Source organism: Indicator indicator, chromosome 25, assembly GCF_027791375.1.
Source record: "Indicator indicator isolate 239-I01 chromosome 25, UM_Iind_1.1, whole genome shotgun sequence".
Lineage (NCBI taxonomy): Eukaryota > Metazoa > Chordata > Aves > Piciformes > Indicatoridae > Indicator > Indicator indicator.
The window spans coordinates 15,370,831-15,440,516 of NC_072034.1; the positions used below are offsets into that span (position 1 = coordinate 15,370,831).

The 69,686-nt window shown below is 48.0% G+C and overlaps 2 protein-coding genes across 6 annotated transcripts; both read right to left on the minus strand.

The window, feature by feature from the left end:
• Positions 1–641: 641 nt before the first annotated feature.
• Positions 642–31,897, minus strand: PRKG2 (protein kinase cGMP-dependent 2). Of its 3 annotated transcripts, XM_054392165.1 has the most exons (18): positions 31,386–31,897; positions 28,166–28,332; positions 27,377–27,490; positions 21,396–21,501; positions 18,570–18,633; positions 17,046–17,123; positions 15,847–15,941; positions 13,461–13,529; positions 12,845–12,943; positions 11,120–11,270; positions 9,050–9,186; positions 8,388–8,477; positions 7,009–7,150; positions 5,774–5,937; positions 5,012–5,134; positions 3,563–3,625; positions 2,074–2,140; positions 642–737 (listed from the first exon to the last, which is right to left on the minus strand). In XM_054392165.1, the coding sequence occupies exons 1-18, from the start codon at positions 31,895–31,897 to the stop codon at positions 642–644; spliced, it is 2,337 nt and encodes a 778-aa protein (XP_054248140.1). The 3 variants fall into 3 exon arrangements, with proteins under 3 accessions (XP_054248140.1, XP_054248142.1, XP_054248141.1); XM_054392167.1 differs by lacking the exons at positions 12,845–12,943; positions 13,461–13,529; positions 15,847–15,941; ... (4 more) ...; positions 28,166–28,332; positions 31,386–31,897 and adding an exon at positions 14,799–14,813 and having other exon boundaries at positions 11,204–11,248; XM_054392166.1 differs by lacking the exons at positions 12,845–12,943; positions 13,461–13,529; positions 15,847–15,941; ... (4 more) ...; positions 28,166–28,332; positions 31,386–31,897 and adding an exon at positions 14,799–14,813 and having other exon boundaries at positions 11,120–11,248.
• Positions 31,898–45,135: 13,238 nt separating this feature from the next.
• On the minus strand, positions 45,136–61,113 carry RASGEF1B (RasGEF domain family member 1B). 3 transcript variants are annotated; one of them, XM_054392292.1, is made up of 14 exons: positions 60,907–61,113; positions 60,334–60,456; positions 59,508–59,645; positions 57,422–57,424; positions 56,149–56,361; positions 55,986–56,060; positions 53,203–53,298; positions 52,519–52,621; positions 51,933–52,012; positions 51,103–51,198; positions 49,683–49,778; positions 47,802–47,925; positions 47,046–47,118; positions 45,136–45,160 (listed from the first exon to the last, which is right to left on the minus strand). In XM_054392292.1, the coding sequence occupies exons 1-14, from the start codon at positions 61,081–61,083 to the stop codon at positions 45,136–45,138; spliced, it is 1,422 nt and encodes a 473-aa protein (XP_054248267.1). In that variant the 5' UTR covers positions 61,084–61,113. The 3 variants fall into 3 exon arrangements, with proteins under 3 accessions (XP_054248267.1, XP_054248268.1, XP_054248266.1); XM_054392293.1 differs by lacking the exon at positions 57,422–57,424; XM_054392291.1 differs by lacking the exons at positions 57,422–57,424; positions 60,334–60,456 and having other exon boundaries at positions 60,907–61,083.
• Positions 61,114–69,686: the final 8,573 nt, after the last annotated feature.

Genomic DNA, 69,686 nt, shown 5'->3' on the forward strand with positions numbered 1-69,686 from the left:
CTTTTTGCTCCTATTCCAATTTCTGACTCACATATCCAACCTGGTACAAAACCAGAGTGAGAGAGAGAGAGAGGCAGCTTCCACAATTGTACTTCTTTAGCCGCAGGATCAGATCAAATCAATCTTTTAGTAGAAATCTTTTCTGGATCAGTGTAATAGTTGCTGTTAAGGGAAAAAATGAACTACAGCAGACTGAAGATAAAATGAAAACTAAACACCTGTAGTATAGCTGTTGACAAATGCACAGAGTTATTGACTTCCAGTACTCATCCTCTCTGATCACAATGAGGACACATGGTAATAACCTTGTTAATACCAAAATACTCCCTACTGGTGTTTCCAATGGCAAAACAATACCTCTGATCCAGAGTGTCTGCAAAGGTTCATAGAGACACTGTGTATGAAAATCCTTCAGGTTACATCTGCTGACTGAATGCCTGCCCTTGTTGTCAAGAGATGGACACAGACTTTGGTGCATTATCCAAACCAGTTCTGGTTGCTGTAGTGCCTTCTGTCCTTCAGGGAACATTGTGTTTGCCACAAACCTTGAGGAGGTTGATTTTAGGCAATTAACACGACAGCAGGTCTAGAACTGATGCCTGTGAGTCTCTATAAATGTCCTGAGCTTAAGAAAATAATGCTCAGAAATCCTTGTCCCAGCCTGAAAGTTCATCTGGAGGAATTCCCTCTTCAGGTGGATAGCTGTCAAAGTAGCTGTAATCAGTTGGTCCAGACAGCTAAGGGCATGAAAAAAAAAAAACACAAACAGTGGTTTCAGAAGGTGACTTTGGAAAAGACTCTCCATTGATTATGCATTGGTTTTATTGCTGCCAGTGCAGGAGTGAAAGGCTAAGCATCATATGGAGGACTTGTTCCATGGGTGCAACTCCTTATTCTTTACAAGATTTCCCTCCAGTAATTCAAGTGTACAAGAACCATGGCATGATCTTCCCTTCTACAAAACCACCCCCCCAAATACTGCCAAATGCTAACTTTGACCCAAAGCCCTATAAAGCCACTAAGCAAACTGGGCCATGCCATGGTGCAAGCAATTTAGATGCAAATTTCTTTATATCAAATCTACACTCTCGGGCTAAATACTCAAAGCAGATGTCAGAATTACCTTTGGTTTCAAATTGAGTTCAAAGTGAGTTTCAAATTATTTACCTTCAATCTTTTTTCTTTTCTTCCCTCCCCCTACACCCCCCCCCATTTTAGGGCCAAGAGAAACTGGCCATTTAAAACAGGAAGCTTATTCAAGGAGGTGCAGTCAGTCAGTAGTAAGAGAAGACTGGAATTTGTACTCTGCACAGTAATGTGAGTGGTGCATCTCAATAATCACAGAACCACAGGTTAGTCACACAATCAGAAATCATAGAATCACAGAATTGTCAGGGTTGGAAGGGACCTCAAGGCTCAGCCAGTTCCAACCCCCCTGCCATGGGCAGGGACACCTCACACCACAGCAGGTTGCTCACAGCCACATCCAGCCTGGCTGCAAAAACCTCCAGGGATGAGGCTTCCACCACCTCTCTGTGCAACCTGTTCCAGTGTCTCACCACCCTCCTGGGGAAGAATTTCTTCCTAACATCCAATCTGAATCTCTCCACTTCTGGTTTTGCTCCATTCCCCCAGTCCCATCGCTTCCCAACACTAAAAAGTCCCTCCCCAGCTTTCTTGTAGGCCCCCTTCAGATACTGGAAAGCCACAATAAGGTCTCCTCAGAGCCTTCTCTTCAGACTGAACAGCCTCAGCTCCCTCAGCCTGTCTCCATACTGTGCCTATTTACCAAGGAAAAGATGGTTTTTCAGTACTCACTCCTGACCAAACACCATTTGTTATACCAATGCTGAAAACACAATGCAAAGAGCACAGTCAGAAGAATATTTCCACCACTTAACTGAATTTAACTTTTGTCTCGCTTGCTGCCCCTCCTCCTTTCATTTGATTTTCACTAAAACTGCTGAGCTGTAACAATTCAAATGCATCTCTGGGAAGTTTCCCTCTTGTTGCCAGCTGTTTCTTTGTAGCCAAGCACCAAAGCCTCAGGATATTGAAAGCCAAAGCCAGTACCTCTCTTTTCAAAGGCGATGTTAATTTCCTCGCTTTCAGCCCATCCCAGTTAAAACCACACAACCACCTGGTTAAAAAGAAATGAGAGACAGACAGGGAGCGACCAGGAGGCAGAGACATGTCCTTAGAATATTAACAGATCAAAAGCAGGGGGACAAGAGCTCTAAGACGTTTTCCCATGGCAACTTCTGCCCGTGTGACGACGGAGTTAGGGGGAAACGTGAGCACTGTCCTTGCAATGCGAGGGAGTGCTAGCAGGGGGAGCTTCAGGACCACCAGATCTCACCTCCTCTGCATCGAAGTGCCCAAGTGACAGGGAGGTTAATACAGAATCACAGAAAACATCCAGTTGGAAGAGACTTCAAAGACCATCCAGCCCAGCCCTCAACCCAGTACTGAAGGGTCAACATTAAACCCTAAGCACCAGGTCCGCAGGCTGCTTGAACACCCCCAGGGATGGTGACTCCAGCACTGCCCTGGGCAGACCATTCCAATGTTTGAGAACCCTCTCTGTGAAGAAGTATTTTCTAGCATCCAGCCTGAACCTCCCCTGGTGCAGCTTGGAACCATTTCCTCTGGTGCTGTCACTTGACCTAAGCACCAGCTTCACACACTGCTTAAATACCTCCCACACCTGCATAAGCACAGCCAAAGCCCTCTGTGCCCCCTTGGAATTTCACCCTCCTTTAACAGCATGAGAAAGGGGAGTTCTAGTTTAACCCCAGCTGGTAGCTAAGCACCACACAGCTGCTCAACCATGTCCCCCCACAAGAGTGGGATGGGGGGAAAGAATCAGGTCAGACTCAGGGGTTGAAATGAAAACCAAATGAGAAACCGCAAAGTCCTTAAGATAAGCACTGCTCACCACCAACTAAATCACTGGTGTGTTACCAACATTGTTCTCATCCTGAACCAGAACCAAAACACAGCTCTGGGAAGAAAATTAACTCTATCCCAGTTGAAACAGTGGCAGGGAGACAAGCAGAAAAGTCAAACCACTCCTTTTTCCCAAGAACAAGGTGCAGGCATTAGAAACAACTCAGATAAAAAGAAATAAAGCCAGGAAGTGTTTCATCCACAGAGGACTTAGTTCAGTAGAAGACTGAAGTACTGACTTCAGCAGAAGAAAGAGGAGAAAAGCCTAACACTGCTCTGGAGCTCTTAACTACCACTGTTAAAAACCAATTCTTTCAGGGCTGTGATGTCTGAAAGGCAGGTGCTGAACTGGCGTCAATAACTCCATCAAATTAAACTCCTACATCAGGAACCTGCACCAAACCCAGTGAAGGAAAGGATGTTTCTAGATAATCCTGCTGAGGATTTCTATCTCTGCTGGAGCTGCAATTACACAGCAACAGAAATCTCTTTTCCGCAATCTGCCTGCAAGTACCTGGAGCTTTATGGGTTTACTGAGCTGGGTTCAAAAATATTAAAGATCATTTTTTTCATTATAAAGACAATTTTCTTCTTGCCAGCCTCTTTCACTTACCTGTGTTTCTTGATGTCATTAATTCCATTCCTCAAATTGCCTAATCTTTCTGTAGGGTTTTGCCTTAAAAAAAAAAAAAAAAGAAGAAGTGGTTTTTAAATATTTTTTTCTTTTTAAAGAGGATTTATAGGTCCTAACTGCTTGCATTTAACAGTTACCCAGGGACAGAGCTTGCTTAGAACATGTCTTCTCACATGGAGACATTATGAGTTGTCTTTGGAGGATGGAGAAACCTTCCAGGAAGTCAAGTCAGTGTTGTCCTGCTGTGAGAAGCAGCAGAGGGTTGGATTTTAGTTGTACACCTTTCTTTTTCTTAGCCAGCAGATCTGGTCATGAGTTACAAAATGAGGCAGCCCAAAATTTGTAGCTACAAATCACAGAATCATCACAGAATCACAGAATGTTAAAGGCTGGAAGGGAGCTCAAAAGCTCATCCAGTCCAACCCCCTGCCAGAGCAGGAGCACCTAGAGCAGATCACACAGGAACACATTCAGGCAGGTTTTGAATACCTCCAGAGAAGCACACAGATGTGCATGTGTACTGAATGCAATCCGAACAGGCCATGCTAGGCATAACAATGTTAAATTACAGAATCAGAGGTTGAAAGGGGCCTCCAGAGATCATCCAGTCCAACCCCCCTGCCAAAGCAGCATCATTCAGGGTAGTCTGCACAGGAATGCATTCAGGTGGGTTTTGAATGTGTCCAGAGGAGACTCCACAACCTCTCTGGGCAGCCTGCTCCAGGGCTCTGTCACCCTCTCTGCAAAGAAGTTTTTCCTCATGTTGAGCTGAAATCTTCTATGTTCAAGTTTGTATCCTTTGTTCCTTGGCTTATTACTGGGAAGCACCCAAAAGAGATTGGCTTCCTCCATTTGCCCACCACACCTCAGATATTGATAGACATTGATCAGATCCCCTCTCAGCCTTCTCTTCGCAAGACCAAACAGCCCCAGGGCTCTCAGTCTCTCTTCATAGGGGAGATGCTCAAGTCCCCAAATCATCCTCCTGGCTCTCTGTTGGACTCTCTCCAGCAGGTCTCTGTCTCTCTTGAACTGGGGAGCCCAAAACTGGACACAGGATTGCAGCTGTGGTCTCAGCAGGGCAGAGTAGAGAGGTAGAAGAACCTCCCTAGCCCTGCAGGCCACACTTTTCTTTCTGCACCCCAGGATCCCATTGGCTCTCTTGGCCACCAGAGCACATTGTTGTTCCATGCAGAACTTGCTGCCCACCAGCACTCCAAGGGCTTTCTCTGTGGAGCTGCTCTCCAGCAGGGCAGCCTCTAATCTGTCCTGGTGCCTGCTGTTATTCCTCCCCATATGCAGGACCCTGCACTTGTCCTTATTGACCTTCCTGAGGTTTGCCTGCAGCTGAACTTGCCAGGAATCCATCACTCAAGTCTGGATGTGAAATAGCTCAGTCTGTCTGCCCCAGGCCACCCATCCTCCTACCTGCAGAGCCTGCGGATCAGATCCTCGGGCCGCCTGGTTATTGCTTTAGGGAAGTCCAACTTCTCAATGCCTTTGAGAATCAAGTTGTATGTCACCATTTGATCAGCCCCAGAGAATGGTGGACTAGAAGGAAGAAAGCAACACTGATAAATAGCATGGCTGGCAAGAGCAGATGTGGCCATTTTACAGCTAAGCAACTATCTGAAAAAAGATCCTCCTCTCCCTGGTTTTACAGCCTTCAACCTTTCAGTTGGTGATATTAAAAGACTTGAAGCTGCCTGTAAGTAGCAGGAAAAATCCATGCCCATGTGTCTCCAACCTAACTCAGAGAAGTTTCTATGTTGCACTGCCATTGAGCATTCCCAATGAGCTGTCACAGTGTGCAGAGAAGCAGAGAACAAGCTCTGCTTATGGTTCACCCACCCCACTGTGTCCCATCCCACCCCACGCACTAAAGTGGAACAGAACAGTCTGCTGTCAGCTGTTCCTCACAGGAAACATCATCATCAATCAAAGGAGCTCCACACCAGCCACTTAGTGATGGTGTCTGGCCCTTCCCTTGGGTGGATAAAGCAGAACTGAGAATATGTCCCACACTTGGTGGTGTTTCTGAAATGATGGAAGGCAAGAAATGCACAAAGAGGCAAAGGAAGCATCAGTGTTGCACCTCGTTCTGTGAAGGGAAATCCCCCAAACTAATTAAAAAAAATCATCTTGAAAACATTTCTGAAACCAACCAAACTTGGAGTAGGAGCCACTTACCTGCCAGTAAGGAGTTCATACACAAGAATCCCCAGGGACCAAAAATCCACACTGAAGTCATGGCCTTTACTCAGAATGACTTCAGGGGCAACGTACTCAGGGGTTCCACAAAATGTCCAGGTTTTCTGCCCTGATCCAATCTTCTTTGCAAATCCAAAATCAACCTGATCAAAACCAAGATATGCTGCATAATGCAGAGGTGTTTTCTGCTAGGAAGCCTTGAGGTCTTAATTACTTCCTCATCTCCTGCAAAGATCTCAGAGCTGCATTCTGGAGCTAAAACCATTGCACCATGTTGGCCTGAAGAATCCACTGGATTACTGCAGAGTATGGAACAGATCCAGTCACTGCTTAAATCATTTTCCTTTGGCATGGAACAAGCCTTGGGTTCCTTGAGGACATGAGAGTTTCAGCCCATGGGAGATGGGGGGCTGCTCACTGTCTTCAGAGTGGATGTGCCAAGCTCTTTTTATGTTCTTCATGCTATGAGTGGTCACAGTTAAGTATGGCAGGAGCTCTTTACTGTGTTCCCTCTACAGAGATACTGCAGAACCTATCACAGAATGGTCTGCGTTGGAAGGCACCTCTAAAAATCATCTGGTCCAAACCCCTCTGCAGTAAGCAGGGACACCCTCAACTAGATCAGGTTGCTCAGAACCTTGTTGAGCCTCACCTTGGATATCTCCAGGGATGGGGCTTCAACTCCCTCCCTGGGCAACCTCTTCCAGTGTTCCACCACCCTCATGGTGCAGAACTTGTTCCTAACATCCAATCTAAATCTGCTCTTCTGTAGTTTGAAACCATTGCCCCTCATCCTATCCCTACAGGCCTTTGTAAATAGTCCCTCTTCACCCTTTTAGACCCCCTTTAGGTACTGACAGGTGGAAACCTATGATTGCTTGAGACTGAACAAGGAGGATTTTGCACCTGATAAATGTGGTTCCTGCCTTTACATTAAGACTGACTGTTGGAAGAAATGATTTTTGCTGTTCATGCTGTGGCAAGAGCTCTCAGAGGCTGCAAGTCCCCACTTTGTCTGTAGCTTGTACAGGCTTTGCAATGCCTTTGTTCCTCACCATGCAACAAGTAGTCTACCCTATGTTCTACTGAAGCCTAAGGGTTATTAAACTCTGGGATCCTGGCACTATAATGACATGCTCTCTATTTATATCCCCCTGCAAGGAAACAGGGTACAGGCACAAAAGGATAATATCACAAAAAAGATTACATCTTACCAGTTTGATGTATCCTTCAGCATCCAAAATTAAATTTTCTGGCTTTAAGTCTCTGTAGATAATTCCTATGTGATGTAGGTAGTCAAAAGCTTCTGTCACACACCCAACACAGAACTTGGTAGTGATTTCATCAAAGCTGCCTCTGGAACAAAAATAATCACTATCCTTGCAGATAATTAAGCTCTAAAACTGCCTCATTCCTTAGCCAGATAACGTATCATAGACCCACAGAATCACCCTGATTGGAAGGGACCTCTAAAGGTCATCCAGTCCAACCCCCCTGCAGTGAGCAGGGACATCTTTCACTAGATCAGGTCGCCCAGTGCCCCACTGAGCTTCACCTTGAATATCTCCAGGGATGGGGCCTCAACCACCTCTCTGGGCAACCAGTTCTAGTGCTCAACCACCCTCACTGTAGAGAATTTTTCCCTAACATCCAATCTAAATCTGCTCTTTTCTCATTTCAAACCATTACCCCTCATCCTATCACTGCAGGCCTTTGCAAACGGTTCCTCTGCAGCCTTCTTGTAGCTCCCTTCAGGTACTGGAAGGCTGCTCTAAGGTCTCCCTGCAGCCTTCTCTTCTCCAGGCTGAACACCCCCAGCTCCCTCAGCCTGTCCTTGTAACAGGCTCCCTGATCATTTTCATGGCCCTCCTCTGGACCTGCTCCATCAGGTCCATGTCCTTCCTGTGTTGAGGGCTCCAGAGCTGGACACAGCCCTGCAGGTGAGGTCTCACCAGAGCAGAGCAGAGGGGCAGAATCACCTCTCTGCATCTGCTGGCAATGCTGCTTTTGATGCAGCCCAGGCTGCCATTGGCCTTCTGTGCTGCAAGCTCACACTGCCTGCTCCTGTCCAGCTTCTTGTCCATCAGCACCCCCAAGTCCTTCTCCTCAGGGCTGCTTTCTCTCACTCCCTCCCCCAGCTTGTATTGGTAGTGAGGGTTGTTCCAACCCAGGTGCAGGACCCTTCATTTGGTCTCGTTGAACCTCATGAGGTTCACTTGGTCCACCTCTCCAGCTTGTCCAGGTCCCTCTGGATGCCATCCTGTCCCTCTTAGCATATTCACAGCACCACTCAGCTTAGTGTCATCTGTACACTTGTTGATGGTGCCTGGATCCCACTGCCTACAGCACTGATAAAAATATTAAGTAGCACAGGTCCCAGCATGAACCCCTCAGGGACACCACTGTCACTGCTCTCCATCTGGACTCTGAGCCATATAACACCCAGACTAGTCAGGGGTTTTTGTGCCCTGACATTCAGTACCTCCCACATCTGACTGAAAACTGACTCAAGCATCTTTCCAACAGACAACAACAGGCATATGTTGCTGACAGGTGATTTTAAAAGGCAGGGTTCCTCTGTGTTTGCTTTTACCTGTCTCTCAGCAAGCTCCAGAGTTCACCTCCAAGGCAGGCCTCCAGGAGCATGTACACGTACTTGCTGTCTTTAAAGGTTCGGTACAGCCTGTGGAGGCAAACAGCAGCAATTTAGGAAAAGCCAAAGAGAATGCAAGGCTTGCAATGTTGTTTTTTTCTCCAGAGCTCATAGAATCACACAACTGTCAGGGTTGGAAGGGACTTCAAGGCTCAGCCAGTCCCAACCCCCCTGCCACAGGCAGGGACACCTCACACCACAGCAGGTTGCTCACAGCCACATCCAGCCTGGCTGCAAAAACCTCCAGGGATGAGGCTTCCACCACCTCCCTGGGCAACCTCTGCCAGGCTCTCACCACCCTCACAGGGAAGAACTTCTTCCTAACATCCAATCTGAATCTCTCCACTTCTGGTTTTGCTCCATTCCCCCCAGTCCTATCACTCCCTGACACCCTCAAAAGTCCCTCCCCAGCTTTCTTGTAGGCCCCCTTCAGACACTGGAAGGCCACAAGAAAGTCTCCTTGGAGCCTTCTCTTCTCCAGACTGAATAACCCCAACTCTCTCAGCCTGTCTCCACTCATATATGTTGAGCCTCATTCTTAACAATGCTGGCCAGTGAGTCAACTGGGGGTCAACTTCGAGGAAGCCTTATGGCCAACTTACTTGACAATGAATGGAGAACATATCTGCTCGAGGATTTTCTTCTCAGAGTAGATATGTTCCTGTTGTTTGGTGTCCACAACGTGCTGCTTCTTTATACACTTCATAGCAAAAGCCACATTCTCATTTTTCACTTTAACCTGTGAACGAGGATGATGAGTGAGGCAAAGGTGAGGTTCTACCAATCTGTTCTCAATAGGGGCTGATATCCATCAGCACAGAGCTGAAAGAGGTGACCTCAATGAGGAACAAATGCCAGATTTTTACAGAACTCTTCTGTCTGACTTTAAATCAAGCAGCAGATCTTTTTAGTGTCCCAAATCCTCACATGTAAAATAATGTTCCCCATGCTCATTTTACGTAGCAGCAGTTTGGATAGGTACTGTATTTTACAGAGAGTTTATAACACAACAGGCCCTGACTCCAATGTAAGATTTCTAACCATTAGCACAATGCAAAGGAGCAAAAAGCAGAGGCAGTTCATGAGGAATGTTTACCACTGAAATATTACCCAATATGCCAAAAAAAAAAAAAAAGATGGGAATTAAAGCACGGCATGGAAGCAGCTCTCTGTGTCTACAGCTGGCTGATAATTCAAGTTTTAGTTTGTTTAGGTGATGCTGTAGGATTTCCAAGCTGGCTGCCAACCAGTGTGGGATTTGTTTTGGGAAGCATGAGGCAGAATAAAACAACTGGTGGTCTGATACAGGCTCCTTTAGTTTCCCACTCCTTTCAGGAGCCTGCACCAGAAGTGTTCCCTTTTTGTTTGTTTGTTTGTTTTCAAGTGTTTGCTACTCAGTGAAATTTAAATCTCGAGTCTAATGAGGCCCTTTGCATCCCAGAAACACAGCTGTTAGTGCTGCTGAATAGCACCCCAAAGAGCCACTACAAATTGCTGGAAATGTCAAAGTCAACACAGCTCAGAGCTGGGTCCTACTGCTTAGAGTTGCTGTGGGGCATAACCAAGCAATTCTAACAACACAGACTGGGTGATGTGGGAGATCACTGCAGCTCCAGGCAGAAGCCTGGGAAAAGGCCTGCAATTCAGGCAGACACATCTGCAAACTCCCCTGCACCAACTGATGTGTATGTGTCCAGTGACCAGGAAGATATTTCCAACAACAGGAGATGAAGACACACAAGAATGGGTTTGTTTCTTTAAACACCATGGAATCATCCAATCATTAAGGTTGGAAAAGACCTCTAAGAAGTCCTGAAAATGTTTTTTACCTATGCATTGCTTTATAGGGAATTACCTCTGCCTGAGAGGCACAAGCACAACTCCCTGAAAGGTGGGGGAGGAGCTGAAGGTAGATCTCTTCTCTCAAGTAACAAGTGACAGGAAAAGAGGAAAGAGCCTCAAGCTGCAGCAGGGAAGGTTTAGCTTGGATATTAAGAAAAATTTCTTCACCAGAATGGTTGTCAAGCCCTGGAACAGGCTGCCCAGTGAAGCAGTGGAATAATCATCCCTGGAGGGATTTAAAAGACATGTAGATGTGGTGCTGAGGGACATGGTTTAGAATCATAGAATTGTTAGGGTTGGAAGGAACCTCAAGGCTCAGCCAGTCCCAACCCCCCTGCCATGGGCAGGGACACCTCACACCACAGCAGGTTGCTCACAGCCACATCCAGCCTGGCTGCAAAAACCTCCAGGGATGAGGCTTCCACCACCTCCCTGGGCAACCTCTGCCAGGCTCTCACCACCCTCCTGGGGAAGAATTTCTTCCTACCATCCAATATGAATCTCCCCATTTCTAGTTTTGCTCCATTTCCCCCAGTTCTATCACTGCCTGACACCCTCAAAAGTCCCTCCCCAGCTTTCATGTAGCCCCCTTCAGATACTGGAAGGCCAGAAGAAGGTCTCCTCAGAGCCTTCTCTAGCTCAGTCTGTCCTCATAGGAGAGGTTTAGCAGTGTTGGGTTAATAATTGGACTTGATGATCTTAAAGGTCTTCTCCAACCAAATCAACTCTATGATTCTAAGCATGCAGAATATGAACATCCTTCACATTTCTCAGCAGTCAAATCCATTCAGCTAAGAGAGCAAAATCCTCTGTTTAAAAGGAAGTCTTACGAGCTCAACCCTTCCGAACCCACCAACACCCAGAGTTGTGACAACTTCTAAGTTCTGGAATGGGGAGGGAGGGAAGTGAGCTACTTTTTCCTTCAGCTCTATCAGCTCCAAAGACACTTCTTTGGTCAACTGTTCACAAAAGGATCTTCCTCTGCATTAAGAAAACAAACACAGGTTAGTGCTTTCCTTGTCAGCAATCTGTATCACAGTACTTTAATACTCCTATAAAAAAAAGATTAAGACATTTAAAAAGCCTTCTTATTTCTTTCCTTATTTCCTGCCTTATTTCCTTTCTTATTTCCTAACAGAACCTTAATGATGCAGAAACACTTCCTGGACATCCAATGGAAACAGAAGAGAAGTGAAATGCTACTGTAATTCACTGAGCACAACCAACAATCAGGGATCAGCTCTTGGTGTTTTCATCAAGAGCTGATCCCTGGTCAGGCTTCTAATTATGCAGAACTTAGGGCACTCCAAACTGAAGAATCCATTTCTGAACCAGTGTGTGAGCCAGTGACAGCAGAATGATCAGAAAGAAAACTGCAGCTGTGTTTTGAATTTCTAAACAGCAGAACACACCCTCTGGTGATCTTCCACAATAGTGCTCAGGTTGGAATCAGCAGCAGGTGACCTCAAAGTGTGGTCTGCAGCTAAAAGCCAACTCTTTAACAGCACCAGTGCTCCACTGAAACATCCAAAGTAAACTGTTTGATTGCTGTCTTCTCATTTACATTGGAAATGGCAATTAGTCTCTTGTACAGTAATACAGTTTCATTAACCCATTTGGGAGTTAAAGTTGAACTTCAGGAGTTCTACCAAAGTATTTACCATCAGAAGCCCAAAAAAAAAAAAAAATTCCTGTGAGCATACTTCCACTCCTTTTCTGTGCTCAGTTTTCTTGGGAGTCCTGGGTTGAGCAGACAGAAAGCTATTTTACCCTTCCCCAAAGGATTAAAATAAAAGTGCTCCACAGAATTGGAAAGCTTAGATGGAAATACTATTCACAACTATATACAACAGTACAAAACACCCAAATTCATATTCAGCCTCAGCCTAGCTCTCCAACCTGGGCTTTTTAACAAAACCTCACAAGGCCAACACCTTCCAAAACCTTCCCCCCAACCAGGCCAAACACCAAATACCCACCCCCATCCCTCCCTGCTTCCCCCCATCCCCATGCCTCCCTTCTCCTCCCATCCTTCCCTGCTTCCCCCCCCATACCTCCCAGCTTCCCCCATCCTTCCCTGCTTTCCCCCCAAGCCTCCCTTCTTCCCCTCCATCCCTCCCTGCTTCCCCAGCCATGCCAGGCCCAAACTGCATAGCTAAAAATTAGCTTTGCCAAGGCCACTGAAGGCCTCAGACCTCCCACACAAGAGATAAGGATCCATGCAAGGAGAAGGAGAAAAGGGCAGAACAAACTGTGAACCCCCTTTATATAGGAAAGATGCAGCATGATGGGAATGAAATAAAAATTTTACTTTCCTGTGTCCACCTCCCACACTGTCTAGCCCCCTGGAGGACTTCTGTCTCTACAGTTAAGGCACCCTAACACTGGGACAGAGTGACTTCATGGTTGAAAGTCAATATACTGAGATTCAAAATGCTTTTGTTTCAGAAATAAAATGTCTTGAATTCCATCAGCATCCCCAGACAGTGTTATTGCAGTGACTGCTACCATTCCTAGGGGGCTGACTCTGTCAGCTGCCAACTGGTCTGACTTACTTGGCCTGTCGCTTCTCATCAGCTTGGGCCAGGTTAGCCACATAACCTTCAAGGTAAGTTTGGAGCTCCTCATAAGTTCCAACAGTTTGATTAAATGTCCTAAAACGAGAAATGAAACAATAGAAACTACTGAATATGCTGTGGAAAGAGGAAAGAAACCAGGATGAGAGCTGCTGCACCGAGGCTAGACGTTGTCTCCAAGTCATTCTCCAGACTGAGCTAAAACTAAAGCTCACTTCCACAGTACAAATATTAAGAGCTTGGAAGAGTCATAGAATTGTCAGGGTTGGAAGGGACCTCAAGGATCAGCCAGTTCCAACACCCCTGCCATGGGCAGGGACACCTCCCTGCTCCTGCTGGACACAGCATTTCTGATCCCAGCCATGATGCCTTTCTTGGCCACCTGGGCACACTGCTGGCTCCTATTCAGTTGCCTGTCAATTAGAACCCCCCAGGTCCCTTCATCAGGTCTTTGTCTAGAGCATAGCCACAGCTCAGCATTCCTAAAACATAACCACTCCTTCAGCTTAAGAAGGACCACTTTGATTGTGCCTACAGTGGTGTCCCACCTGCAAGAGGATGCAAGCCTGGCACGAAGCTGCAGCATGCTACTTACTCTCTGTCTATCACGAGGCACTCCACGTTGTACTCATCTGCAATGACATTTGCTGATCTGACATCATCACTAAGAATGGAAACAGAGTAGAAGCATTCAGTGCACATCAAAATCCCCAAACTGCCTCACACTCTACTCCTGGAGGGCCACAGCTGCTGTGGGTGAAACCTCTCAAAGGTCTTTGGAGCCTGTGTTTGGATGAATATAGATGAATCAAATGCACAATTATAGCATTTTACTAATCATTATCATTGTCTAGCACAGTATTTTTTCCAGTTTCCATGGGGTTTGGATCATGGCTTCCTTTAGCCACCCTCCAAGGAATTAGGATGAGATGTAATTGGGTTTACTGCTCATTTCTGAAATGATCCTCAGATAAAAAGCATTCCAGAGACCAAATGATCCCTAGGCAAGTCACCTACATACATATGTGCTGTCTGAGCTATTTGGTTGATGGGTGATAGATTTCCTGTGCTCCTCTCTGTTCTTTACTACAGTGAGCACTAGCACAGAAACAGCAGCCTCAGTCCAGTAATGATGCAACTCATCCATGCTAAGGAGTCTGGCACAAGTTTTCATCACAGCTTTGACTGAAATATATTAAAAAAAAAAAAAAGGCAACAAAAGAGAGGGCAAGTATTTGATCTGCTCAGGAAAACCAAAAGCTGATGACAGTTTATATTTTCAAACTTCTTTTTGACAGAACAAAACAAAACTCAAAAAATCCAAAACAAAACAACAAAACAAAGCAACCAACCAAACAATCATAGAATCAGCAAGGTTGGAAAAGACCTCAGAGATCAAGTCCAACCTAGCACCCAGCACCTCATGACTAACTAAACCATGGCTCCAAGGGCCACATCCAATCCTTTTTTTAACACCTCCAGGGATGGTGACTCCACCACCTCCCTGGGCAGCACATTCCATGGTCAATTACTCTTTCTGGGAAGAACTTTCTCCTCACCTCCAGCCTTAACCTCCCCTGGTGCAGCTTGAGATTATGTCCTCTTGTTCTGTTGCTGCTTGCCTGGGAGAAAAGACCAACCCCTCCTGGCTACAACCTCCCTGCAGGTAGTTGTAGATAGCAATGAGGTCTGCCCTGAGCCTCCTCTTCTCCAGGCTGAACACCCCCAGCTCCCTCAGCCTCTCCTCACAGGGCTGTGCTCCAGACCCCTCCCCAGCCTTGTTGCCCTTCTCTGGACACGTTCAAGTATCTCAATGTCCTTCTTAAACTGAGGAGCCCAGAACTGGACACAGTACTCAAGGTGTGGCCTAACCAGTGCTGAGCACAGGGCAGAATGACTTCCCTGCTCCTGCTGGCCACACTATTTCTGATGCAGGCCAGGATGACATTGGCCTTCTTGGTCAGTGTGCTGGATTACACCCATCCTGGATGGGGCTGAAAGAACCCAGCCCCCAGGCAGACAAAAGAAACTTAATCCAGGTGGGACTTGGCTCCTCCCCTGCAGGGAGAAGGGGTCCCCTGACTCAAAGGTGGTCTATTCCACTCCCCCTTCTTGTGCAGCAAGCCTATAAAAAGAGCAGACATCTCACTGCTTGCTCTCTTTCCTGCCTTGTCTGCTCGAAAGAACATCGCTGCTGCCGCTGCCTCCTGCACTGACCACGTGGCCAGGGCCTACTTCTTCCAACTGAATCCACTGGCATCCAGGGAATACAAGGCCATCCAGGCTTGGTTTTGTATATTTTCCCATTTACCCTCATCCCTCACCTCTGTGAACCCTCCCTGTTACTGATATATATATATATATATATATATATATATATATATATATATATACACACACACAAACATATATATATATATTTTTTTTTTGGTAAAAAGAAATTTACCTTTTCTACTTCCAAACTGATTCCAGACTATTTCTTTCACAAATTTACTTCTCCTCTCCCCTACCCTTTTTTTTCTTTCCTACCTCTCCACCTTGCTGGGAGAAAGGGGATGTGGGCAGGGAGGAATCTCAATCTGTTATCGTTTGAGCTCCCAAACTCCAGTCAGAGCTCAAACCACCACAGTCAGCCATGGCTGTGCTGCTGGAGACTATGCTGGGTGAACTGGTGATCGACCTGTACATGGAGGAGCAGCCCCATGCTTGTCTGAATGCTCTGAAGCTCTGCAAAGTCAAGTACTACAACTAACAAACAAACAAAACTAAAACCAAAACCAACACAAAACCAAACCAAAAAAAAAAACAAAACAAAACCCCAAAACAAAACCATTAAGGCAAATTCATCCATAAACTTAATCTTCTGACTTTGCAACCAAAACAAAGACCACATTGAAAACAGTCACCAGCTGTATGACCCAACACACAGTGACAGGTCAGCTGAAACACTACACATCATGAATCAAACAATGTAAACCAACCTGATGAGAGCCTTTTCTCCAAAGTAATCTCCTTTATGTAGGTTTTTAATCAGCTGAGGCTGTGAGTGATCTGCAGTACTCTGGGTAACTATCACCTGGAAAGGACAAGAGCAAAAATTGAGCTGTACCATCCTAATGAATTTTTTTTTCATTTTGATCAGATTCGATGCCTGAGACTCTGCTTTGGGAAATGGAAGGTTCACACTGCACTTCTTTAACACCTTCTTAAACATTTCACAAGTCTAGCAGATATGGAAACACACAGGAGAAGACACAGGATCAAATCTCATTTATAAAAAAACTGGCTTTATAAAAACAGCTTCAAGACATACTTTAATTACATTATAATTTGAACAGTATAACATGGGCCCATTGTGAATGAAAATGAGGCTCCCTGAATGTCTGAAATGCTGCTCCAGGCTTTTATCACAGCACTGGGAACTTAAAAGCATCCTCAGAAACCTTAGAATCAGTCATAGAATCAGTCAGGGTTGGAAGGGACCACAAGGATCTAGTTCCAACCCCCCTGCCATGGGCAGGGACACCTCACACTGGATCAGGCTGGCCAGAGCCTCATCCAGCCTGGCTGCAAACACCTCCAGGGATGGAGCCTCAACCACCTCCCTGCACAACCCATTCCAGGCTCTCACCACTCTCATGGGGAAGAACTTCTTCCTCATGTCCAGCCTGAATCTCCCCACTTCCAGCTTTGTTCCATTCCCCCCAGTCCTGTCACTCCCTGATAGCCTAAAAAGTCCCTCCCCAGCTTTCTTGGAACCCTCTTCAGATACTGGAAGGCCACAAGAAGGTCACCTCAGAGCCTTCTCTTCTCCAGACTGAACAGCCCCAACTCTCTCAAGCCTGTCCTCATAGGAGAGGTGCTCCAGCCCTCTGCTCATCCTCATGGCCCTTCTCTGGACACCTTCCAGCATGTCCAGATCCCTCTTGTAACAGAGACTCCAGAACTGGACACAGAGCTCCAGGTGGGGTCTCACCAGAGCAGAGCAGAGCAGAGGGGGAGAATCACCTCCCTCACCCTGCTGGCCACACTTCTCCTGATGCAGCCCAGGATCTGGTTGGCTTTCTGGGCTTTCTGACCCTCTGGACAGATTCTACTGAAAACCACACCCCTGAAGGCAGCTTTTGAAATCCAAGTGTTTGTGTCTGTTCCTTTCTAAGGGAGGTTTATCATCCCTTACCTTTCCTTTAGCTATTATAAAGAAGGTGTTTCCTTCTTCTCCTTCCCGGATAACATAATCTCCCTTGTCATAGTATTCCTGTTGGGTGGAGGGGGGGAGGGAAGAGACAGAAATATTATCCAATGTGTTGGAAAATTCTGATTACCATGCAGAGTTCTAAAGGAATCTGCATGTTCCATTGATGTTCAACTTCCTATCTCCTGCATATGTTCCACCCCATAATAATATGCAAACAATCACAGTCTCACAGTATATCAGAGGTTGGAAGGGACCTCCAGAGATCATCAGGTCCAAGCCCCCTGCCAGAGCAGGATCACTTAGGGTAGTCTGCACAGGAATGCATCCAGGTGGGGTTGGAAAGTCTCCAGAGAAGGAGACTCCACAACCCCCCTGGGCAGCCTGCTCCAGGACTCTGTCACCCTCACTGGAAAGAAGTTTCTCCTCATGTTGAGCTGAAGTCTTCTATGTTCCACTGTACAAAGCAGTTGGCCAACCTGTAACTTGTCCCTAATGCAGCAGCATGTTGGCTGGTTTTTAGATAACCAATACCTACCACTGCTACCATCCTTATGAAGCAGAGGAAAAGGAGGGAAAAGTATTGAACACTCTTAAGAGTTCTAAATCAAAATCCAATTTCCAAAAGCAGTTTGGGGCTTGAGCCCTGAGTGGGAATGCCTAAATCATCCACTGCACCAACTTCTCTGTTCTGCTAAGGAACCCTGCCTTCATCACCTAATCACAGAATAACAGAATATTAAGGGGTTGTAAGGGACCCCTGGAGATCATCTAGTCCAACCCCTCTGCTAGCACAGGTTCACCTAGATCAGCTTGCAGAGGAATGTGTCCAGCTGGGTTTTGAAATTCACCAGAAAAGGAGATTCCACAACCTCTCTAGGCAGCCTGGTCCAAGGCTCCAGCACCCTCACAGTAAAAAAATTTCTCCTTAAGTTCAAGTGAAACCTCCTGGGTTCTAGTCTGTACCCACTGCCCCTCAGCACTCAGCCCCATCCTCCTGATCTCAACCCTTTGGATATACATTTGCATGGAGAAGATCCCCTCTCAGGTTGCTCTTTTCATGGAGAAGATCCCCTCTCAGGTTGCTCTTCTCCAGGCTAACCAGCCCAAGGCCTCTCATAACAGAGATGCTTCAGTCCCCTCAGCATCTCTGTGTCAGCCTGTCCCCATAGGGCAGGTTCTTCAGCCCTCTGATCATCATCATTGCCTCCTCTGGACCCTCTTCCAACAGCTCCAGGTCCTTCTTGTGCTGGGGGCACCAGAACTGGAGGCAGTGCTGCAGGTGAGGGTCTCAGCAGAGCAGAGGGGTGGAATCCCCTCCCTGTGCTGCTGCTCTCCCTGCACACAGCTGCCTGCTGGGCTGCCAGTGACCACTGCTGGATCCTGGAGAGTTTGTCACCAATTGACACCCCCAAGGCCTTCTCCTCCAGACTGCTCTTGAGCCATATTCCTCTTTGTTATTTCAAAAGCTTACTGAATGTTATTTAGAAAAACTAAACAGCCTCTTACCACCTCCAGGCAGTCCATGATCTTGGTGAGTTTATCTTCAGGTAAGTTTTTCAGCAGGGATACACTTCCAGAGTAGAGAAATGCAAAACAAAACCCCAAACGTAGAGTAGTTATCATTCACACTTTTTTCATGGTCTCTTCTCATCCATGCAATCTGAACAGCCACATTTTATAACTAGCTAAACCTTAATGCTATCCAAAACACAGCATGTACAACAGAATGTGAATGTGGAAGGGTCAAGCATTCTCATTTGGGTTTACGTTGGGTAAACAGAACTCACACACTTTGTAACTTAGAAACATGGATAATGGTCAATTTTGCACATCAAGTTTGTACTTCAGGAGGGGAAAAAATCCTGCAGGGCACAAGGACTGATTTCAGAATTCACTCACACATTAATTGCAAACCCAAGATATTACAGTAATCCAATCATGTGTTTTCAAATGTACTTCACAGTGTAAAACCAGACAAAGAGAATCACAGAACTGTCAGGATTGGAAGGGACCTCAAGGATCGGCCAGTTCCAACCCCCCTGCCATGGCCAGGGACACCTCACACTACATCAGGTTGCCCAGAGCCACCTCCAGCCTAGCCTTAAAAACCTTCAGGGATGAACCTTCCACCACCTCCCTGGGTTACCTGTTCCAGTGTCTCACCAAAGGTAACAACTTTAGAACTACCTGGCCAACTATCAAGAGAATTCAATTACAGTGATGACCTTGCTGGTAAGAATGGAAAAAACTTTCCTATCCTCAACACTCAGACTTGTAAAACTGAGGAAATCATAGAGCTCTCCAGCTACTCAAGTTCAGCCAAGAAGTATCTGTAGAAATCAAAGATGGAGAGGGATGCAAAAATGCACAAGTCTGCCTAAGGATGGCAAGGCTTGAGATATAAAGCCATAACAGAATGGTCATTCTCTGTTAAAGAAAGAAAATATTGAATCACCACAACTCTCAGTGTTCCCTGCAGGGCAGACAATTCTACACTCTGCACATCTCCAAGTAATTTAGGTCGGAATTAGTTCATAAACTAAGAGAGATGTGCAGTTCTCATATTTAAACCTCCAAGCAGAAAATCCTCCTTCTGGTTGCAGGATGTAGTTCACTCTAGTGTTTTTAATACATTGTTTTAACTTCCAGATTTCCAAATGTAAATTTCATAGATTCATACAATACCAGGTTGGAAGGGACCTCAAGGATCATCTAAGTCAGGGTAAGGAGACAGCTTAAATGAGGAGGCCTAGCACTCTGCCAAGCTGGGCCTTTGAAGCACCTTGGCTATGAGGACAGGGAGGCTCGGCTGATACAGCTGAAGGCTGTGAGGCCATCCAGAGAGACATGGACAGACTGAGAGCTGGGCACAGGGGAACAAAATGAGGTTCAACAAGGACAAGTGCAGAGTCCTGCAGCTGGGGAGGAAGAATAAACTGCACCAGGACAGGTTGGGAGGGGATCTGCTGGAGAGCAGCCCCAAGGAGAGGGACCTGGGAGTGCTGGCAGAGAAGAAGTTCTCCATGGGACAGCAATGTGCCCTGGTGGCCAAGAAGGCCAAGGGGATCCTGGGGTGTATTAAGAAGAGTGTGGCCAGCAGGTCCAAGGAGGTTCTCCTCCCCCTCTACTCTGCCCTGATGAGACCTCATCTTGAGCACTGCCTTCAGTTTTGGGCTCCCCAGTTTAGGAGGGACAGGGACCTGCTGGAGAGGGTCCAGCAGAGGGCTGTGAGGATGATTAGGGGACTGGAGCACTGCCTAGGGAGGAGAGGCTGAGGGACCTGGGGCTGATTAGTCTGGAAAAGAGAAGCTTAGAGGGAATTTAATAAATGTTTATAAATATCTGAGGGCTGGGTGTCAGGAGGGAGGGGACAGGCTCTGCTCACTTGTGCCCTGGGATAGGACAAGGAGCAAGGGATGTAAGCTGCAGCACAGGAGGCTCCACCTCAACACAAGGAGGAACTTCTTTACTGTAAGGGTCACAGAGCCCTGGAACAGGCTGCCCAGAGAGGTTGTGGAGTCTCCTTCTCTGGACACTTTCCAACCCTGTCTGGATGAGTTCCTGTGTGACCTGAGCTAGATTGTATGGTCCTGCCCTGGCAGGGGGTTGGACTGGATGATCTCTTTGGGTCCCTTCCAACCCCTGACATCCTGTGATCCTGTGACAGGCTGAGGCAGCTGGGGGTGCTGAGCCTGGAGAAGAGGAGGCTCCAGGGAAACCTAACAACAGCCTGCCAGTACCTGAAGGGGGCTACATGAAGGATGGAGAGAGACTGTTTGCAAAGGCCTGCAGTGACAGGACAAGGGGCAACGGCTTCAAACTAGAGAAGGGCAGATTTAAATTGGATGTTAGGAACAAGTGCTTTAGTATGAGGGTGGTGGAACACTGGAACAGGTTGCCCAGGGAGGTGGTTGAGGCCCCATCCCTGGAGAGATTCAAGGTGAGGCTTGATGAGGCCCTGGGCAGCTTGATCTAGTTGGGGATATCCCTGCTGGCTGCAGGGACGTCAGACTGGATGAGCTTTGGAGGTCCCCTCCAGCCCAGACTTTTCTATGATTCTATTTATAATTCTATACATTTGTTCCATTACTTAAACACATTCAAGCAGCCATTGCTGAGTCCTAATGTAAGGCAGAATAAAAACAGTCAAAATGAGAAAAATTCTTTTGTGAAGCCTAAAAAAACAACAGCAGGAAAGGTAAGTAGTGAAGTTTTGGAGACCCTCTGCACGAAGAGTGCTTCTTTCTGTCTGTCTAAGGCAGGCACAGTATTGTTGTGCACCTTAGGAAGCAGCCCAAAGCAGTGTTAGAAATAGAAGTGGAGGACATTTACCTTCTGAGGAAATTTCTGTATTGTTCTTGTCTTGTTTGTGCTGTCACCCTCATGATATTTTGGAACACTTCTCTGTCCAATGCCCACGTTTTAACATTGGTGATTGCTTCAAGAAAACAAAACCCAACAACAAAATCAACGTTTTCAACTGATTTTATGGAAGCTCTTGTAGTATCAGGCCATGGTATAAGACAGATGAGCTCTTTCAAAATGCCCAAGGACAAGTTTTAAAATGCCCAGCACCCGCTGCAAGCAGACATTTGAAGAAATTCAGCTCCCATGTTAACAATGCTCACTCAAGTAAGGCAAATATTTCCCAGGGTTTCCTCCACAGAGCACTGGCCATGTAACTCCACAGGGTGAGTAACCTTGAAAAGCCAGCCACCTACAGTGAGTAGAGAATCACCCACTCACAGAATGCCAGGGGTTGGAAGGGACCTTTGGAGATCAGCAAGTCCAACCCCCCTCCCAAGGCAGGGTCACCTAGAGAAAGTCACACAGGGACACAGCCAGGCAGGTTTAGAATGTCTCCAGCACCTCTCTGGGCAGCCTGTTCAAGGGCTCCCTCACCCTTAAATAAAAAAGTTCCTCCTCATGTTCAGATGAACTTCTGATGTTCCACTTTGTGCCCATTACCCCTTGCCCTGTCCCTGGGCACCACTGAACAAAGCCTGGCCCCATCCTCCTGACACCCACCCTTCAAGTATTGATCAGCATTGATCAGATCCCCCTCAGGCTGCTCTTTCCCAGGGCTCTCAGCCTTTCCTCACCAGAGATGTTGCAGTGCCCTCAGCAGCTTTGTAGCCCTTGGCTGTCCCCTCTTCAGCAAGTCTCTGTCCTTCTTGAACAGGGGAGTCCAGAAACTGGACAGCATGTTCCAGATGTGGCCTCACCAGGGCAGAGCAGAGAAGGAAGAGAACCTGTGGCCACAGTCGTCTTGATGCAGCCCAGGGGTCCCTTGGCCTTCTTGGCCACAAGGGCAAATTGCTGGCTCATGGCCAACCTGTTGTCTCCCAGCACTCCCAGGTCCTTTTCCCCAGAGCTGCTCTCCAGCAGCTCAGCCCCCAGCCTGCACTGATCCCTGGGGTTGTTCTTCCCCAGCTGCAGGACTCTCCCCTTGCCCTTAGTCAATGGCATTCAATTGCTCCCCACCCAGCTCTGCAGCCTGTCCAGGTCACAGCCTGACAGGGTGTCAGCCACTCCTCCCAGTTTGGTACCATCAGCAAACTGGCTGAGAGAACAGCTCTGTCCCTTTGTCCCTATCATTGATGAATGTACTGAATAGGGCTGGACCCACTACTGACCCTTGAGGGACACCACTAACCACAGGCCTCCAACTAGACTGTGCACCACTAACAACAACTCTCTGAGCTCTGTGCTTCAATCAGTTCCTAACCCACCTCACGAAGAGGGGTGAACACTTGTGAAGGTCTACTCCTGGGCAGTCCTTGCATTCAAAAGCTGTAATGCAACCTGCAAAAGCCAGCAAAATGTGGCTGAAGTTTCCCAAAGCTTATGAAGGAAATGTTGAATGCTATGGCTGGGACCCACCTTTAATTCCCATTCATACAAACATTTGTGAGATGTGCTGTAAGACAGAAATAACAGAGGGCAAGGAATTCATTTAATTTCATTCCCCATGGATAAGGACCTGGAAGTCCTGGTGGACAGTAAGTTCTCCATGGGACAGCAATGTACCCCTGTGGCCAAGAAGGCCAATGGGATCTTGGGGTGCATTGAGAGGAGTGTGGCCAGCAGACCAAGGGAGGTTCTCCTTCCCCTCTACTCTGCCTGAGTAAGGTCCCACTTAGAATATTGCATCCAGTGCTGGGCTCCCCAGTTCAAGAGGGACAGGGATCTGCTGGAGAGAGCCCAAGGGAGGGCTGCAAGGATGCTGAAGGGATTGGAGCACTGCCTGGTGAGGAGAGGCTGAGAGCCCTGGGGCTGGTTAGTGTGGAGAGGAGAAGCCTGAGAGGGATCTGCTCAATGTCTATTGATATCTGAGGGCTGGGGGTCAAGAGGGAAGGGACAGGGACAGCCTCTGCTCACTTGTGCCCTGTGATAGGACAAGGGGCAAGGGATGGAAACTACAGCAGGAGGTTCCACCTTAACATGAAGAAGAACTTCTTCTCTGTAAGGGTCACAGAGCCCTGGAGCAGGCTGCCCAGAGAGGTTGTGGAGTCTCCTTCTCTGGAGCCTTTGCAGCCCTGTCTGGATGTGTTCCTGTGTGACCTGTGCTGCATTCTCTGGTCCTGCTCTGGCAGGGGCTTGGACTGGAAGATCTCCAGAGGACCCTTCCAACCCCTAACATCCTGGGAGCCTGTGATTTAATTCTGTGATTTCCATAGAGTTTTTCTCCAATGTAGGCATTTTGTAAGGCAATAAAAGATAATCCAAACACGAATTATTCTCTTTTAAAAGCTATTCACTATGTTAACACAATAAGCACACATATAATCCTGCAGCAAGGATGTAAACCACCAAGAGGTCTCTGTGCAATGAGTGCACACTGCAATATGAGGTGATTCTATTGAATTGAATCTCTTTTTTTAAAAGATGCTACACCATATCCAGTGGCTTTCTTTCTGTCATAGGAAAGGAAAAAAAATGTCTTCTCTGGTAGAAAGAAAAGCTACAGGACAAATAAAATAGAGCCATGTATTTCCTCAGCTCATGATGAACCATTTTTACAGGAAAGAAAATGGCCAGGTTTAAAAGACGCCCAGTTATTTCTCTTTGTACTCAACCTCCCTATACACATACACTCTTTAACTGTCAGATATCAAAAGAGCTCCAAAAATATTTTTATATACCTGGCAGGGAGAACAAAGGCAATGTTTTGCTTTGGTTTTCCTCTTAGTTTAATTGGCATGGATAAAAGATGTCCAGTAGCCATGCTATTAGGAATGCATTTCACAGTATCACAGAATTGTCAGGGTTGGAAGGGACCTCAAGGATCATCTAGCTCCAACCCTCCATAGGCAGGGACACCTCACACTAGATCAGGAGCACCTTAACTCAATCAAGCAATTCTATAGCCATGAAACAAAACCTCAAAGCTGAGATAGAGAAATTCAGAAACACAGGAGGAAATCTTCTTCTCAGTTTCCAATCCAGCTGCTGCCAGGTAGCAGGAGCCACTGAAATGCTGCCTGGCTGAAGTCCTTCCCTTGTCAGGTTTCAAAGGCAGCAAATAAATTCCCTGGTGAGACCATACCTGGAATCCTGTGACCAGTTTGGGGCTCCCCAGTTCAAGAGACCTGCTGGAGAGAATTCAAGGGAGAGCCACGAGGAGGATTTGAGGACTTGAGCATCTCCTCTGTGAAGAGAGACTGAGAGCCCTGGGGCTGTTTAGTCTGGAGAGGAGAAGGCTGAGGGGGATCTGATCAATGTCTATCAATAGCTGAGGGGTGGGGGGCAAGGGGAGGGGGCCAGGCTCTGCTGGGTGGTTCCCAGTGATAAGCCAAGGAACAATGGCTTCAAACTTGACCATAGAAGATTTCAGCTCAACATGAGGAGAAACTTCTTTCCAGTGAGGGTGACAGAGCCCTGGAGCAGGCTGCCCAGGGGGGTTGTGGAGTCTCCTTCTCTGGAGCCTTTCCAACCCCCCCAGATGCATTCCTGTGCAGACTCCCCTGGGTGATCCTGCTCTGGCAGGGGGGTTGGACCTGATGATCTCTGGAGGTCCCTTCCAACCTCTAATGTAGTGTGAGACTGTGAAATGTTGTCTCCAGGCCCAGCATCGATTATGAGTCATGCTGAGTTCTGCTGTTGTGCACCCCTCCTCCACTACAAGAAACACAGGGAAGCTACTGGGCAGGGCTGGGTTTCTGCAGTGATTTTAAGCCTTCAAACACCCTTTCTTGGCCATAATTGGACACTTCTTGTCCTATCTCATAACCAATTAATCTCAACAAAGGTCTGAAGCAGCATGGCATTTTACTATGCAGAACCACTACTTTGAAATGCTAATACTATACAGCAAGAAAAAAGTAGGAAACATATTGAAGCAGAACAGCCTGAGAGTAAGAAAAATAATTACATTATTGATGCAGTTCTGTTTATCAGGCAGCACCAAAAACAGATTACATATAATAACTTCCATCTGCACAGCCAGCAATGATTAAGTGCTTAAACTGGGTGCAGGAAAAAAGACCAGAAGCTTTTAAAGTGAACAACTGGCTTTACTCCTTTTTAAGTCAATGTGAATTCTTCATACTTAGTGGTGGTTACACAGTCCTCAAGATTTAGACTAGAATAGAAATTTGTCTTCAGACTCAGGCAATATTTATGGAGTGGTGGAGAGTGGAAAAATTATGAATTTAATCCTCTTTGGTCACTTTACTGGTCTGCCAGGTTAGAAAAGGAATGAAGTCATGGATTAACCACAGAATGTTAGGGGTTGGAAGAGACCTCAAAAGCTCATCCAGTCCAACTCCCCTGCCAGAGCAGGAGCACCTAGAGCAGATCACACAGGAGCACATCCAGGTGGGATTTGAGTATCTCCAGAGAGGGAGACTCCACAACTGCCATGGTAGCCTGTTCCAGTGTTCTGTCACCCTCACAGGGAAAAAATTTCTTCCTCCTGTTTCCATGGAACTTCCTATGGCTCAGCTTCCACCACTGCCCCTTGTGCTGGCATTGGGCATCACCCAGCAGAGCCTGGCTCCAGCTTCTGGGCACTCACCCTGCACATCTTTATCAACAGCAGTGAGGTCACCCTCAGGCTCCTCTTCTCCAAGCTAGAGAGCTCTCAGCTCCCTCAGGCTCTCCTCATAAGGAAGATGTTCCACTCCCTTCATCATCTTTGTGGCTCTGTGCTGGACTCTCTCAAGCAGTTCCCTGAGGTCCTTCTGAAACTGAGGGGTCCAGAACTGGACACAATATTCCAGATGTGGCCTCAGCAGGGTAGAGCAGAGGGGGAGAAGAACCTCCCTTGACCTACTAACCACAGCCTTTCTAATCCACCCCAGGATGCCCTTGGCCTTCTTGGCCACAGGAGCACATTGCTCATCCTTCCACAGGAAGAGAGGTATTTGCATCAGAGCAAACACCAACTCCATCCTGGTCAGCTTGTAAACACAAATGAAGAGCCAGCACTTGCCTCAGAGAAGCAGCACATCTCACCTACAAGTTTCATCTTTCCCACTACTACCTTTGAGATCCAATTCAAATCTGGTGAGTGCCAACTGCACATGCCAGGTGCAAATGGATCTTGGCAAGACTCAGTAACTTACCAATACCAGAACCCAAAGAAATACAAAAGTCATTAATTTCTATGTGTTCTCTCTTGAATTAGGCTTTATCTGCTCTATGAACAATGCCAGGGATTTAATAAAATAAGATCCAAACACCATCAGTGCTACTAGAGCATTCAACAGGTTGCCCAGGGAGGTGGTGGAAGCCTCGTCCCTGGAGGTTTTGAAGGCCAGGCTGGATGTGGCTCTGAGCAACCTGATCTAGTGTGAAGTGTCCCTGCCCATGGCAGGGGGGTTGGAACTGGATGATCCTTGAGGTCCTTTCCAACCCTGACAATTCTGTGATTCTATGATTAAAAGGTAATTCTTCCCCAGTTTGGTACAGCCCTGGCTAACCAGCATACTTTGAAGATGCCTAATTGTTTATCAAAGGTCATAGCAGAGATGGAATTCCATTAATGGTGTAGCATTGGTAGAGTTGCCCAAAGAAGTGGTTGAGGCCAGATCCTTGGAGATACTCAAGGTAGGGCCCAACAGGGCTCTGGGTGACCAGATCTAGTTGAGGGGCTTGGACTAGATGACCCTTAGAGGTCCTTTCCAACTTGGGTGATTCTATGATTCCCAAGCAGAAAAGACTCAGGGAAGGAAATGTGCTTACTACAGACAATCAGAACAAGCAGACTTCCACTAAATAAAGCTTTAAAGAAAATCTGGATCTAAGATGCACCTCACAAACATATACAGCTTCATTTTTAGCAATGCTCAATAACAAACCTCAGGTACCTTTTACAGAAGCTGTCCTTGTGCAGTTGTATAAAATGGCTAATTCCCCAAATGCTGTCCACACAGGTATTGAGGAGAGGAGCTTGTTCTGCTGAAAGACTTCCAGATTGCCCTCTGCCAAAAGTCATCAGGATAAGAGGCATTAATACTGAGCTCAACTGCACAGAGGGAAGGGAAAAGAAATCAATATCATACATATATAACACATATAAGACCTTATTGTGGCCTTCCAATATCTCAAGGGTACTGCTTGGAGTTTATTTTGTTGTTTCCCTGTTGTGGTTTGGGTTTTTTGTTTCTCCGTTTGGTATTTTTTTTCCCCAGAAAAAGCAAGCAGATGGTTTTGGTTGGTTTTTTTTTTTTTTTTTTAAACCCTCTAAGCTTTGAGAACAATCAACTCCAATCTCTCACATTCCCAAGCAGGGAAACTGTTATAATCTCTCATGAGTGTTGAAAAGCAAGTTCATTTCGAAGTGACTTCACCATGGAGTGGTTTTCTGTGTTTTAAACTCTACCTGCTCTTCCTTTGGAGAAGAAAGGGTTGGCAGTATTTACAACAGAAAAGTCTTGCTGGCCTCTAGGCTTTCAGAAATGAAAGAGCATCAAATCAAGGCTGGAGTTTCTAAGGTGGTTTTTGTTGCTTTCACTTTGATGAAAGTCACAGGGAATACTTGCATAGCTCAAGCAGAGCCAGCACAAACATCATCATTGTGGTTTCCTGCAAGGATTTCTGCATTACTTTCCTGCTTCTTGCACCTGTTTCTTGTTAGGTGAGTAAACAATACTTACCTTTGAGCACAAAAATGTGGTTGCCTGGCTCTCCCTGTCTGATGACAAAGCTCCCTTGCTGGAAAGTCCTTTCATACATGCACTCCACCATGTCTCGGATCTGGTGAGGCTCCAGTCTCTTCAAGAACTGATTTTTATTCAGGGCATCTGTGATAAGCTTCTTCTCACTGGTTTTAAATTAAAAAAAACCCAAACAAACAAGAAAACAACCCAAATCCAAACAAACCCAAAGCTTTAAAAATGCAGCCTGGCTGGGGTGTAATATTCACAAGGTATTCATTCTTCTGGAGATGTTTCCTCATTTAAAACTCACATGACCAGTACCACTGACAAATGTGACCATCTCTGCAGATGACACCAAGCTAGGTGGCTGTATAGATCTGCTAGAGGGTAGGGAAGCTTTAAAACAAGATCTGGAAAGGTGAGACCCATGGGTTAAGGAGGTGATCATCCCCCTGTGCTCAGCAGGGGGGAGGCTGCAGCTTGAGTGCTGTGTTCAGTTCCGGGCCCCTCACTCCAGGAAGGATAATTGAGGGGCTGGAGAGTGTCCAGAGAAGGGAAGTGAGGCTGGAGAAGGGCCTGGAACACCTGGGCAATGAGGAGGGGCTGAGGGAGCTGGGGGTGTACAGGCTGGAGAAAAGGAGGCTGAGGGAGACCTCATTGCTGTCTACAACTCTCTGAAAGGAGGTTGGGGTGAGGAGGGGGCAGCCTCTGCTCCTTGGTGACAAGTGACAGGGCTGGAGGAAATGGTTCCAAGCTGCCCCAGGGGACGTTCAGGCTGCATGCTAGGAAATATTTTTTCACAGAGAGGGTTCTCAAACGTTGGAATGGTCTGCCCAGGGCAGTGGTGAAGTCACCATCCCTGGGGGTGTTCAAGCAGTAGTGTAGCCAGCAGGTTGAGGGAGGTGTTTCTCCCCCTCTGCTCTGGTGAGACCCCACCTGGAGTTCTGCGTCCAGTTTTAGAGCCCCAACCACCTCCCTGGGCAACCTGTTACAATGTTCCACCACCCTCATAGTAAAGAACTACATCCTGATATCTGATCTAAATCTGCTCTTCTCTAGTTTGAAGCCATTGCCCTTGGTCCTGTCCCTGCAGGCCTTTGCAAACAGTCTCTCCCCATCCTTCCTGTAGGCTCCCTTCAGGTACTGGAAGGCTGTTATTAGGTCACCCCCGTGGGTTCTGATTGATTTCTGTATATTATGGGCTAAGCAGTGCCTTGAAACCCTGCCAGAAATGAAGGTAATTAACCAACTGCTGCATTTTTATGCAGTTTTTATGGCTCTACTAGGTAGCTCTCCTTTACTGCTGAAATGAAAAGACAGTTCTGCATTTAAGTCCTCATATTCCTAATGTGCACAGAGAATGAAGCTACATATGAAAATAAACACCCTAACAGCTTTCTGAGGTGTTTGCAGCCCACTCTTGCTTGTGTTCACCAAAACAATCCACAGCTCTCATCAAAACATTCTGTGGGGAAATCTCCTGAGGAAAATCCAGTTAAGGCAAGTAAGCAGATTTACAATGGTAGTAGTAGCCATATAATGACTGAAAATAAGTAAAGGTAATGAGATGAGGCAAAAAAAATTAAATCATGTAGCTATGGTGAGGCCTGTGTTTAGAAAGAGAGATCAAGGCTTAACTCTGCTGCTTTCAGCAGGAGCTATTAGAATAGGAGCTCTAACTTTGTGGGGTTTTTGTTAAGAACCACCTTGCTTATTTAATTCACCCTGGCCTGCATCATGCATAAAATAGTGCAATAAAATACAGTAATAGCTGATAAACTGGTGCTTAAAATGGGCAGCAAGGCTTCCAGAGCTATGGGACTGGAGATCATGATGCTTTCAGAGAGTGCATCTGGCCACAAGTGAAAGAAACAGGAGTAGCATAACCATGGCTCAGGCTCTTGAATCAGTTGCTTGTTCCATGGGCAGCCAGCACAGTGTCTAAGGGTTTTTCTCTCTGTTCTCTTCAGCCCCTCCTATACCTGCCTCACTTATAAGAACTGGTGCTAGAAAAAACTAGATACCCTGAAAGGACAGAAGATGTGGAGTCCCCTTCTCTGGAGACATTCAAAACCCACCCAGATGTGTTCCTGTGTGACCTGCTCTAGGTGATCCCGCTCTGGCAGGGGGATTGAACTGGATGGGCTTTTGAAGTCCTTTCCAGCCCCTGATGTTCTCTGATTCTGTGACATTTAATTCTCTGCTTATGCCAGTCACTGCACTGATGAATAATACTAAAAGCCTAAAAAATACCTTTTTAGCCTTTTTAGCACAGCTCCACACAACTCTTCTGGTGTTGTACGGCCTGGTCCTACTGCTAGTAGGACTTTTCTTCAGTCTAGGGCCAGCCTTAGTATATTATTATAGTAGTGATAGGACTGAAGAGAATGGAGCAAAACTGGAAGTGGAGAGATTCAGATTGGATGTTAGGAAGAAATTCTTCCCCAGGAGGGTGGTGAGACACTGGAACAGGTTGCACAGAGAGGTGGTGGAAGCCTCATCCCTGGAGGTTTTTGCAGCCAGGCTGGATGTGGCTGTGAGCAACCTGCTGTGGTGTGAGGTGTCCCTGCCCATGGCAGGGGGGTTGGGACTGGCTGAGCCTTGAGGTCCCTTCCAACCCTGACAATTCTATGGTTCTCTATACCATGTTAAAACTCTAAAATCTTCAGCCTTGAGTTATATTTTCAGACGCTCAAACTCCTTTTAAGGAAAAACTAATCTTTTTTTGTAAACTGAGATAGATTTATCCTACCAGCTTGAAAAAAACATCCACTCATATGGGATAGACTGAGAACCACAGAAAGCTTCTATTAAAGTCATTCATGCTGAGACAATCCAAACAAAAGTATGGCACTCAAAACTCTGCTAAATCAATAGCATTGAATTGTGCCATTTGTACCTTTTACAAATGCAGGTGGGGACTCAATGCAGACTAAGCAGGTCCTGCTTAGCTTGCAGTAAAGATAAATCCCAAAGAGACTGCAAGAGTCTCCTCTCAACTGAAATATGGAGACTACTCAGCTGAAGTCTGTGGGACAAAGATGATGCTTAGATAAAGCTAAACACAAACTCAACTAGCATCTAGCTACCACAGGGATAAAGCCTATCCTAAAAATATCTTTTTTTATCCTTTAATCTTGATTTATCATGAGGAGAGCATCTCATTGTGATAAAAGCAATACCCCTATAAGCATAGGACCCCTCCAAATGAGCTTACCTGGAATCCTTTCGGACTCTTGCCTTCTCAAAGGAAAATGCAGCTTGCCTGTTCCCATCATACAGCTGTGTTGTGGGCTCTGCAGAAACCCCTTCTTTGGCTCCTCTCCTCCTGTCAGCAGAGACCTGAAGCCTTGAAGCCACTTTAGATGGAGAAGGCTGAAGAGGATGCTCTCCTTGAGTGCTAACAACATCCTGCAGCTTGTTCAGCTGTATGCACTTGCTCTGAAGTTCCTTGGTGAGCTCTGCTATGACCTTAGTCTGCACTGCCAGCTGTTTCTGAAGCTCAGCAACACAACTTTGAGTCTCTTGCAACTCTTCATCTTTTCTCTTCAGCTCCTTTTCCAGCTCAAGCACCCTGCTGCAAAGAACATCAGCTTGCCCACTGACCATGTTGATGCCCAGATCTTGGTACTTCAAGAACTTACGGCTGCCAGCACAGCCAATAGAGAGGTTTGCTATGTGTCTGTCTGGCCGCCTCAGGTGCTTGGGTTTCACTGAGCCATTCCCCATCTTGTCCAGAGACCTAAGGGAGGAAATAAATTTGCAACAAGAAGAAGAATTAAAAGAAAGAAATCAGAGAATCCTAGAACAGTCTGGGTCTGAAGGGACCTCCAAAAGTCATTCAGTCCAACCCCCTCTGCAGTCAGCAGAGGCGTCCTCAACTAGATCAGGTTGCCCACAGCTCTGTCTAGCCTCACCTTGAATATCTCCAGGGAAATCATGGAATGGTAAGCAATGAATTTAGTATCTAATGGACAGACGAATTTGAGATATACAACTATGGTAATCCTTGTCAATTGTTTTCATCTCTTCCAGTCCTGAAGGTGACAGGAGAAAAAGGCAAAGAGAAGAGTTAGGTAGGTTAATGGATAGATAGCAAAAGATCTGATGGTCAGCACTTTTTTGTGAGACCAAGGTCCTGCATCTGGGTTGGGGCAATCCCAAGCACAAATAGAGGCTGGGGAGGGACTGGCTTTAGAGCAGCCCTGAAGAAAAGGCCTTGGGGATGCTGGTGGATGAGAAGCTCAACGTGAGCCACCACTGTGCACTTGTAGCCCAGAAAGCCAACCACATTCTGGGCTGCATCAAAAGAAGTATGGTCAAGGGAGGTGATTCTCCTCCTGTACTCCACTCTGCTGAGACCCCACCTGGAGCACTGTGTCCAGTTCTGGAGCCTCTATTACAGGAAGGATCTGGAGGTGCTGGAAGGTGTCCAGAGAAGGGCCACGAGGATGAGCAGAGGGCTGGAGCTCCTCTGCTATGAGGACAGCCTGAGAGAGTTGGGGTTGTGCAGGCTGGAGAGGAGAAGGCTCCCAGGAGACCTTCTTGTGGCCTTCCAGTATCTTAAGGGAGCCTACAAGAAAGCTGGGGAGGGAATTTTGAGGGTGTCAGGGAGTGATAGGACTGGGAGGAATGGAGCAAAACTAGCAATGGGTAGATTCAGATTGGATGTTAGGAAGAAGGTCTTCCCCATGAGGGTGGTGAGACACTGCAACAGGTTGCCCAGGGAGGTGGTGGAAGCCTCATCCCTGGAGGTTTTGAAGGCCAGGCTGGATGTGGCTGTGAGCAACCTGATTTAATGTGAGGTGTCCCTGCCCATGGCAGCAGGGGTGGAACTGGATGATCCTTGAGGTCCCCTCCAACCCTGACAATTCCATGTTTCTGTATTGACCAGAGCAGGGTCTGGCTAGCGTGCACACTGCCTGCAACCATAGCTATCAGTAGCTGCCCAGGAAAATGTATGGACAGGATGAGCATAGAGGCTGCTTGACTGAAACACTGTCTGAAATTTCAGATCTCTTGAGCCTGAAATCCTTTACCTAATCCTCAATAGATCTCTAATCCTAGTACTCATCCCATTTCCCTTCCAATCCCTGTAAACTCCATATCTGCAGAGCCTGCCAGGACCCTAGTGAAGACTTGCACAGTTCTGCTTCTTCCACAAAGAACTATCTCCTTCTCTACTTCCACTACCAAGCCAGTGATCTCAAAGATAGGAAAAGCCACTTTCAGAAAGACTTCTCTCTATGAACGTTTTCTGTCCTATTTGATACTTTTCTGGCCAACCTCTCTCCCTGAATTCTTTCCTGAAACAAGTCCTACCTTACTCAGTCCTTCCTCATGCACACATCACTCCAATTCAACCAACAGGGCTTTCTCTTGCTGATGACAAATTCAGGACAACACAGAGGAATTATTCCCACCAAGAGCAGACAGCTTGCACTGTTTCTGCAGCTCTCAATTTCAAACTGGCTCACGTTTGTCAGTGTAACAGCAGCTACTGCCGTTAAGGAACAATTATCTTTTATGGGGAATCACCCTTTTCCATGGTCTACTCAATAAAAATCAACAGGAAAAGAAGAATAGCTTGGAATCCTACTAGAACAAGTACTCACTGCCACGAGTAGCCTTCAGGAGCCCACTTGGCATATTTTATTGTATCATTTTAAGAGGAGCAAGGAAGAAGGTCAGACTGTGTTAATGCACAACCTGAGGGGAGGGGGTAGAAAACCTAACATGTTGCTTTGGAGAGTCTGATGTTCAACAATCACTAGCCCATTGTACCCCAGAACTATTCTTGGGGAGCAATGCCTGCCTAGGAAGCCCAACTGTGGGCCACAGCAGTGCAAGGTTACAGTTTGGTTCAGTTTGAGCCTAAGGAGACTTCCACCAGGAGAGAAGGGATGAGCCCAAGACTGTATTGTCTGGGCCTTAGCACCACACAGAGCTTTTCCTAAAAGCCCTGCTCAGACTCTTGAGGAGCCCTGTTAGAGTGTATCCTGCTGTTGCAGAAGACCACAGCACAGGAAGTATCTGCTTTAGATGAAACAGAAAATTTCCCTGGACACTCCTTTTTCCCCTCATCAAAATATTTTAATAAACTTGATAAAAATACTGGTGCAATAACCAGGCAGTGCTGCTGCTCTTGTGACCAGTCATTAGCAGGCCCAAAGCAGTTGTCAGAGAACACAGCACAACTTCTTCAGGTTGAAACCTAAGTGATGGGGCTTAAGGTAATCTCTTCCATTGGGACCAGACAGGAACAGGCCCCTGATGAGATACATACAGAATAGTTCCTTCTATGGATTCACAGAAACACACAATCATAGGGGTTGGACCTCTAGGGATCATTGAGCCCAACCCCTCTGCTAAAGCAGGTTCACCTAGCTCAGGATCACAATGTCCAGGTGGGTTTTGAAAGTCTCCAGAGAAGGAGACTCCACAGCCTCTCTGGGCAGCCTGCTCCAGGGCTCTGGCCCCCACAAAAGTAAAGGAATTTTTCCTTATGTTTAAGTGCCCACTGCCCCTTCTCCTGTCACTGGGCACCACTGAAAAGAGTCTGCCTCCATCCTCTTGTTCACTGCCCTATCTAAAAAGATACTGATCTAAAGCACTATCTAAAAAGATACTGATAAGCATTGATCAGATCACCCCTCAGGCTGCTCTTCTCCAGGCTGAACAGCCCAAGGCCTCTCAGTCTTTCCTTGTAACAGAGATGCTCCAGGCCCCTCAGTACAATAAAATGGTCAGCAATTTGCCCTTCCTGGCTGCTATAACATTCAGCTTCACAATCCTGCTCTGTTCTGCAGCCACCAGTGGGTTACAATTGCAATACTTGATAAGATCTCTCACACTGCAACTCCAGTTTGCCTTCAGTCTTTCTTCTCATAGAATGGTCCAGGCCAGAAGGGACCTCCAAAGCTCATCCAGTCCAACCTCCCCACAGTCAGCAGGGACATCCCCAAATAGATCAGGGCCCAGGGCCTCATCAAGCCTCACCTTGAATGTCTCCAGGGATGGGGCCTCAACCACCTCCCTGGGCAACCTGTTCCAGTGTTCTACCACTCTCATAGTAAAGGACTTCTTCCTAGTACCCAATCTAAATCTGCTCTTCTCTAGTTTGAAGCCATTGCCCCTTGTCCTGTCACTGCAGGCCTTTGTAAACAGTCTCTCTCCATCCTTCTTTTAGCACCCTTCAGGTAGTGGCAGGTTGCTATTAGGTCTCCCTGGAGCCTTCTCTTCTCCAGGCTGAACACCCCCAGCTCCCTCAGCCTGTCCTCGTAGCAGAGGTGCTCTCAACTCTCTCTTGCCCATTGTGCCTTTGCACAATATTTTTCTTCTGCCCCAATTTTCTGGATGCATTTTGACAGCTGCTGCTTTAGCTTGATAACAAAGTAGTATGGCAAGAAACAAAGGGTAAACCTGTGCTGCACAGAGAATTTAAACAGATCGCACATTGAGGCACCAAACCAAATAACTCTGAGGAGATACCTGCGTGTCACCAGATGTGGCTTCAACCCAAGATCTTAGCTCAGCATGCAATAGTGTTTTAAAAACCCCAAAGAGCAACCAACCTAAACTAAATGTCATAACAGAGGAAAAGTGGAGAGTGCAGGAAATATGGCACCACACACAACATGATGGCAGCTTCAGGCTGCCCAGAAAGGTTGTGGATTCTCCTACTCTGGAGACTTTCAAAACCCACCCTAGGCACAGCCAAATGAGCAGGGGGGTTGGACTCAATGACCTCCAGTGGTCCCTTCCAAATCCTCTGTGATTCTGTGTGATTCTGCTGCTAAATGCAGTGGGAGTCGTCACATCATTTCAACTAATTGTATCACAGAGGGTTTGAGGTGGTCTTTGGAATGGAGAGAGTGACTGCCCCACAGAAAAACTGACAGAAATAGAAGAGTCTGGAGAATATACAAACATGAGAGAGGATGACTAAAGCTCATAACACAACTGCACTGGAGTGAAAGGAACTGCTGTCTGCCCATCAGACACACACAATTAATGAACAGAACAAGCACGGGGATCTGACAGCTCCTGGTTTCCACATGTTTCTCTCTGGCTCCTAGCACGGGAGACTCATGGTCAAGTGCATAAGCAGGAATCAAGCAATTCGGCATTAAAGTAGCTAATTCCCGTAGAAAATTTCAAACCTTATGCCTCCAAGGTTTGGCCAACCTGTACCCATGGGAAATGAGACGAAACCAGAGCATGCCCTGAGTTCACGACAGAGCATCTCATGCTCCTCCGAAGGCTCTGCCCCTGGCAGAGGCATCAGGCAGACTCAACTCCCCCTCACACACACACCAGCAGATGCTGCCCAAGCAGGGCTCTGCACAAGACCGGGCTGTGCCCCTCAGCCACCCGACCAGGGCCGGCACCGCCGCCGGGACCATCCTCCCCCACCGGAGCCCTGCACAAGCCGCAGAGGCCGCGGCCCCTCCGACGCTCCCCGGCCGCCGCGCCGCGGGCTCAGTCTCCCCAGGGCCCCGCAGCCAGCCGCCGGTGCCTCTCGGAGCCGCTCCCGGGGGCTGCCCTCACCTGCGGCTCGGCTGGGCCCGGCGCCTCCAGGCGGGCAGCGGCAGGCACGGGCCGGTGCTCCCAAAGCCGGAGAGCCAGGGCGGGCAGCCACAGGGACGGGCCGGTGCTCCCGCTGCTAGAGCCGGGGCGGGCGGTGAACAGACGAGCAGCGGCAGAGACGGGCAGCAGCAGGGGTGGGACGGTGCTCCCGGAGCCGCAGAGCCGGTCGAGCAGCGGCAGGGGTGGGACGGTGCTCTCGGAGACGCAGAGCCGGGTCGGGCGGGAGCGCCTCTGCCTGTCACGTTCGGCCGGGGTATGCGGCAGGGGCAGGAGGGGCAGCGGGCGCGGTCGGGCCCGCCCAGCCCAGTCCAGCCCTCCCCGGGCGCTGCGGGGTTCCCGCCCCGGGGCTTGGCGGGAAGCGGGAAACCTGTGGTGCAGCGTCCGGGCCAGGCATGGGCGCCCCGTCCCAGGCGGGCAGGGACAGGAATCACAGAGACCAGCCGGAATCCTCAGCCCCTTTCCACTTCGGAGAGAGGTCACTGCCTGGGCCGTGCTGGCAAGCGTTGTCCTGCTCTGGGGAGAGGTTCTGGCATGCCTGTGGGTCACACAGAGGTGCGGCAACAGCCGTGAGGGTGGAGGTAGTACACATTCACAGAATCACAGGAAACATCAGGTTGGAAGAGACCTCCAAGCTCATCCAGTCCAACCCTCGACCCAGCACTGCAGGCTCAGCACTAAACCATGTCCCTAAGCACCAGCTCCACACTGCTGGAACACCCCCAGGGATGTGACTGCAGCACTGCCCTGGGCAGCCTGTTCCAATGTTTGAGAATCCTCTCTGTGAAGAAGTATTTCCTGAGATCCAACCTGAACCTACCCTGGGGCTGCTTGATACCATTTCCCCTCTGGTCCTGTGGCTTGCCCCCAAGGACCAGAGGCTGTTCCCTCCTCACTCCAACCTCCCTTCAGGGAGCTGGAGAGAGCACTGAGGTCTCCCTCAGCCTCCTCTTCTCCAGCCTGCACAGCCCCAGCTCCCTCAGCCCCTCCTCCTAACCCAGGTGCTCCAGGGCCATCTCCAGCCTCATTGCCTTTCTCTGGACAGGCTCCAGCCCCTCAATGTCCTCCCTGCAGTGAGGGCCCAGAACCAAACACAGCAGTGCTGAGCACAGGGGGATGATCACCTCCTGTCCCTGCTGCCCTCCCTGTTTCTAATCCAAGCCAGGATGCCTTTGGCTTTCTTGGCCACCTGGGCACTGCTGGCTCACGATCAGTCAGCTGTCAACCAACACCCCCAGGTCCCTCTCACAGTTGCAGCTTTCCAAGCACACATCCCCTGGGCTGCAGCTTACCATGGGGTGGTTGTGGCCCAGAGTACAGGACCTGGCACTAGGCCTTGTTAAACTTCATACAATTAGCCTTGGCCCATCAGTTCCATCCATCCAGATCTTCTTTTAAAGCTTCCCTACTCTCTAGCAGGTCCAGATACACAGCCACACAGCTTGGTGTCATCTGCAAAGTTACTGAGGGTGCCTCAATCCCCTCAGCCAGATCATTGATAAAGACATTAAAGAGGCCAGGTTCCAGAACTGAACCCTGGGGGACACCACTGGTGACTGGGCACCAGCCAGGTTTAGCTCCATTCACCACCATTCTCTAGGCACAGACAGACAGACAGCTTTTTATCCAGTGCAGAGGGCACTGAGCCAAGCCTTGTGCCAGGAGTTTCTGAAGGAGAATGCTGTAGGAGATAGTGTCAAAAGCTCTACTGAAGTCCAGGTAGAAAATGTCCAGGGTCCTTCCTTCATCTACTAGGTGGGTCATCTTATTGGAGAAGATCAGATTGGGCAGGCAGGAGCTGCCTTTCATAAACCCCTGCTGCTTGGGCCTGATCTCCTGGTTGTCTTGTAAGTGCCATGTGTTGGCACTCAGGCAACAGAACCTTTCCTGGCACTGAGGTCAGACTGCCATGCCTGTAGTTCCCTGGATCATCCTTTCAGCCCTTCTCATAGATAGGTGTCACATTTGCTTACTGGTGAGCATAGATTTAGATTGGATGTTAGGAACAGTTTTTTTACCATGAGGGTAGTAGAACACTGGAACAGGTTTCCTGGGGGAGGTGGTTGGGCCCCATCCCTGGAAACATTCAAAGTGAGGCTTGACAGGGCTCTGGGCAACCTCATCTAGTTGAGGATGCTGAGTGTAGAAGGGGTTGGACTGAATGAGCTTTGGAGGTCCCTTCCAACCCAGACCATTCTATGTGCACCACACAGCTCTGCCAAGCAGCTGTTGATGCCAGCCAGCTGCCCCGAATGGCCTGCATGCTGTGGGACTCCTGCTGCCAGTTCCAAATTCCACAGGCTGAAACCTATCTCTCCTCAGAGTCACTCCCAATCACCCTCCAGAGGAACAAAATGATGTTCTGCCATTCACTGTTACTCTCTTTGTGAGTGTCAGTCTCACACAACTGGTGCAGAAGCTAGACCCAGCTCTTGGCTCCATCCCTCCAGGGCCAGCACTCACCTGCTGGCAGCCTGGGGCTGGTACTGCTGCTGGCTGAGTCTTGCAGGGGTTCTTGCTACACCAGAAAAAACAGCTGCATTTTCTCACAAAATGCCTGGTAGAGCCATCCCAAGGTACTGAATCGTGTCGGCTGGGAATGACAATCCATCTTTTGATGCCGTGTTTTCCCTCCTTCCTGCCAGGAATACACTTGTAGGTCAGGGTTTGCCTGCCTGCTCTGTAGCTCCCCTGTTAGCACCCTAGACTGAGGGGACTTCCCCTGGGACAATCATTACCTAATTACTGACAACCAGCTAAGGAGGCAACTGCTATGCCTCCCAGGACATTATCCACCTGGCACTAGTTTGCAAGGCTGTTAATAAAAAGGAAAGTGTTCTATTCTTTGTGAAGAAAAACAGCATTTTAAATAATATAGAGAAATTCATAGATCCATAGAATGGTTTCGGTTGGAAGGGACCTTCAAGATCATCCAGTTCCAACCCCCCTGCCATGGGCAGGGACACCTCCCACCAGCCCAGGTTGCTCAAGGCCTCATCCAGCCTGGCCTTGGACACCTCCAGGGAGAGGGCATCCACAGCCTCCCTAGGCAACCTGTTCCAATGTCTCCCCACCCTCACTCTCAAGAATTTCTTCCTAATCTCCAGTCTCAACCTGCCCTCCTGAAGCTTCAATCCATTATTGTTTGTATTGTGTATATAAACTCCAGCACAGGAGGTTCCACTTCAGCATGAGGAGGAACTTCTTCACTGGGAGGCTCACAGAGCACTGGAACAGGTTGCCCAGAAAGTCTCTGGAGACTTTCAAGATCCATCTGGATGCATTCCTGTGTGACCTGTGCTGGATTCTATGGTCCTGCTTTGGCAGGGGGGTTGGACTGGATGATCTCCAGAGATCCCTTCCAACCCCTAACATCCTGTGATCCTGTTAACAGCAATGCTGTCTAGCTATAAACGTATGCTTTGCTTCTGAATTGACCAATTCTTTGTAACCATAGCAAGTATCTAATAGCACATCAACAGAAAGTGTATGATGTCCTGAAAATCTCTATTATAAAAGCAACCCTCTGGGGTGAAAATATTTGAGTTTGTATGGACTGTAAGGAAAATTTTGCCTATTAAAAAATTAACACCGTGCTGAAGAATTTCTTCACCATGAAGGTGGTGAGACACTGGAACAGGTTGCCCAGGGAGGTGGTAGAAGCCTCATCCATGGAGGTTTTTGCAGCTAGGCTGGATGTGGCTCTTGAGCAACCTGCTCTGGTGTGAGGTGTCCCTGCCCATGGCAAGGAGTTTGAACTGGATGATCCTTGACGTCCCTTCCAACCCTGACAATTCTATGAGTCTATGAAATGTTCTCATATATTTAACTTTCTACTTCGTTGAAACCTAACCTGGTAATGACATTAAATGGGATAGCAACCAGCTGGTGACACAGGAGCCCATGACCATAAAGCACAGGCTAGGAACAAGATAGAAGAAGAGAAAAACCAGCTGGTGACACAGGAGCCCATGACCACAAACCTCCATTTAGCAAAGCTTAGCAGGCTCTCTGGATCTGACTGCCAGCAGCAGGGCAGCTGTGAGGGAACACATCCCTAGGGATTAGCCTCTCACTTTATGTGGGAAAAAATCTGCTCAGCCTCACCACGAGGTGACAGAGCAGAGCTGAGAGAAAAAAGCACATACTGGTACCTTGCCAAAGGATTGCTCCTCGTTTCCAGCAGAAATGCTGCAGGAAGCCCACAAGGGGTCCTGCTGCACACAACTGCGACACGGAAAGTCACACTAAGTGACAGGGCACATTCCCCAGGAGAACAGAAGTGGTGGGAAACGTGTGACATTCTGCCTGTTACCCACAAAGGTGATTTTGAGTGCTAGATCAAGCACTGATTTCAGCACAGCTGAGAGCAGGTTGTTTAGGAAGGCAGGAAAAAACCCAAACAAACTAACCTCCATAAAACTCCAGGTGGAGCTGCAGGTTCTTGCTTGCTCTTTGAGCCATGACAATTGTAAAAGGCTTTTGCACATGGTTGCAGGTAACTGATTATCATTTGCATGATTCATAGAATGGTTTGGGTTGAAAGGGACCTTAAAGACAATCTCATTCCAACCCCCTTGCCATGGGACACCTTCCACTAGATCAGGTTCTCAAAGCCATCAGGATGATGCCAATAAAATGTATCCAAGCAGCAGAAAAGGGAAATATTTGGATTATAAGGATTGGTATTGTTCCTGTTGACTTTGCCAGACACCTAGGCTCTTTTGATCTGATTCAGATGGGTCCATAAAAATCAGTTTGCTTTGCACCACAAAGAAATGTTTGAGCTCTTTCTACAGGAGACTACAATGCTGCTTCTGTCCCCATTAACCTCTAAGCATCTGTCAGCACTGAGCTGGGATTTTCAGTCCTGGCTGAGCACTCCACTTGTAGAGCTATTAAGTTCTTGCAGCTCCTCCTTACAGAGAGTTTGTGCTGCTTCCTTTAGAGGCTGGTGAGCCATACAAGAGTCAGGCATCTTCTCTCTCACTTGCTGCAGGTGTGCCAATGGCTTTCTGCCAGCCAGCACCCAACAGTCTCACAGCAGCTCAGGATGTTCAAAACTGAAGCTTAGCACAGTGCCTGCACCAAATAATACAGCAAAGGTTTCAGTGTTTGATGACAACTCCTATCACTCTAACATCAAATCTTAAGCTAATGCCCACAGGAGTAGCCTCTGGCTTGCCCAGAGCAAGGGAATTTGCATCCACAGGCTCCTGCACCTGCTGCCCAGCCTCTGTGCTAAGGCAGCAGTGCCTCAGCCACAGCAATCACCCTGCTGTGTGCTGCCTTTTCTTGGCAAGAGGCTGGCCCATGAGACAACACATTGCTCCTGTGCTCTGGTTAGAAGCTGTACAATGCTGTTTGTGTTTTTATTTACAAAGGCTTCCTTCCAAGTGCACAGACAACAAACCCATCTCCAACCAGGAGAGCAGTCCCAGCAGTGTTACAGTGGAGGAGGGCAGGAGGGCAGCTCTTCTTACAGGTAAGCTAACCCTCTATTCAACCCTCTGGCTTTCTCCAGAACTAAAAAATGTAATAAAAACCATGACAATGAGGATACCAAATCACAGAAGCTCATTTATGTACCTCAGCATCCTATCATCCTACTTCCAGAATATGTGGAAGAGGACTACACCATTTTCCTAAGCTTTTTGCATGAAGTAACTCCTTCCTGTAACCCTTCAGCAATGAGGGAGGGCTTTAGAGAGGAAGGTGGGAAAGACTTCACCTGATGAAAGCTGGGAGGTAATGAACTGCAGCACCAGTGTTCCCCTTTCAAGAGTTAGCCTCTTCTTCCTCCTTCACACTGACTGGAGAATGGGAGTGGAGCAGGAGCAGAAGAGTCCTTCTCCACCTGGTGCTCCTGGGATATGTAATTCATTAAGTGCCAACACCTTGCCCCAGCAAAGAGGATGTGTATAAGGACAACATCCCCACTGATGAAGGCTACTTCAGCAGGTTCCTACAGAGCTGAAACATGAAATGCTTGTCTGAACAGGCATGGAGAGAACATCAAACCCAGACTAGCTGAAAACTCCAGAGATGCAGTGCAACAAATAGAGATATTTATTCTTAGTTCTTTTTTAAATAACAGAGGCAGGATCATTGCAAATCCCCCCTCCCCCACCCCTTTTTTTGTTGTTGTTGCTGTTCCAAGTATGTGCTTTTGCTTAGTGATTTTGTGTCCAGGGTGATCTACAGCTACAGGATTATTTTTTCCCCATCAGGTTCTTCCTAGGATAAAGGGAGTGACTACATGTTCGGAGCTATTGGAGAGTTACTAGGAGTGTGACAGAGTGAACTGCTTCAGTCATCAACACAACCCATGGAGCAAGCAGCCAGGGAGACTGATTTGCCCACAGCTGGAGGTGAGAAGAAGCCTCCTGTGGTTTTGGTGTTGGCCTCTTGCTGTTTCAGCCAAAGTGGGTTGTGTTCTCCATGGTTACCCTTTCCAACAAAAAAGGCAATTATAAAATGACTTCATAAAAACATACTCCCCTGTTTCAACACACTTGGGACCCCACTTCCTCAAGGACTCTTCCAGAAAGGTCAGGTTGTTCAACTGGATAGAAGAAGAAGGTGGTCGAGGATGGAAGAGTAGAGAAAGAAATCTGCATAGGAAAAATAGGACTGTTTGTAGCATGTGGTGGGAAGGGGGAAGCAGAAAGGAAGGGGAGGAAGGAAGGAGAAAGGAAGGAGAAAGGAGAAAGGAAGGGAAGGAAGGAAGGAGAAAGGAGAAAGGAAGGGAAGGAAGGAAGGAGGAAGGAGAAAGGAAGGGAAGGAAGGAAGGAGGAAGGAGAAAGGAAGGGAAGGAAGGAAGGAGGAAGGAGAAAGGAAGGGAAGGAAGGAAGGAGGAAGGAGAAAGGAAGGGAAGGAAGGAAGGAGGAAGGAGAAAGGAAGGGAAGGAAGGAAGGAGGAAGGAGAAAGGAAGGGAAGGAAGGAAGGAGGAAGGAGAAAGGAAGGGAAGGAAGGAAGGAGGAAGGAGAAAGGAAGGGAAGGAAGGAAGGAGGAAGGAGAAAGGAAGGGAAGGAAGGAAGGAGGAAGGAGAAAGGAAGGAAGGAGAAAGGAAGGGAAGGCAGGGAAGGAAGGAAGGCAGGAAGGAAGGAAGGCAGGAAGGCAGGAAGGAAGGAAGGAAGGAAGGAAGGAAGGAAGGAAGGAAGGAAGGAAGGAAGGAAGGAAGGAAGGAAGGAAGGAAGGAAGGAAGGAAGGAAGGAAGGAAGGAAGGAAGGAAGGAAGGAAGGAAGGAAGGAAGGAAGGAAGGAAGGAAGGAAGGAAGGAAGGAAGGAAGGAAGGAAGGAAGGAAGGAAGGAGAAAGGAAGGGAAGGAAGGAAGGGAAGGAAGGAAGGAAGGAAGGAAGGAAGGAAGGAGAAAGGCAGGGAAGGAAGGAAGGGAAGGAAGGAAGGAAGGAAGGAGAAAGGAAGGGAAGGAAGGGAAGGAAGGAAGGAAGGAGAAAGGAAGGGAAGGAAGGAAGGAAGGAAGGAAGGAAGGAAGGAAGGAAGGAAGGAGAAAGGAAGGGAAGGAAGGAAGGAGAAAGGAAGGGAAGGAAGGAAGGAGAAAGGAAGGGAAGGAAGGAAGGAGAAAGGAAGGGAAGGAAGGAAGGAGAAAGGGAAGGAAGGAAGGAAGGAGAAAGGGAAGGAAGGAAGGAAGGAGAAAGGGAAAGCAAGCAAGCAAGAGATCCTTCCTAGAAATTGTAGAATAGTCCAAGCTACATAGCTACAGTATTTCTGCAGCAGGTGTGATTTCGAACACAGCTTTGATTTTCATTTAGCATTTGACATTTAAAAAATAACTTAGGATCACAATGAGTTTGCTTTCCAGCAGCTAACTCAAAAACATAATGGAAAAAAGAAAAAAAAAAATAAAAAATCCACAGACACCATTCCAGTGGTGAGGGGAAAAATCTCCCCAGCAGCCAGATTTTTTCTGTCCACTCCTTTCACTTCCCTGCAATCCCAGTCAGGCAAAGTTCTTGGCTTATTGGGAATGGAAGTTCTTCAGGGCAGGTTTAGGTTTCACTGAAAGGAATGGTGATTTCTGTTGGTTTTTTTTCCTCCTCTGTAATCTACTATCAACTCTGCAAGCTGCAGGACAACAAAGGGGAAAAATATTCCATCCAGGTGTGAAGTGACTCCTGGGCAAATGATTGTCAGTGCTGTCCTCAAGCAGCAGTCCAGCAGAGCAGGCTGTGATTTTACCTCATCTCTCAGCTCTGAGCAGCTGCTTGCTTTCTCCTGAGTTATCTTGTTTCATCTTTGCTGACACAGTAGCACAACTGACTGTAGGTTTTTCATCCCTTTGCCACTGGGTGTGCAGGAAAACAAAGCAAGCCATGCCCCTTGGTAATCCACGGGAGGCAGAAACAGCAGCCAGCTTGTGCACTAGACTCTGCCCAGCAGCACTGACCTAAAAGGAAGGGAGAAAGGTAAGGAAGTCAGTCAAGACAATCACTAGAATGATGCAGATCTTCTCAGACAGCTTCAGAGTGCCTCGGGTAAGGATCCTGTGAAACTGAATTCTGTGGTGTTACAGATTTTCAAGCTCAGTCTTCATCTGTCTGGCCCCCTGTATAATGGGGAGTGTCTGTGCACTGATGAGAGTAGCTCTGCCTTTCTCCCCAAAAGGTGGAATTGCTACATCCCCTTCTGTGTGGAGATCAGCACAGAGGAGAGGGACCTGGGGGTCCTGATGGACAAAAGGATGCCCATGAGCCAGTAATGTGCCCTTGTGGCCAAGAAGGCCACAGACATCCTGGGGTGTATTAGAAGGGCTGTGGTTTGTAGGTTGAGAGAGGTTCTCTTTCCCCTCTACTCTGCCCTGGTGAGGTCACATCTGGAATACTGTGTCCAGTTCTGGGCCTCTCAGTTCAAGAAGGGCCTCAGGGAACTGCTTGAGAGAGTGCAGGGCAGTACCACAAAGCTGGTAAAGGCAGTGGAACATCTCCCTGTGGGGCCAGGCTGAGGGAGCTGGGGCTTGGAGCAGAGGAGCCTGAGGGGTGTGCAGGGCAGTGTGGGGAGGACAAAGCCAGGCTCTGCTCAGGGATGTCCAAGGACAGCACAAGGGGCACTGGGGGCAAGCTGGAACAGAGGAGGTACCACAGGAACAGAAGGGGAAACTTTGTCACTGTGAGGGTGACAGAGCCCTGGAGCAGGCTGCTCAGAGAGGCTGTGGAGTCTCCTCCTCTGGAGTCATTCCAAACCCACCTAGATGTGTTCCTATATGACCTGCCCTGGGTGATCCTGCTCTGGCAGGGGGGGTTGGACTGGATGATTTCTGGAGGTCCCTTCCAACCCCTAACCTTCTCTGATCCATACACCTGCTTAATTCTGTGTCTCCATCTGTGCACCTGATTCATTTTCTGTGCTGCTATGAATTTGACTTTTAGAAAAATAAGAAGTTGATTGGCAAAAGAAAAGAAAAAACCCTGGTATATGTTTTCTTCCTTCTGTCCTTGATGAAGCTACATTCAACCCACAGCAGAATTCAAGCCAAACCCAGGATTTTGCTTAGATTTGCTTGTCCCAGCCTGGACTCTAAATTGTTACCTAGTTTCATGAATTCATTTCACAGGCTCACAGGATGTTAGGGGTTGGAGGTGACCTCCAGAGATCATCCAGTTCAACCCCCTTGCCAGAGCAGGACCATAGAATCCAGCACAGGTCACACAGGAACACATCCAGATGGCTTAAAAGTCTCCAGAGAAAGAGACTCCACAACCTCTCTGGGCAGCCTGCTCCAGTGCTCTGTGAGCCCCACAGTGAAGTTCCCCCTCACATTGAAGTGGAACCTCCTGTGCTGTAGTTTCTATCCACTGCCCCTTGTCCTATCCCAGGGTGCAACTGAGCAGAGCCTGTCCCCTCCCCATTTGCTCCAGAGCAATCTTCCTGCCAACCTTATCCCTATCTGCAAGGCTGGGTGTATAAAGGGATGCAGCAGCTGCAGAAACATCTGCTTGGAAACCCAAATGCTCTGTGTCCAGTGCTTGGCAGGAAGCAGACATTTCTTTGACATTTACCAAGTATTTTTTCCTACACTGAGGAGCACAAGAAATTAAGATACAAAACGACTTCTTCTAATTCCCACCCCCTAAGGGAGAGAAGGCTTCAGAGGGTTTGAGATACAGACTGACTGTTCTCTTTCTTCCATGAGCCCCAGATGGAAGGGGGATTTACAGGGATGCTGTGCCCCATCTGTTGGAAGATGCAGAGTGCCATTTGGCTGGAACTCTTTTGGTGCTTGCTCTGTGTCCCATTCTCTTTGTGTACTGGTGGGGGTAGCCTCTGACACCAACCTGAGTGTCTTCCATCTGTCCTTTTCAATGTGGTTCTCGGGACTTTCGCTCTCGTAGGAAGCCAAGTAAAGTGCTGCAAGCAGAAGCAAATACAAGAGGTTAAAAGCCTGCTGCCATTTTCAGACTGGCTCTCCCTGGCAAATGGACTGCAGTCAAAATGAAGCAGGCTTGCATTATCCATTCCTCAGATGAGGGCTCCAGAACACCATTAGAAGCAGAGAATTGCTTAAGAATTACATCCAGACAACGCTAACAAACACTGCCTGAGAACAAAGGCTGTCCTGAGGGGGAATAAAACCCAACCAGTGAAAACTGAAAAGCACAAGAGGGGAAGAGAAGACTGAAAAGAAAAAGAGAGCCCAGAGACATGGTGCTTTATAGCAGATACTGAAGTCCCTGTTGTTTTTTGTTTGGTTGGGGTTTTTTTTCCTCTCTTTTAGTGCAAAGCATCATGGAAATCTCTATAAATACTTTTCAGAGGATATTTACAGGGACCACATATCCAATCCTTTTTTTTTTTTGCCTTTTTTTTTCATTCCGTTTCAGAGAAAAGCAAAACATCAACTCTCACAGACCAGAAAAACCAAAATCCTAGTTTCTTTCTCATTTGTAAGGGAGAAGCACTTTTTACTTTCCAAACAGAGGTCTCAGGAAAAAACACAAAGAAAAAAAATTTCTTTTTACTGTGAGGAAACCACAACTTTACATAGAGGCTAAGCAGTAGCAAGTGTCTGCAGACCTGCAAAAGCTCCTTACCATCATCACTGAAGACTGGGACAGTGAGCAAGTACTGCAGAACCTTCAGATCCCTTTCAAAAGGACACTCCACTTGCTTCCACGTCATGAACTCACTGACTTGTTTTGCCAGCTCCCAAAATTTCTGTCAGGACAGGAGAGAAAAGAGAAGAGGTGCCACACAGTGGGCACTATTTACCCTGAGCAGGTTTTTAAGAGGGAGAGATCTTAGTTTCAGGTCCAAGGTTGGATTCTCCCCAGCTTTCAAGTTAGAATGGAAAGTGCTCTGCCTCAACAACTCAGCTTTGCATTTCTGCTTCAAACTGAGATGAATTCCCACTCCTGCACCCTGACAAAATGGTTGTTATTTATGAATTTACATAGTGGAATCACAATCTGCACTTCATTTCTTTCCAAGGAGCTGGTAAGAACACTTATGCCCAAATCTTGACCTTGATGGTGCTCATGTTTGTTTGTATCCCTGTGACACATTTAGTAATTTCCACACCAAGAGGCTCTTTATGCTTACTACTGCCATTTTGAAATGCAGATGTTCCCTTTCAATTAGCTCATCTGAAATGCTCCCACATTTTCTTGCTGGAAATCGATTCAAAAAATAAAAATTCCTCCTGCAGTGTGTTGTTCTCAGTCATTGATAAGTTCTTTCAAATGAAGTTTAACGTGCCTCAAGTGCACATGGATTCCTTGAGTAAAAGAACACTCCAGATCTGAATCACAGAATCCTGCAATCATAGAATGGTCTGGGTTGGAAGGCACCTCCAAAGCTCATCCAGTCCAACCCCCTCTGCAGTCAGCAAGGACATCCCCAACTAGATCAGGTTGCCTAGAGCCCTGTTGAGCCTCACCTTGAATATCTCCAGGGATGGAGCCCCAACCACCTCCCTGGGCAACCTGTTCCAGTGTGTCACCACCCTCATGGTGAAGAACTTGTCCTAACATCCAATCTCAATCTGCTCTACTCTAGTTTGAAGCCATTGCCCCTCATCCTATCACTGCAGGCCTTTGCAAACAGTTTCTCTCCATCCTTCTTATGGCCCCTTCAGGTACTGAAAGGCTGCTCTAGGGTCTCCTTGGAGCCTTCTCTTTTCCAGGCTGAACACCCCCAGCTCCCTCAGCCTGTCCTTGTAGCAGAGGTGCTCCAAACCCCTGAGCATTTTCATGGCCCTCCTCTGGACCTGCTCCACTCCATCAGGTCCACGTCCTTCCTGTGTTGAGGGCTCCAGAGCTGGACACAGTACTCCAGGTGAGGTCTCACCAGAGCAGTGTAGCTTTAGAACAAGCTGATTCAGGCTGATGATTACAAATGAAATGTACTGCAATGTTGTGTGTCTGACCCAGGCTTCTTGAAAGCTGCAAGCAGCAGCAAACAAATGACTGGGCAATCCACACTGCCAGGTAAAGAGTCTGAAATGGGAGGCAAAAGAACTACTGAAAGACAACAGACTCAAAACTCCCTCACTGCTGCTCTGGTGCAGTTCTTCAGAGACAGTCTGGGACTTAATTGCACAAAATCACTGCCTGCATCTTGAGAAAAGGATGAATTCAACTTTTACTTGTGGAATTGAACAAGCAGCTCTGAAAGTCTAATTTGACTGAATCTGTCATCAAGTAGAAGAAATCTGTGAGGTGAAAAATGTAGATGAATTTGGGCACTGGGAAAAAGTTCTGACTTTACCTATGAAAAAATTGTGACTACCAAAAGGGTCTCTATGAACATTCCATCCACAAGAAAACAGCTTTTTCCTGAGCACCTCCTAGCTTCTGTGGAAAGCAGCAGATACACTCCAATTCCAGTCTAATTTTGCTCTCTCTCTACTCAGTGGAATCTGAGCCACAATCTGGGCTGCCCCAGATCAATACCACAGCCAGTGCTCTACTTACCTCAAAATTGACATGGCCATTTGGAAGATGATTGGCACAACCCTCATTGAGGAAGTAAATATCTTTGATCAAGAGGCTGAAGAAAGGGATCACAATCTGAGGGAAGAACAACATTATTCTCAGCCTGATCTCAAATCAAAACCATGATGACTGTACAAAGGAAAATCAAAGGAACTCATAGAATCACAGAAACATTCAGGTTGGAAAAGATCCTTGGGATCACCAAGTCCAACCATTAACCCTACTCTACAAGGGTCACCCCTAAACTGTATCCCCAAGCACCACGTCCATTAAATACCTCCAGGGTTGGTGACTCCACCACCTCCCTGGCCAGCCTCTGCTAGTGCCTGACCACTCTGCTGAAACTAAGAATCCCAAGACCAAAGCTGTTACAGATTTAAGACTAAGATCTTAGTTGTAAATAAGTTTTTCCAGAGAATTCAAGAAAGTCCAGGGGATGGACAGTCCCCAAGGGGCTGAACAGAACATAAGAGATATTTTTATCCCATGTCATTGGTCTGTAAAATTCCTATATAATCTGCAGCACAGCTTGGGTTTGCCTCTTTCTTGCTTCTTTTCCCCCCTATCTCTACTTCTGCCTGCTCATTTCTGGTTGGGTTATGGTGAGAAACAGTGGTGGGGAGTGGAGAGAGGTAATACTTTGTTAGCTGGTAGCAGCCCTTGGGCTCTTTGTCCAGAGGGTGATCTGGGGGGTCTGAGATTTGTTGGGTTATATGTATGTATGTCTATGTTTATTACCTTTTATATATAGTTTACATTTGTATTTAATCTACATTTCTAAATATTCTTTTCATTTAGCTTCCACATTCTGAGTAGGTGTGGTTAGTTCATAGAATCCTGGAATTGTCAGGGTTGGAAGGGACCATAAGGCTCAGCCAGTCCCAACCCCCCTGCCATGGGCAGGGACACCTCACACCACAGCAGGTTGCTCACAGCCACATCCAGCCTGGCTGCAAAAACCTCCAGGGATGAGGCTTCCACCACCTCCCTGGGCAACCTCTGCCAGGCCCTCACCACCCTCCTGGGGAAGAATTTCTTCCTAACGTCCAATCTCAATCTCCCCACTTCTAGTTTTGCTCCGTTCCCCCTGTTTCTATTACTACCTGACACCCTCAAAAGTCCCTCCACAGCTTTCTTGGAACCCCCTTCAGATCCTGCAAGGCCATCAGAAGGTCTCCTGGGAGCTTTCTCTCCAGACTGCACAACCCCAACTCTCTGTCTGTCCTCAGAGCAGAGCACCTCCAGCCCTCTGCTCATCCTCGTGGCCTTTCTCTGGACACCTTCCAGCACAGTTCCCCTTTTGGGGCAAATTCCATGTTCTGCCTGGTGTCAAAGCAGCACAAAAGCTGAGGAAGCACATTTGTTTTTTGCCCACTGCCAGGCCCTGTGCAGTCCATACCTTCTCTCTGTTGCTGTGAGCTGTCAGGGACCTCTGAGCGGCGCCGCGCAGAGCAGTTCGGTAGTTATAGAAATTGCTGGAAGGGTCCATCTGATGCTGCAAGGCATGAAGGTCGTGTCAGAAACAAGACAGTGCCAACACCACACACACTCCTTTTCACTTCAGCAGCTCTTTTAGAAGAGCAGGAAGTCTGCTGAATAGCAGCACAACTATGGCCTTTTAGAGGCCTGCAGTGTCTCTTCACCTGTCCATTTGATCAGTAGATAAACTCATTTTCATACAGTTGCAGGATTGTTTGGGTTGGAAGAGACCTCTAAGACCATCAAGTCCAACCATCAACCTTAGACCATGTCCCCCAGTGCCATAGTCTGAACTCCTCCAGACTTGGGGACTCCCTCACCTCCCTGAGAAGCCTCTTCAAATCCCTGACCACTCTTGCAGCAAAGAAATTTCTCCTCATTTCCAACCTAACCCTCCCCTGGCATAATTTCAGGCCACTTCCTCTCCTTCTGTCACCTGAGACTAGGGAGAAGAGACAAACTCCCACCTGGCTCCAGCCTCCTTTCAGGGAGCTGGGAGAGAGCAATGAGGCCTCCCCTCAGCCTCCTCTTCTCCACACCCCCATCATCATCATATTTAAAAAAACTTCAATTTCCTCCTTCTACATCCCAAGAATACAACTTGGCTGAACGATTTCCATTACAGCTTCTAGAGTTTCCGTCAAGAGCACAAAGGAACTAAATGAAACACTTCGTAATGAAGCCAAACTCAGATTTTAGAGCAGTTAAAATACCTTTGCAGAGCCATGTCCAAATATTGGCCAAACATACCTCAAGAATATCAAATTTGTCCGTCTTGACTTTGGCCCAAGTCTTCTTTAACCGAGACACAGGACTCATGTTCATGCCAGCTTGATACAAGAGAGGGGAATTGTTGGAGTGAGTGATTCAAAAGCAAAGGAGCTGTTAACAAGAATCAGTATTTTCAAGAGAGCTACTCTGAAATCAGATTCATCACTTTCTTGAAATTCTATTATTAAAAACTACTTTGGGAACAAAATTCAATTACACAATCATAGAATGGTCTGGGTTGGAAGGGACCTCCAAAACTCATCCAGTCCAACCCCCCTGCAGACAGCAGGGATACCCTCAACTAGATCAGGTTGCCCAGAGCCCTTCCATCACTGGGCAGCACCAAAAAGAGACCATCACCTTCATCCTGACACGCACCCCTTGGATAATTATAGACACTGATAAGATTCCCTCTCAGCCTTCTCTTCTCCAGACTAAACAGCCTCCAACATTTCCCCCTCCCAGCTTCCCCCGAGCATGCTAAGCAGCAGACTTTTAGATAAAGCTTTCCTTTTGCTATATCCAGACTCAATCAGAGCCAAGAGGCCTCAGAGCTCATACTTACAGACAATGGCCATTAAGGAGTTGAAGTTGCCAATGTTAAAACATTCCCGTGCCACATCAATGAAATATTCTATCACTCTTGCTCTGTGCTTCTTCTTCACAGGCTGCAAGAGATGCCACCAACGTCACACTCCTCAGGAGCACTCCCACCCATCCCCAAAAGAAACAGCACCCCTGTTAAAAGTCTTTTCCACCTCTACCACCACTTCACACCATGCTTTACGTGCAGAGGAAGCCACACTTGCTGTGTTCTAAAGCCCTCAGGATAGAAAAGACAATCCAGATACAGGGCAGCTAGAGAGCAACAGGTAAAGAAGCTCTGCCAAGAAGAAGGGGCTGGAGAACAGCAGAGCAGAGAAGGCAGTCAGCATAGAGGAGGCAAAAGAGGTCTCCCTAAGAGGTGAGAAGGGCAGGTCAGATGCATTCCTGTGCCAGAAAGGGTTAACCCAGCAGCACATTGCCACTGTGCCATAGAAACAAGGCTGAGGCCTGAGGATGATGCTGAAAGCATGGAACTTATTGCCAATTCAGCCCTCTGCTGACTTCATCCACACATGAAAGAGTACAAAGCTGAGAGAAGGAGAAGGCCAAGGGCACACTGAAGGGGCACTGAACCTGGGAAGGCTTCACAGTTACAGAAGACTAGACCAAACAAGACCTTCTGTCAGAAAGAGTCTTTGCTCACCATACAGATTTCTGTTGCAACCAGGTAACTGAGCCTGTTAAACCATTCCACATAGGCTTCCAGATTCTGGGTCTTCTTTTGGTCTCTGTAGCATCCCTGCAGACAGAAGAAAAGTAGCAGCTTTCAGTGTAATCTTTCATCTTTTCCCTGAAAGAGACCTTTTGACTTTCTGCACTGCCATCCCCAAACACCTTCAAGGAACAAGAAATTACCCAGGGACAAAAAGCTTGGAAGGAGATGGGCTGCCAAGGGAGGTGGTGGAGTCATTGTCCCTGGAAGTGTTTAAAATAAGACTGGATAAGGACCTTAGTGCCATGGTTTAGTTGATTAGATGGTGTTAGGTGATAGGTTGGACTTGATGATCTCAAAGGTCTTTTCCAACCTGGTTAATTGTGTGATTCTGAGAGCAGCAAGGAGAGTATTTGAGCAAACATCATTTCCTGCTGAGCTGCTGGCTTGGCAAAGCACTCAAGTAGGAATGCAGAATCCATCTCTGATGGAAAGTCCTTCTAGGATGCTGTAAGTAAGGACTTAAGATAGACTTATGCAGACAAAGCTAAGTATCTGCTTAAAGCTTCCTTGAATGTGAGCTCTATTTCATTCCTCACCCCTGTCTCACTGCCAGCAGAGGCAGCATTATGCCCTCTGTGAGTGCAGAAGGCAAGCAGAGGCCAGCCCACTCCACTGGCACCTTGTGTTCAGTTGGTGATGGCAGTCCTAGGAACAATGCTGAGGTCGTATTAGGAAAAATTTCTTTGCTGCGAGAGTGGTCAAGGATTGCAACAGGCTACCCAGGGAGGTGGTGGAGTCACCATCCCTGGAGGTGTTCAAGAAACCTGTGATCATGGCACTTGGGGACATGGCTTGATGGCCATGGTGGTGTTGGGTTGAAGGTCAGACTGGATGATATTAGAGGTCTCTTCCAAATGAAACAGTTCTCTGATTCCACAATTCACATTAACATTCTGCTTCTTCAGTTTGGGACTTCAGCCCTTCTATTTTGCTTGGATTCTCTTGTTCCTAACCAGTGCTGTTTGTTCTGTGGAACATCTTCCACATCACATCTCAGGCTTGCCTGAAAAAGGTCAGACAGCAGTTTTGCTGGTATCTACCTATAAAACCATTTCCAGAGACTGCCTGACTGAACATCAAATTGTAAACCTGACCCATTTCATTCTGTTTGTCAGTTGTAGGGAGGACAGGGATTCAAGTTTCAACTGCCTGGTTTTGTCAGTTTATTTATAGAGCACAGATCAGCTCAAAAGCAGCACTCAAGGAGATAACAACCCTAGTACAGTTAGTTAAAAACACTGAGCTTTCATCTCACATGGATCTACAGCTCACTGTCCCCTTTTTTGTCATCTGTGCTCTAGCTACAAGTTGCCCTAGTTTCCAGTTTGCTGTCAAGAGTTCAGTTTGCTAAAAGGAAAAACAGATGCTGAAAATGAGTAACAGAAAAGCCAAAGTCAAACTCAGCTTTCTCCAGCTGTAGACCACATAGGTGGTCTGGAGGAAAAAAAGAAAAAAGGATTAAGTTCTCCCTTAGCTTAAATCAGAAAAAAAACCCAAAAAAACCAGCAAATGTGTTAATTTATTCAATTTGTCAGCGGAGTTTTGGAGCTCCAGAATCACAGAAAACATCAGGTTGGAAGAGATCTCAAAGCTCATCCAGTCCAACCCTCAACCCAGCACTGCAGGGTCAGCACTAAACCATGTCCCTAAGCACCAGCTCCACACACTGCTGGAACACCCCCAGGGATGGTGACTCCAGCACTGCCCTGGGCAGACCATTCCAATGTCTGAGAACCTTCTCTGTGAGGAATTATCTCCTAGCATCCAGCCAGCACCTCCCCTGGTGCAGCTTGAAACCATTTCCTCTGGTCCTGTTTCTTGCTACCAAGGAGCAGAGGCTGCCCCCTCCTCACTCCAACCTCCCTTCAGGGAGCTGTAGAGAGCAATGAGGTCTCCCTCAGAAGTTGTCCTCCAGGAAGGAAAACCATCAACAACATTTTGAATATAGTAAGTCCTAAAGCATTTTCACTATAAAGCTCTTTTCTGATACTCCTCATTTCTTGCTTCCAGCTCGGAGCTATCTGAGCTCCAGGATGTTAAATGCCTCATTTCAGAGGTGCTCCAGGTCTGTGTCAGTTACAGAATCACTGAATGTTAGGGGTTAGAAGAGACCTCAAAAGATCATCTAGTCCAGCCCTGCCTGCCACAGCAGGATCTAGACATTTCTCCATCCTTTCATGGCTGAGGTGACCTAATAGCTTACTGTCACTGTAGTATCAGTTCCGTTCATCCAACTTTTGTCCTCTATCCTTTGGTCTTGAAGAAGAGGAGAAGAGGAGGCCCAGGGGGACCTTACTGCCATCTACAACTACCTAAAGCAAGGTTGTAGCCAGGTGGGTGTTGGTCTCTTCTCCCAGGCAAGCAGGAACAGAACAAGAAGACACAGTCTCAAGCTGTGCCAGGGGAGGTTCAGGCTGGGTGTTAGGAAGAAGTTCTTCCCAGACAGAGAGATTGGCCATTGGGATGTGCTGCCCAGGGAGGTGGTGGAGTCACCATCCCTGGAAGTGTTTAAAACAAGCCTGGATGAGAAACTCAGTGCCATGGGTTAGTTGATTAGATGGTGTTGGGTGCTAGGTTGAACTGGATGATCATCTCTCAAAGGTCTTTTCCAACCTGGTTAATTCTGCAATTCTGAACTTGATGTGGGACTTACTCACTGGAGTCAAACAGATGAGACTGCTCCTTTAGATGGCAGGGAAGGTGTTAGTTACCTTGTCATTATCCAAAGGATCCTTTTGCACAAATGCCTGGACAAATTCTTCTGGCCCAATATAATTGAGTCTCTCCTAAACAAAGCAGATGAACAGAGAGGTCATAACCTCCATGTCAAAAAGAGGAGGAAAATGAAATCAGACTCAAAGTACAACAACTCACCAGCTCTATGTGTGTCAGCTGCTGAGCCAGCAGGTAGGGATCGTTGCAGACAGTGATGATGTCCCTCTGGATGGTCTGGGGCCTGGCCTTCAGAAGTGTGAGGTGATCTTTGGATGTGGCATTAATTTTTGCAAGTACTTCCTCGTACTGGCCAACAGTGGCGAGCTTCCGGAGCAGGTTCTGCAGGAGCTGCTGTACATTCTTCCTGTACATCTGGCAGGACATGAAATCATTGGCAGATGGTTTCAAAGTGGGAGAAGACAGCATTAAAGTCTGCAGGACACCAAAACAGATTGATGCTGATGCTTGTACTTTCATAGAATCATAGAGTGGGATGGAAGGGACCTCCAAAGGGCATCCAAGTCCAACCCCCTCTGCAGTCAGCAGGGATATCCCCAACTAGATCAGGCTTCCAGAGCCCTGTTGAGCCTCACCTTGAGTATCTCCAGGGATGGGGCCTCAACCACCTCTCTGGGCAACCTGTTCCAGTGTCTCACCACCCTCACTGTAAAGAATTTCTTCCTAAGATGCAGTCTAAATCTCCACTCTTCTCTCTTAAAGCCATTGCCCCTGTCCCTACAAGCCCTTGTACATGATGAACATGATGGTGTGTTGTAGGACACAGAGAGGGGGGAAAAAAAAGAGAAGGACTGGAATTAAACTGAGGGAGAAGAGGTAGGGAGAAATGAACCAAAGAAGGTTTTTCCAAAGACCTTTTTCTGATGGAGCAATATGTTACATGGTGAAAAAATATTTCCTAGCATCCAGCCTGAACCTCCCCTGGTGCAGCTTGGAACCATTTCCTCTGCTCCTATGGCTTGACACAAAGGAGAAGAGGCTGCACCCTCCTCACTCCAACCTCCCTTCAGGGAGCTGTAGAGAGCAATGAGGTCAATGTACCTTTTGTAGTAAGGGGCCCAGAATGAACACAACACTCGAGGTGTGGCCTCCCCAGCGCTGAGCACAGGGGGATGGTCACCTCCTGTCCGTGCTGGCCACAGTATTTCTAATCCAAGCCAGGATGCCATTGGCTTTCTTGGCCACCTGGGCACTGCTGACTCCTATTTAATTGACTGTCAGCCAGAACCTCCAGGTCCCTCTCCAAGTTGTAGTTTTCCAACCACACAACCCCAAGTCTGTAGCTTACCATGGGGCTGTTGTGACCCAGGTGGAGGGCCTGGCACTTGGGACTTTCTATGAGTCCATATCTGATGCTTTAAGCTCAAGACAATTCTTCCTGCTCCAGTTTTGCTTTTGAAACTTTTCCCCAAACCTGCTATAGCTCTTCCAAGTGAGCTACAGCTCAGAGGCCTGAATCCAGCACAGCTTACTCACACAAACCAAAGAAATTATCAACATCTGCAGGGATTTCTCAGACCTGCAGAGCTTCCCAGTGACTAACTAGCTATTTCCAAGCACAATCACTAAAATGGAAAATACTAACACCCACAAAGCTGTGTCTGTCACACACAGATTGCATCAGGTTGAAAGAGACACTGAAAGGTCACCTTGTCCAACCCCCCCTGCAGCAAACAGGGACACCCCCAACTAGAGCCAGTGATCCCAAACATGCACAGCGCATCTTTCAACTCCAAACAGCAACAAAAAGATCCATAATAAATAACAAAAAATCATAGAATTGTTAGGGTTGGAAAGGACCTCAGGGATCATCCAGTTCCAACCCCCCTGCCATGGGCAGGGACACCTCACACCACAGCAGGTTGCTCACAGCCACATCCAGCCTGGCTGCAAAAACCTCCAGGGATGAGGCTTCCACCACCTCCCTGGGCAACCTCTGCCAGGCTCTCACCACCCTCCTGGCCAACAACTTCTTCCTCACATCCAATCTGAATCTACCCATTTCTAGTTTTGCTCCATTCCCCTCAGTCCTATCACTCCCTGACACCCTCCAAAGTCCCTCCCCAGCTTTCTTGTAGGCCCCTTCAGATCCTGGAAGGCCACAAGAAGGTCTCCTCAGTCTTCTCCTCTCCAGACTGAACAGGCCCAACTCTTTCAGTCTGTCCTCATAGGAGAGGTTTAGCAGTGACCTGACAGTGTTGGGTTAATAGTTGGACTTGATGATCTTAAAGGTCTTCTCCAACCAAATCAATTCTATGATTCTAAGCATGCAGAATATGAACATCCTTCACATTTCTCAGCAGTCAAATCAATTCAGCTAAGACTGCAAAATCCTCTGTTTAAAAGGAAGTCTTACGAGCTCAACCCTTCTGAACCCACCAACACCCAGAGTTGTGACAACTCACCACCCTCATGGGGAAGAACTTCTTCCTAACATCCAATCTCAATCTCCCCATTTCTAGTTTTGTTCCATTCCAAATAATCCCACTGGGATTGTCCTCCCCTCCACGTATGTGCTGGTTTGAGGCCAGCCAGAACATCTCTTGCCCCGAAAGGGACAAAAGAATGACACACGCAAACAGATTGGAGAGTGATGGAAAAGTTTAAATGGAAAAGCAATTGGTGAAGCTACAGAGAACTACAAACTACAAAGCATAGTGGAAAAGAAGATCCTAAGGCATACAGAACCCCCTCACAGAATTCCCAAAAGCTTCCCAATCCTCCCTTCCTCCCACCTGAGGGTCTACCCAATCCCTCAGGGCTCTTCCTTCCCCCCCCCCTCCCACTGCTAGGCAAGTCTCAGGCTGGCCAGGTCTGAGACTGCCCACCCCCTCCATTCTCCTCCTGGCATTAGGCCTAGACAGGCCTAAGAGGCCTGAGATACTCCCCTGGCATTACCCGATAAGAGAGGACATCTCCCGTGGGAGCAGAGAGGGAAGAAAGAGGAAGAGAATGACTCTGCAGATGGCCTTATAGGGTGCAGGATTTATGGGTAGAAATACGTCGTTTCCTGTGTCCACCCCTGTGGGTGGGCACCCAGGACACCAGAGGTGTATCTCATGCGGCAGTGGCAGGGGGCACCCAGCCCAAACTGCCACAACGCAGCACACAGCTGAAGCCTCAGAGCTTCTGTCCTGCACATCCTGTGCTCATGTAGAGCAGCCATAGCTACAGAGCTGTGGGAAACAAGGTGCCGGAGCAGTATGAAGAGGGTGCTGGGAGGCTGTTGGTGGAGACACCATCCCTGGAGTTGTTTAAAAGGCATTCTGCACAATAGTATTATGGGTTTGGGGATGGAGTGAACCCTGCCTACGCTTTGAAAAGGATCTGTTTATGCTGTGAAGTCTTTCTAGGTCTAGCTACTAGACAGCTATCAGCCCACCACCACCTTCAAACTAAGTCCACTCAGAGCCTTACCCTGTTATCCACAATAAACCTGCCCTCTCAAAGCACTAAAGGAACACCTTTTTATCCAAGGACTTCATGCACAGACAACTTACCTCATCACCACTGGCTATCCTTTGTGCTAACTCCTTCAAGTTCCTCATCATTCTCTCATCTCGGAAATCATAAGGGAAGGTCTCTGTCCACTCAGTCAACAGCTGCAGGATTTTGGGTGCAATTTTTCGTATCCAGTTCTATTTGAGAACAGAAGGAGGAATGTTACATGGAACAGCAACACAGCACATGAATAACCCAAAAGGAACAGAATTCCTTTCTAAGGGATGATGTGGAGCGTAAGGGTTGATGGTTCTCTCCTCTGGTGAGACTCCACCTGGAGTACTGCGTCCAGTTCTGGAGCCCTTGTTACAAGAAGGATCTGGAGGTGCTGGAAGGTGTCCAGAGAAGGGCCACAAGGATGAGCAGAGGGCTGGAGCTGCTCTGCTATGAGGACAGACTGAGAGAGTTGGGGCTGTTCAGTCTGGAGAAGAGAAGGCTCCAAGGAGACCTTCTTGTGGCCTTCCAGTATCTTAAGGGGACTCCAAGAAAGATGGGGAGGGACTTTTTAGGATGTCAGGCAGCAATTGGACTGGGGGGAATGGAGCAAAACTAGAAGTGGGGAGATTCAGATTGGATGGTAGGAAGAAGTTTTTCACATTGAGGGTAGTGAGAGCCTGGCAGAGGTTGCCCAGGGAGGTGGTGGAAGCCTCATGCCTGGAGGTTTTTGCAGCCAGGCTGGATGTGGCTGTGAGCAACCTGCTGTGGTGTGAGGTGTCCCTGGCCATGGCAGGGTGGTTGGAACTGGCTGAGCCTTGAGCTCCCTTCCAAGCCTGACAATTCTGTGATTCTGTGGACTCCCAGGAGGCCCTGAGCAAGGCATCATACCTTGTCTGGGCCAGGCTCGCTCGGTCTGCGCTGCTCCGTGCACAGGTGGCAGACTTTGGCCATCAGCTCGTAGGGGTGCATGAAGAGGCGTGAGCTGAGAAGGAAGGTGAAGATGTATGTCCTCTGCAGACAACAAAACAGAGAAAGGGATCGATTACTGCCAGTTGTATCCTTGCTCAGGTCCCTGACAAACCAGTCCCTAACACTTTACCATCTGCAGAAGAAAGACTCTTGGCTGTGGCTGTGCCAGGAGCCTTCAGTACAGCAGTAACATTTTATTTACACTTGGGATTGCTCCTGAAGCAGCTTTTACCTTTGTGCTTGAGCCATGCTATGTAAGATGTAACCAAGGGCTGTGCCCCTCACAACAGGGGTAATAAAGAATGGGGCTGGCTAGGTTAGGTAAGCTGTTGCAGCTGCACTCACCAAGCACATGAGTTTATCCCTCCATTGCTAATTAGTCCCCTGAACCTCTTCCACAGCCATTGGTGTGACACGTTCTGCCCCTGCTACACACCTGAGAGTTCCCTTTAGGAGATGCAGCCATACAGTGAGCTAGGTTTAGAGACTTACATCAGGGTAGTAGTCTACACTGGGTACCAAGTGCTGGATCAGAGCTTCCAGGGACCCTGAGAGAAGGTTGTTGTCATGGTAATAGAGCCCTCCACAGCTGTCCTCTTTGGACTGATAGAGGTTCCTGTTGTAGCCACTGCTGTCAAACATAGCTGCAAAGGGAGGAGTCTGTGGCATCCTCTCCTGGTGAGATACACAAAAGAGATGTTGGATAATTAGCAGAAGGTGGCACATAAAAGGCTTTTTACACTCCAGAGAAGAAAAGGCAGCAGCACGGCCTGGGCTGCTTGCAAACAGCAATGAAGGTTGTGCTGCTGCCTTCCAGCCCAGGCAGATGTTTCAGAGAAGGGCCCATGCAGGCTCTCACCACTGCACCTCTTCTGTATCCTTTTGTTTCTTCATCAAGTGACAGAGAAGTAGTCCAGGTGAAGAGTTAGGAGGAGCAAACAAGAATCCAGACAGATTTGGGGAACTCAGACTTTCTGTAAAGCTTTGGAGGATGTGGCACAATGTTGGCTGACAACTCTGGGGAAATCCTAAGCTAGTGCTCAGTCTGCTATGAGTGCAGAGGGAGAGAAGCTGAAGGGAAGCCCTGAAGAGGTCATATGTGAGGACAGCCTCCCTACATGACATGAAAGCTGTGTAACTGCAATCAGAAGCTTCAATCCCCCAGCTCCACCTTGGTAAATCAGTGCTGGGCTTTTCCAGCTCTACTGTGACAGTTGTGAGCCAGGCTGTGAGCCAAGCTGCAGTACATCTACCTCCACCCACTCTCTGGGTGGCTCCAGAAACTGGGAAGAATATGCCTGGGTACTGTTGCTTACCAGTGATGGCCAAGTCCAGAGCAGGGCCATGGGGATGAGCAGAGGGCTGGAGCACCTCTCCAATGGAGACAGACTGAGAAAGTTGGGGATGTTCAGTTTGGAGAGGAGAAGGCTCCAAGGGGACCTTCTTGTGGCCTTCCAGGATTTGAAGGGGGCTATGAGAAAGCTGGGGAGGGACTTTTTAGGATGTCAGGGAACGATAGGACTGGGGGAATGGAGCAAAACTAGAAGTGCATAGATTCAGATTGGATGTGAGGAAGAAATTCTTCCCCAGGAGGGTGGTGAGAGCCTGGCAGAGGTTGCCCAGGGAGGTGGTGGAAGCCTCATCTCTGGAGGTTTTTGCAGCCAGGCTGGATGTGGCTGTGAGCAACCTGCTGTGGTGTGAGGTGTCCCTGCCCATGGCAGGGGGTTGGAATTGGATGATCCTTGAGATTCCTTCCAACCCTGACAATTCTATCGTTTTATGCTTCTATGGTCTGGGGAACAGACAGATCAGGTGCAGAAAGCTATTGCACAGTACTCCCTCCCCATCCTACCCACAATCTGGAGGCAAGGGAGACAAAACTGGGAAGGTATTATCCACAGGCTGCTGTGCTTGTACATTAATGGAGTGTGTGTGTGGCTGAGAAAAGCACTGATGCTTCTGAACCATCATGGTAAGTGCAGATGCTGCTGCTTTTCTCTCCATCACAGCAAATCCTATTTGGGAAAAGGCTTTTTAAAGCCACAGCCCAGTCTGTGAAACAGTCTCTCCTATTTTGAGAACAAGCAGTGATGTGACAGCCTGGAGATAAATAGCTTGCTGCCATCTGTGTGCTCCCCAGCTCCCAACAAAGCACTCCTCTGAGGGAGCCCAGTGGATAAGAGAAGTTGTTAAGCTAGTGGACCTGAAGCCCCACAGAGACATCATGCACAGTCCTGCTTCTGCTGGCAGCATGTCTGGACAAAGAGGGCATTCAAACCAGCACAAGACAGAGGGATTCAGTAAGTAACTGTCATAAAATGTATATTTTCATATATTTTGCTACTTAATACTACTACTCAAACACCACCATAACTTATGCACAAGATGCATTCACAGGTTCAATTATTGGGTTGTGGGGTTTACACTCCACATCTAAAGACAGTTACATGATTTAAGCACAGATCTAACCTTTCCAATACATCAACTCAAATTGGAGATACAGGTGCTGAGATCTGTGGGTTTCCCACAAATGGGATTCTGTGGCAGACTCCCCAGGGACTCACCACTTGCTCCTCTGTCTGCTATCTCCCCAGATGCTTGGCTATGATTTGAGCTGTCCTTTGCTCAGAGAGGGCTAAGAGCCTCTTTCTTGTCATGCCCAGTCCCAGTCTGGAGCTTGCCCTTGGTTCAGAGAGGGCTAAGAGCCTCTCTCTTGTGCCCAGTTCACAGTCTGGAGCTTGCCTTGGTTCAGAGAGGGCTAAGAGCCTCTCTCTTGTGCCCAATTCACAGTCTGGAGCTTGCCCTTGGTTCAGAGATTGCTAAGAGCCTCTCTCTTGTGCCCAATTCACAGTCTGGAGCTTGCCCTTGGTTCAGAAATTGCTAAGAGCCTCTCTCTTGTCATGCCCAGTCACAGTCTGGAGCTTGCCTTGGTTCAGAGAGGGCTAAGAGCCTCTCTCTTGTCATGCCCAATTCACAGTCTGGAGCTTGCCCTTGGCTCAGAGAGGGCTAAGAGCCTCTCTCTTGTGCCCAGTTCACAGTCTGGAGCTTGCCCTTGGCTCAGAGAGGGCTAAGAGCCTCTCTCTTGTGCCCAGTTCACAGTCTGGAGCTTGCCCTTGGCTCAGAGAGGGCTAAGAGCCTCTCTCTTGTGCCCAATTCACAGTCTGGAGCTTGCCCTTGGCTCAGAGAGGGCTAAGAGCCTCTCTCTTGTGCCCAATTCACAGTCTGGAGCTTGCCCTTGGTTCAGAGATTGCTAAGAGCCTCTCTCTTGTCATGCCCAGTCACAGTCTGGAGCTTGCCTTGGTTCAGAGAGGGCTAAGAGCCTCTCTCTTGTCATGCCCAATTCACAGTCTGGAGCTTGCCCTTGGTTCAGAGAGGGCTAAGAGCCTCTCTCTTGTCATGCCCAGTCACAGTCTGGAGCTTGCCCTTGGTTCAGAGAGGGCTAAGAGCCTCTCTCTTGTGCCCAGTCACAGTCTGGAGCTTGCCCTTGGTTCAGAGAGGGCCAAGGGCCTCTCTCTTGTGTGCTCCCTTGCTGGGCTGTAGGCTCTTCTGGGGTTCAGTTCCCTTGGAGCTTTTCCCCTTTCTGCCTTGGTCCAGATGCAGGGCCTGGGTGAAGTTGTTGGTCTGCCAGAACAGGTTCTTCAGCTGCTACTGGGGCAGCACTTGGCTCTTGTCTCTGTGGTAAGCAAGCCCTCAGCTGCTATTCCAGCAGCATTTGGCTCTTGCTGCTGTCTGGGTGAGCACAAGGCAAGCTGCCTACCTTCTTGGCTGGTTTAAATACTGTCCCAAGACAATCAATGCCCTTTGCTAGCACAGAACCCTGATAACTGGACCTATGGGATGGGGCACATCCAAACATGGCCAGGGGCACACACACACAGTTCCCAGCTGTGTCACAAAGTTAATCACACCTGGTACAAGTTTATCTGGACCCCAGGAAGTGTCCAGGATAGCACATTTGTAGGTGCTTAGCCATTGTCTGGGCTAGGGCATGTTTGGAGGTTTGACCCTTCAGGACAACATGAGAAGCTGTTAAGTTAGTGGCTAGATTCCTAGGGACCAGCAGCACCCCCCACACAAGCACAGAGCAGCTTCTGCTGGCAGCATGGCTGCACAAAGAGGGCATTCAAACCAGCACCAGCCCAGCCCAAGATTCAAACCAGTGCAAAGTCCTCCATCTGGGGAGAAATAACAACAGGCAGCAGGACAGGTTAGAGGCTGCCCTGCTGGAGAGCAGCTCCACAGAGAAAGCCCTTGGAGTGCTGGTGGGCAGCAAGTTCTGCATGGAACAACAAAGTGCTCTGGGATGTATCAAGAAAGGTGTCCAGCAGGGCTAGGGAAGTTCTTCTACCTCTCTACTCTGCCCTGCTGAGACCACAGCTGCAATCCTGTGTCCAGGTTTGGGCTCCCCAGTTCCAGAGAGACAGAGACCTGCTGGAGAGAATCCAAGGGAGAGCCAGGAGGATGATTTGGGGACTTGAGCATCTCCCCTGTGAAGAGAGACTGAGAGCCCTGGGGCTGTTTAGTGTGGAGAGGAGAAGGCTGAGAGGGATCTGATCAATGTCTATCAATATCTGAGGGGTGGGTGTCAAGTGGAGGGGGCCAGGCTCTGCTGGGTGGTTCCCAGTGATAGGACAAGGAACAATGGGTTCAAACTTGAACACAGAAGATTTCAGCTCAACATGAGGAGAAACTTTTTTACAGTGAGGGTGACAGAGCCCTGGAACAGGTTCCCCAGGGGGGTTGTGAAGTCTCCTTCTTTGGAGACTTTCCAACCCCACCTGGATGCATTCCTGTGCAGACTACCCTAAGGGATCCTGCTCTGGCAGGGGGGTTGGACCTGATGATCTCTTGAGGTCCCTTCCAGCTTCTGATATACTGTGAGACTGTGAAGACTGAGGGATTCAGTAAGCAACCAGTAAGAGAAAGCCAAAAATGGTTGCAAAGTCAGAGAGAGGCAGTGGAGAGAAATTCCTGGCCCGCATGACCTCTGCAAACCCTTCCTGTGAGGTGCCAAGAGACATCTGCATCAAAATGGGGAAGAGGGAGGAGTTTCCATATCTGCAAAGTGACATTACTCACTCTGTCAGCTCTTCAACCAAGGATTCAATTCTGTCCAGCCCAATGAACTGGAAAAAGAGAAGAGGAGAAGAGAGTGCATACGTGTGCCACAGAGCAGGGGCTGAACAAAACAGGGTTCCTGCACAGAAGAGAGCTCAACCACGGCCCTGTTCTGCAACAGCGAGAGTGTTCTGATGCAGAAGGCCTCTTGGCCTTCCAGGTCCTCTGCCAGGCTAGCAAAGTGTAAGAAACAAAATGGTGCTCAATGGAGCTAAATCCAGCTGGTGCCCAGTCACAAGTGGTGTTCCTCAGGGCTCGGTGTTGGGACCACTTCTGTTTAACATCTGTATTGATGACCTTGATGAAGACACAGAGTGTGTCAGCAGTAAGTTCACAGATGACACCAAGTTAGGTGGCAGTGTTGGTCTGCACCAGGGTAGGGAGGCTCTGCAGAGGGGCTTGGATAGATTGGATCCATGGCCAATGTTAACAGGAGGAGCTTCCACCGGGCCAAGTGCCAGGTCCTGCACTTGGGTCACAACAACCGCAAACAACACTAGAGGCTTGGGGCAGTGTGGCTGGAAAGCTGCTGGCAGAAAGGGACCTGGGGGTGCTGATGGATAAGCAGCTGAAGAGGAGCCAGCAGTGTGCCCAGGTGGCAAAGAGAGCCAAAGGCATCCTGGCTGGGATCAGCAATGCTGTGTCCAGCAGGAGCAGGGAGGGGATTGTCCCCTGGGAGTCAGCTCTGGGGAGGCCACACCTTGAATATTGTGTCTCGTTTTAGGCACCTCAATGCCAGAGAGATGTGGAGGTGCTGGAGCCAGGGCAGAGGAGGGCAAGGAAGCTGGGAAGGGCCTGGAGAATAAATCTGATGAAGAGAGACTGAAGGAGCTGGGGATGGTTAGTTTAAAACAGAGGAGGCTGATGGAGACCTCATTGCTGTCTACAACTACCTGAAAGGACCTTGTGGAGAGGTTGGTGCTGGCCTCTGCTCACAGGTAATTAGTGATAGAAGAGACAACAGCCTCAAGCTGTCACTGGGTAGGTTTAGACTGGACGTTAGGAAACATTTTTTCCCAGCAAGAGTGGTCAGATGTTGGAATGTGCTCCTCAGGGAGGTGGTGGAGTCCCCAACCCTGGATGTGTTTAAAGGTGGTTTGGCTGTGGTGCTTGGGGCTATGGTTTAGGGGTGAGCCTTGCAGAGCAGGGTCAATGGCTGGACTTGGGAATCCTGAGGGGCTTTCCAACCTGAGTGTTTGTGTGATTAGAGAGCTGACAGGAACCTTCTGCTCCATTTCCTAGGTTCTCACACTGTGTAAAGCTTTGCCACGTTTTAGCTGCAAAGCACAGACCTGAACAAATGCAAAGCACCCTGCAGCACTGAAAGATGCCCTACTTGCACCAGAATTCACAAGACCTACTGCAGCAAATTGATCCAGCCAAAAGGCAACTGTTGGTGAACACTGTGTCAGCATCACCACCCACCAAACATCTGCAGCCTTGTGGCTCCTCAGAGAAAGTGAGAAAGGCCAGGTCAGGTCTGCAAAGCAAGTTACCATCAGTGCCAGCACTGCAACAAAACAAGAGTGGCTGCTTCAGTCCAGAGCTCACATTAAAACCAGGACAGCCCAATTCAGGGTGGGACTGGCAGCTACAGAAGTTTCAGCCTGCCTAGTGATCAGTGAGCTGTGCTTTCACAGAACCACAGAATTGTTTGGGTTGGAAAGAACCAAGGATCATGGAGTCCAGCTGTCAGCCTAAGACCACCATGGCCACTAAACCACGTCCCCAGTGCCATGGCCACAGGTTTCTTGAACACCTCCAGGGATGGGAACTCCACCACCTCCCTGGGCAGCACATTCCAATCCCTGACCACTCTTGCAGGAAATATTTTTTTCCTAATATCCAACCTAAACCTCCCTCAGCTGCTCCTCACCAGGCCTGTTCTTCAGACTCTTCACCAGTTTGGTTGCCTTTCTCTGGGCCTGCTGCAGCAACTCAATGTCTTTCCTGCAGTGAGTTTCTTGCAACCCTCACCACTCAAAGCAGACTCAGGCAGCATCTCATTTCCTCAGGGAAGCAAAAAACCTCCACTTCCACCATACCACTACCTCCTAGTATAGTAAGAAGTGAAACAGGTGTGAATCACAGATGAGGTTTTCCCCACCATACAGATGCTATCACTACCCATTGAAATCAAAAGCTTCTTAGAAGGTCAGCAGGCAGCACTTCAATTCTAGTAACTAACTCCCCAAGGGAATGAGACCTTCTGGAAGCTTCCAGTCCCCTAATTCTCAGCACCACAATTACTGCCAGGACCTTTCTTCAGACAAAACTAAATTTCAGACACACAGATGCTTCATCAAGAGGGAAGATAAAAGCCATCCAGTCACTGATAGTTATACTGATTCAGAACAGTAACATCAAATTCCCAGAAGTCTGGCCCTGAAGGGTTCACACAATCATAGAATTGTCAGGGTTGGAAGGGACCTCAAGGCTCAGCCAGTTCCAACCCCCCTGCCATGGGCAGGGACACCTCAGGTTGCTCACAGCCACATCCAGCCTGGCTGCAAAAACCTCCAGGGATGAGGCTTCCACCACCTCCCTGGGCAACCTCTGCCAGGCTCTCACCACCCTCCTGGGGAAGAATTTCTTCCTCACATCCAATCTGAATCTATGCACTTCTAGTTTTGCTCCATTCCCCCAGTCCTATCACTCCTTGACACCCTCAAAAGTCCCTCCCCAGCTTTCTCATAGCCCCCTTCAAATCCTGGAAGGCCACAAGAAGGTCCCCTTGGAGCCTTCTCCTCTCCAAACTGAACATCCCCAACTCTCTCAGTCTGTCTCCATAGGAGAGGAGCTCCAGCCCTCTGCTCCTCCTCATGGCCCTTCTCTGGGGCCATCTTGGCTCACTTGTCTGCTGTCTATTTCTGGAAGCTGCTTGACAGAGATGGCTCCATTCTGGTTCAGTGAGGCACCAAATTGTGCTAACTGAGAGATGTTCTTTGTGGCTCTGTGCTCAGACACTGAGGAGTTCACTTGCAGGCAAACAAGCCACAGGACATGTTCTCCATGCAGTGAAAAGAGATGATATCAAAGTGTGACTGAGCTAAATATAGCATGGCCAACAGGATGATTCATCCAACACATGTGCTGCTCCAGCAGGACTCCTTCATTACCCTGAGCTGGACTCTTCTCCTGTGTTTTATATGGAGGTGGAGACACAAAGCAGAATGCTTAGGTCTAATGAGCTCAGGAGCTAAACACCTAGCAGCAAACTCTGCCTTCAGAGTAACTTGAGTGGAGTTGAAATTTGGTCCCACAGCAGAACCTGCTCCATGAGGCCTTAGCAGAAGTATCTTAGGACCTAAAGATTGAATATCTCTCCCTGGAGATATTCAAGGTGAAGCTCGACAGGGCTCTGGGCAACCTGATCTAGTTGAGGCTGTCCCTGCTCACTGCAGGGGGGTTGGACTGGATGATCTTTGGAGGTCCCTTCCAATCCACACCATTCTATGATTCTAAACTGTATAGACACAAGAAAATAGAAGTATAACTGAATTCAAAGAGGAAAGTAAAATTGGATTACTACACCAAGACTGGCAGGAGCTGGAGGGTATTGGGACACTGGAACAGGTTGCCCAGGGAGGTGGTTGGGGACCCATCCTTGGAGATACTCAAGGTGAGGCTCAACAGGGCTCTGGGCAGCCTGATCTGGTTGAGGATGTCCCTGCTGACTGCAGGGGGGGTTGGACTGGATGAGCTTTAGAGGTCCCTTGCAACCCAGACCATTCTATGACTATCATGGCTGAGAAGCACAAGTTGGGAAAAATAAGAAGAAAAAAGACAAGACAGGAAATAAGATTCCAGTGAAAAAACATCTGAGAGTTAAAACTGGAACTTTTTGGGCTTTGGAAACATTGGGTTATCACTAACATGGAAAACTTTATCCTCCCTCGTTTTCTTTCTTTTTTTTTTTTTCTTTTCTTTTTGTTTTTAAGAAGGAAAAGAGTGGGTTTGGTTTTCACTGAGGATCTGACTTGATGGAAAGAGCAAAGAAACAATTTCCTCTCTCTAGCAGTGATGTTCTCCTGTGACAGAGACAACTTGATAAATCCGCATTGTGGAAAGAGGAATAAACCTCTTTTTTCCCCTTTTTTCAGTAGCATTATGAGATCACCATGAGATTTTGGGCACCAAGGGCAAAATTTTGA

Excerpts from the sequence above, each read along its gene's own strand:
- PRKG2 (XM_054392165.1), bottom strand. The coding sequence starts at position 31,897 with ATGGGGAATGGCTCAGTGAAACCCAAGCACCTGAGGCGGCCAGACAGA. Across the intron at positions 7,151-8,387 it reads TGGAGCTTGCTGAGAGACAG|AGGCAGCTTTGATGAAATCA; the intron begins GTAAAAGCAAAC and ends TTTTTGTTCCAG. Across the intron at positions 2,141-3,562 it reads AATGACATCAAGAAACACAG|GTGGTTGTGTGGTTTTAACT; the intron begins GTAAGTGAAAGA and ends CTTTTTAACCAG.
- RASGEF1B (XM_054392292.1), bottom strand. The coding sequence starts at position 61,083 with ATGCCACAGACTCCTCCCTTTGCAGCTATGTTTGACAGCAGTGGCTAC. Across the intron at positions 60,457-60,906 it reads GTGTAGACTACTACCCTGAT|AGGACATACATCTTCACCTT; the intron begins GTAAGTCTCTAA and ends TGTTGTCTGCAG. Across the intron at positions 47,119-47,801 it reads CCCAGTCTTCAGTGATGATG|CACTTTACTTGGCTTCCTAC; the intron begins GTAAGGAGCTTT and ends TTCTGCTTGCAG.